This window comes from Hesperophylax consimilis, chromosome 17 (genome assembly GCF_061612785.1).
Source record: "Hesperophylax consimilis isolate HC1 chromosome 17, BYU_Hcon_1.0, whole genome shotgun sequence".
NCBI lineage: Eukaryota > Metazoa > Arthropoda > Insecta > Trichoptera > Limnephilidae > Hesperophylax > Hesperophylax consimilis.
The window spans coordinates 34,696,588-34,757,535 of record NC_142852.1 but is presented as its reverse complement, the minus strand read 5'-3'; the positions used below and the strand labels follow the sequence as shown (position 1 = coordinate 34,757,535).

The 60,948-nt window shown below is 34.6% G+C and overlaps 6 non-coding genes across 6 annotated transcripts; 2 read left to right on the top strand and 4 right to left on the bottom strand.

The window, feature by feature from the left end:
* Positions 1–6,998: 6,998 nt before the first annotated feature.
* LOC149416490 (5S ribosomal RNA) lies at positions 6,999–7,117 on the bottom strand. The gene has a single exon (XR_016303745.1). It is a non-coding gene; the product is annotated as a 5S ribosomal RNA (ribosomal RNA).
* Positions 7,118–7,440: 323 nt separating this feature from the next.
* Positions 7,441–7,559, bottom strand: LOC149416489 (5S ribosomal RNA). The gene has a single exon (XR_016303732.1). It is a non-coding gene; the product is annotated as a 5S ribosomal RNA (ribosomal RNA).
* A 1,367-nt stretch (positions 7,560–8,926) lies between these two features.
* Positions 8,927–9,045, top strand: LOC149416488 (5S ribosomal RNA). The gene has a single exon (XR_016303731.1). It is a non-coding gene; the product is annotated as a 5S ribosomal RNA (ribosomal RNA).
* A 322-nt stretch (positions 9,046–9,367) lies between these two features.
* Positions 9,368–9,486, top strand: LOC149416487 (5S ribosomal RNA). Its single transcript, XR_016303744.1, has one exon. It is a non-coding gene; the product is annotated as a 5S ribosomal RNA (ribosomal RNA).
* A 427-nt stretch (positions 9,487–9,913) lies between these two features.
* On the bottom strand, positions 9,914–10,032 carry LOC149416486 (5S ribosomal RNA). Its single transcript, XR_016303743.1, has one exon. It is a non-coding gene; the product is annotated as a 5S ribosomal RNA (ribosomal RNA).
* A 322-nt stretch (positions 10,033–10,354) lies between these two features.
* LOC149416485 (5S ribosomal RNA) lies at positions 10,355–10,473 on the bottom strand. Its single transcript, XR_016303730.1, has one exon. It is a non-coding gene; the product is annotated as a 5S ribosomal RNA (ribosomal RNA).
* Between the last annotated feature and the right edge of the window lie 50,475 nt (positions 10,474–60,948).

Here is a 60,948-nt window from a genome sequence, read left to right as displayed (position 1 = left end):
TTAGTGCCCATAGAAATGATGATTTTTCCAAAAACTCAACTTTATGCAGATTTTGTGACGGATTTCGTTATGGACCATGATCGTTATCCAAATTCTCAATTTTCAGCCCGTTTGGTACCATAGAGCCTAAAAAAATGGCATTTTTTGATCGAACCCAAGTCTGAAATGATGATTTTTCCAAACACTCAACTTTATGCAGATTTTGTGACGGATTTCGTTATGGACCATGATCCTTATCACTATTCTTAAATTTTTAGCCCGTTTGGTACCAAAGAGCCTAAAAAAATGGCATTTTTTGATCGAACCCAAGTCTGAAATTAGTGCCCATAAAAATGATGATTTTTCCAAAAATTCAACTTTATGCAGATTTTGTGACGGATTTCGTTATGGACCATGATCGTTATCCAAATTCTCAATTTTCAGCCCGTTTGGTACCATAGAGCCTAAAAAAATGGCAGTTTTTGATCGAACCCAAGTCTGAAATTAGTGCCTATAGTAATGGTGATTTTTCCAAAAAATCCAAACACTCAACTTTATGCAGATTTTGTGGCGGATTTCGTTATGGACCATGATCCTTATCACTATTCTCAAATTTTTAGCCCGTTTGGTACCATAGAGCCAAAAAAAATGGCATTTTTTGTTCGAACCCAAGTCTGAAATGATGATTTTTCCAAACACTCAACTTTATGCAGATTTTGTGACGGATTTCGTTATGGACCATGATCCTTATCACTATTCTCAAATTTTTAGCCCGTTTGGTACCAAAATGCCTAAAAAAATTGCATTTTTTGATCGAACCCAAGTCTGAAATTAGTGCCCATAAAAATGATGATTTTTCCAAAAATTCAACTTTATGCAGATTTTGTGACGGATTTCGTTATGGACCATGATTCTTATCACTATTCTCAATTTTCAGCCCGTTAAGTACCATAGAGCCTAAAAAAATTGCATTTTTTGATCGAACCCAAGTCTGAAATTAGTGCCCATAGAAATGATGATTTTTCCAAAAATTCAACTTTATGCAGATTTTGTGACGGATTTCGTTATGGACCATGATTCTTATCACTATTCTCAATTTTCAGCCCGTTAAGTACCATAGAGCCTAAAAAAATTGCATTTTTTGTTCAAACCCAAGTCTGAAATTAGTGCCTATAGTAATGGTGATTTTTCCAAAAAATCCAAACACTCAACTTTATGCAGATTTTGTGACGGATTTCGTTATGGACCATGATCCTTATCACTATTCTCAAATTTTTAGCCCGTTTGGTACCAAAATGCCTAAAAAAATTGCATTTTTTGATCGAACCCAAGTCTGAAATTAGTGCCCATAAAAATGATGATTTTTCCAAAAATTCAACTTTATGCAGATTTTGTGACGGATTTCGTTATGGACTATGATTCTTATCATTATTCTCAATTTTCAGCCCGTTAAGTACCATAGAGCCTAAAAAAATTGCATTTTTTGATCGAACCCAAGTCTGAAATTAGTGCCCATAGAAATGATGATTTTTCCAAAAATTCAACTTTATGCAGATTTTGTGACGTATTTCGTTATGGACCATGATTCTTATCACTATTCTCAATTTTCAGCCCGTTAAGTACCATAGAGCCTAAAAAAATTGCATTTTTTGTTCAAACCCAAGTCTGAAATTAGTGCCTATAGTAATGGTGATTTTTCCAAAAAATCCAAACACTCAACTTTATGCAGATTTTGTGACGGATTTCGTTATGGACCATGATCCTTATCACTATTCTCAAATTTTTAGCCCGTTTGGTACCAAAATGCCTAAAAAAATTGCATTTTTTGATCGAACCCAAGTCTGAAATTAGTGCCCATAAAAATGATGATTTTTCCAAAAATTCAACTTTATGCAGATTTTGTGACGGATTTCGTTATGGACCATGATTCTTATCACTATTCTCAAATTTTTAGCCCGTTTGGTACCAAAGAGCCTAAAAAAATGGCATTTTTTGATCGAACCCAAGTCTGAAATTAGTGCCCATAAAAATGATGATTTTTCCAAAAATTCAACTTTGTGCAGATTTTTGTGACGGATTTCGTTATGGACCATGATCGTTATCCAAATTCTCAATTTTCAGCCCTTTGGTACCATAGAGCCTAAAAAACTCGCATTTTTCCTCGAACCCAAGTCTGAAATTAGTGCCTATAGATATGACGATTTTCCAAAAATTTAACATTATGCAGATTTTAAGACGGATTTCGTTATGGACCATGATTCTTATCACTATTCTCAATTTTCAGCCCGTTTGGTACCATAGAGCCTAAAAAAATGGCATTTTTTGTTCGAACCCAAGTCTGAAATGATGATTTTTCCAAACACTCAACTTTATGCAGATTTTGTGACGGATTTCGTTATGGACCATGATCCTTATCACTATTCTCAAATTTTTAGCCCGTTTGGTACCAAAATGCCTAAAAAAATTGCATTTTTTGATCGAACCCAAGTCTGAAATTAGTGCCCATAAAAATGATGATTTTTCCAAAAATTCAACTTTATGCAGATTTTGTGACGGATTTCGTTATGGACCATGATTCTTATCACTATTCTCAATTTTCAGCCCGTTAAGTACCATAGAGCCTTAAAAAAATTGCATTTTTTGGTCGAACCCAAGTCTGAAATTAGTGCCCATAGAAATGATGATTTTTCCAAAAATTCAACTTTATGCAGATTTTGTGACGGATTTCGTTATGGACCATGATTCTTATCACTATTCTCAATTTTCAGCCCGTTAAGTACCATAGAGCCTAAAAAAATTGCATTTTTTGTTCAAACCCAAGTCTGAAATTAGTGCCTATAGTAATGGTGATTTTTCCAAAAAATCCAAACACTCAACTTTATGCAGATTTTGTGACGGATTTCGTTATGGACCATGATCCTTATCACTATTCTCAAATTTTTAGCCCGTTTGGTACCAAAATGCCTAAAAAAATTGCATTTTTTGATCGAACCCAAGTCTGAAATTAGTGCCCATAAAAATGATGATTTTTCCAAAAATTCAACTTTATGCAGATTTTGTGACGGATTTCGTTATGGACCATGATTCTTATCACTATTCTCAATTTTCAGCCCGTTAAGTACCATAGAGCCATAAAAAAATTGCATTTTTTGATCGAACCCAAGTCTGAAATTAGTGCCCATAGAAATGATGATTTTTCCAAAAATTCAACTTTATGCAGATTTTAAGACGAATTTCGTTATGGACCATGGTCCTTAAAACTTTTCTCAATTTTCAGCCCGTTTGCAACCATAGAGCCTAAAAAATGGCATTTTTGTTCGAACCCAAGTATGAAATTAGTGCCCATGGAAATGATGATTTTTCCAAAAATTCAACTTTATGCAGATTTTGTGACTGATTTCGTTATGGACCATGATCCTTATAACTTTTCTCAAATTTCAGCCCGTTTGGTACCATAGAGCCTAAAAAAATGGCATATTTTGTTCGAACCCAAGTCTGAAATTAGTGCCTATATAGAAATGATGATTTTTCCAAAAATTCATCTTTATGCACATTTTGTGACGGATTTCGTATTGGACCATGGTTTTCATCATTATTTAGAAAAATCAGAACGTTTGGTACAATATAGACTAAAAAAATGGCATTTTTTGTTCGAACCCAAGTCTGAAATTAGTGCCTATAGAAATGATGATTTTCCAAAAATTTAACTTTATGCAGATTTTAAGACGGATTTCGTTATGGACCATGATCCTTTAAACTATTCTCAATTTTCAGCCCGTTTGGTACCATAGAGCCTAAAAAAATGGCATTTTTTGATCGAACACGAGTCTGAAATTAGTGCCTATAGAAATGATGAGTTTCCAAAAATTTAACTTTATGCAGATTTTAAGACGAATTTCGTTATGGACCATGGTCCTTAAAACTTTTCTCAATTTTCAGCCCGTTTGCAACCATAGAGCCTAAAAAATGGCATTTTTTGATCGAACCCAAGTCTGAAATTAGTGCCCATAGAATAATGATTTTTCCAAAAACTCAACTTTATGCAGATTTTGTGACGGATTTCGTTATGGACCATGATCCTTATCACTATCCTCAAATTTCAGCCCGTTTGGTACCAGAGAGCCTAAAAAAATGGCATTTTTTGTTCGAACGCAAGTCTGAAATGAGTGCCTATAGATATGATGATTTTACAAAAATTTAACTTTATGCAGATATTAAGACTGATTTCGTTATGGACCATGATCCTTATCACTATTCTAAAATTTCAGCCCGTTTGGTACCATAGAGCCTAAAAAAATGGCATTTTTTGATCGAACCCAAGTCTGAAATTAGTGCCCATAGAATAATGAATTTTCCAAAAACTCAATTTTATGCAGATTTTGTGACGGATTTCGTTATGGACCATGATCCATATCACTATTCTCAAATTTCAGCTCGTTTGGTACCAGAGAGCCTAAAAAAATGGCATTTTTTGTTCGAACGCAAGTCTGAAATTAGTGCCTATAGATATGATGATTTTCCAAAAATTTAACTTTATGCAGATTTTAAGACGGATTTCGTTATGGACCATGATCCTTTAAACTATTCTCAATTTTCAGCCCGTTTGGTACCATAAAGCCTAAAAAAATGGCATTTTTTGATCGAACCCAAGTCTGAAATTAGTGCCCATAGAATAATGATTTTTCCAAAAACTCAATTTTATGCAGATTTTGTGACGGATTTCGTTATGGACCATGATCCATATCACTATTCTCAAATTTCAGCCCGTTTGGTACCAGAGAGCCTTAAAAAATGGCATTTTTTGTTCGAACGCAAGTCTGAAATTAGTGCCTATAGATATGATGATTTTCCAAAAATTTAACTTTATGCAGATTTTAAGACGGATTTCGTTATGGACCATGATCCTTTAAACTATTCTCAATTTTCAGCCCGTTTGGTACCATAGAGCCTAAAAAAATGGCATTTTTTGATCGAACCCAAGTCTGAAATTAGTGCCCATAGAATAATGATTTTTCCAAAAACTCAATTTTATGCAGATTTTGTGACGGATTTCGTTATGGACCATGATCCATATCACTATTCTCAAATTTCAGCCCGTTTGGTACCAGAGAGCCTAAAAAAATGGCATTTTTTGATCGAACCCAAGTCTGAAATTAGTGCCCATAGAATAATGATTTTTCCAAAAACTCAACTTTATGCAGATTTTGTGACGGATTTCGTTATGGACCATGATCCTTATCACTATTCTCAAATTTCAGCCCGTTTGGTACCAGAGAGCCTAAAAAAATGGCATTTTTTGATCGAACCCAAGTCTGAAATTAGTGCCCATAGAATAATGATTTTTCCAAAAACTCAATTTTATGCAGATTTTGTGACGGATTTCGTTATGGACCATGATCCATATCACTATTCTCAAATTTCAGCCCGTTTGGTACCAGAGAGCCTAAAAAAATGGCATTTTTTGTTCGAACGCAAGTCTGAAATTAGTGCCAATAGATATGATGATTTTCCAAAAATTTAACTTTATGCAGATTTTAAGACGGATTTCGTTATGGACCATGATCCTTTAAACTATTCTCAATTTTCAGCCCGTTTGGTACCATAGAGCCTAAAAAAATGGCATTTTTTGATCGAACACAAGTCTGAAATTAGTGCCTATAGAAATGATGATTTTCCAAAAATTTAACTTTATGCAGATTTTAAGACGAATTTCGTTATGGACCATGGTCCTTAAAACTTTTCTCAATTTTCAGCCCGTTTGCAACCATAGAGCCTAAAAAATGGCATTTTTTGATCGAACCCAAGTCTGAAATTAGTGCCCATAGAATAATGATTTTTCCAAAAATTCAACTTTATGCAGATTTTGTGACTGATTTCGATATGGACCATGATCCTTATAACGATTCTCAATTTGCAGCCCGTTTGGTACCATAGAGCCTAAAAAATTGCATTTTTGTTCGAACCCAAGTATGATTTTAGTGCCCATGGAAATGATGATTTTTCCAAAAATTCAACTTTATGCAGATTTTGTGACTGATTTCGTTATGGACCATGATCCTTATAACTTTTCTCAAATTTCAGCCCGTTTGGTACCATAGAGCCTAAAAAAATGGCATATTTTGTTCGAACCCAAGTCTGAAATTAGTGCCTATATAGAAATGATGATTTTTCGAAAAAATTCATCTTTATGCACATTTTGTGACGGATTTCGTATTTGACCATGGTTTTCATCATTATTTAAAAAAATCAGAACGTTTGGTACAATATAGACTAAAAAAATGGCATATTTTGTTCGAACCCAAGTCTGAAATTAGTGCCTATATAGAAATGATGATTTTTCCAAAAATTCATCTTTATGCACATTTTGTGACGGATTTCGTATTGGACCATGGTTTTCATCATTATTTAAAAAAATCAGAAAGTTTGGTACAATATAGACTAAAAAAATGGCATTTTTTGTTCGAACCCAAGTCTGAAATTAGTGCCTATATAAATGATGATTTTCCAAAAATTTAACTTTATGCAGATTTTAAGACGAATTTCGTTATGGACCATGGTCCTTAAAACTTTTCTCAATTTTCAGCCCGTTTGCAACCATAGAGCCTAAAAAATGGCATTTTTGAAGTGAAACTTCTTTACGCGCGTCATGCAATTTCGAGGAGTAAAACCAACTCATGACCGAAACGAAAATGCGGGACCGATTAAAGTTCATTTGATGTAGTAAAAGTTTTGAAGTAAAATATAAATGCTTCTTAGCTCATCTCGACAACTGGCGTTGGTGGTGTAATGGTCAGCATAGTTGCTTTCGAAGCAGTTGATCCGAGTTCGATTCTCGGCCATGGAATATTATTTTTTTGTTTTTAAGGAATTTTTTTTTTTTAATGGTTGACCATAATATCAATCCACTAAGTAATATTTTAGGCCTGTAGCATAATTGAAAAGTTAAAGAATGATATAAAATTTTTTATGATGTTAACGATAAAAAAATGAAAAAAAACATAAAATTAAAATAAAAAATGGGCCAACGGCACGCGGTGTTCCCAAGCGGTCACCCATCCAAGTACTGACCGCGCCCAATGTTGCTTAACTTCGGTGATCGGACGAGAACCGGTGTGTTCAAAATGGTATGGTCGTTGGCAAAAGTTAAACAATATTAATTTCTATTCTACCTGCCAATAAATATATGAAAATTAGTATAAAAAAGCCCTAATAATATTGAAAAAATTAGCAAGGTGTGTGCGAGGTTGATAAAAATAATCATTACATACGCGCTTGAAAAAGATCGTAATTACATTAATAAGTTTGTAGGAATTTTTTTTTTCAATGGTTGACCATAATATCAATCCACTAAGTAATATTTTAGGCCTGTAGCATACTTGAAAAGTTAAAGAATTTTATGATATTATTAATTATAGTAATGATAAAAAAATAAAAAAAAACATGAAATTAAAATAAAAAATAGGCCAACGGCACGCGGTGTTCCCAAGCGGTCACCCATCCAAGTACTGACCGCGCCCAATGTTGCTTAACTTCGGTGATCGGACGAGAACCGGTGTGTTCAACATGGTATGGTCGTTGGCAAACGCTAAACAATATTAATTTCTACTCTACCTGCCAATAAATATATGAAAATTAGTATAAAAAAGCCCTAATAATACTGAAAACATTAGCAAGGTGTAAATATTATATACCTAGTTTAACTCACTCTCCTAACTCATCTTCGCTGTCTACAGGCAGAGCGCACGACTGTGGTCGTGAAGAACCGAGGTTCGATCCCCGCTTTAACTAATTTTTTTTTTCTTTTTTTATAACTTTTAATTTTTGAAGTGAAACTTCTTTACGCGCGTCATGCAATTTCGAGGAGTAAAACCAACTCATGACCGAAACGAAAATGCGGGACCGATTAAAGTTCATTTGATGTAGTAAAAGTTTTGAAGTAAAATATAAATGCTTCTTAGCTCATCTCGACAACTGGCGTTGGTGGTGTAATGGTCAGCATAGTTGCTTTCGAAGCAGTTGATCCGAGTTCGATTCTCGGCCATGGAATATTATTTTTTTGTTTTTAAGGAATTTTTTGAAGTGAAACTTCTTTACGCGCGTCATGCAATTTCGAGGAGTAAAACCAACTCATGACCGAAACGAAAATGCGGGACCGATTAAAGTTCATTTGATGTAGTAAAAGTTTTGAAGTAAAATATAAATGCTTCTTAGCTCATCTCGACAACTGGCGTTGGTGGTGTAATGGTCAGCATAGTTGCTTTCGAAGCAGTTGATCCGAGTTCGATTCTCGGCCATGGAATATTATTTTTTTGTTTTTAAGGAATTTTTTTTTTTTAATGGTTGACCATAATATCAATCCACTAAGTAATATTTTAGGCCTGTAGCATAATTGAAAAGTTAAAGAATGATATAAAATTTTTTATGATGTTAACGATAAAAAAATGAAAAAATGGGTGTGTCAAGCCTACGCAAGACAGAAGTGAAACTTCTAGTATTCTTCTCTCTCTCTCTTTTCATTTCATTCTCTCTTTTTTTCTGTCTATTGACATATTTATAAGTAGCATGTGATAAAAAAAAAAAAATGGGTGTGTCAAGCCTACGCAAGACAGAAGTGAAACTTCTAGTATTCTTCTCTCTCTCTCTTTTCATTTCATTCTCTCTTTTTTTCTGTCTATTGACATATTTATAAGTAGCATGTGATAAAAAAAATTAAAAGTTATAAAAAAAGAAAAAAAAAATTAGTTAAAGCGGGGATCGAACCTCGGTTCTTCACGACCACAGTCGTGCGCTCTGCCTGTAGACAGCGAAGATGAGTTAGGAGAGTGAGTTAAACTAGGTATATAATATTTACACCTTGCTAATGTTTTCAGTATTATTAGGGCTTTTTTATACTAATTTTCATATATTTATTGGCAGGTAGAGTAGAAATTAATATTGTTTAGCGTTTGCCAACGACCATACCATGTTGAACACACCGGTTCTCGTCCGATCACCGAAGTTAAGCAACATTGGGCGCGGTCAGTACTTGGATGGGTGACCGCTTGGGAACACCGCGTGCCGTTGGCCTATTTTTTATTTTAATTTCATGTTTTTTTTATTTTTTTATCATTACTATAATTAATAATATCATAAAATTCTTTAACTTTTCAAGTATGCTACAGGCCTAAAATATTACTTAGTGGATTGATATTATGGTCAACCATTGAAAAAAAAAATTCCTACAAACTTATTAATGTAATTACGATCTTTTTCAAGCGCGTATGTAATGATTATTTTTATCAACCTCGCACACACCTTGCTAATTTTTTCAATATTATTAGGGCTTTTTTATACTAATTTTCATATATTTATTGGCAGGTAGAATAGAAATTAATATTGTTTAACTTTTGCCAACGACCATACCATTTTGAACACACCGGTTCTCGTCCGATCACCGAAGTTAAGCAACATTGGGCGCGGTCAGTACTTGGATGGGTGACCGCTTGGGAACACCGCGTGCCGTTGGCCCATTTTTTATTTTAATTTTATGTTTTTTTGAAGTGAAACTTCTTTACGCGCGTCATGCAATTTCGAGGAGTAAAACCAACTCATGACCGAAACGAAAATGCGGGACCGATTAAAGTTCATTTGATGTAGTAAAAGTTTTGAAGTAAAATATAAATGCTTCTTAGCTCATCTCGACAACTGGCGTTGGTGGTGTAATGGTCAGCATAGTTGCTTTCGAAGCAGTTGATCCGAGTTCGATTCTCGGCCATGGAATATTATTTTTTTGTTTTTAAGGAATTTTTTTTTTTTAATGGTTGACCATAATATCAATCCACTAAGTAATATTTTAGGCCTGTAGCATAATTGAAAAGTTAAAGAATGATATAAAATTTTTTATGATGTTAACGATAAAAAAATGAAAAAAAACATAAAATTAAAATAAAAAATGGGCCAACGGCACGCGGTGTTCCCAAGCGGTCACCCATCCAAGTACTGACCGCGCCCAATGTTGCTTAACTTCGGTGATCGGACGAGAACCGGTGTGTTCAAAATGGTATGGTCGTTGGCAAAAGTTAAACAATATTAATTTCTATTCTACCTGCCAATAAATATATGAAAATTAGTATAAAAAAGCCCTAATAATATTGAAAAAATTAGCAAGGTGTGTGCGAGGTTGATAAAAATAATCATTACATACGCGCTTGAAAAAGATCGTAATTACATTAATAAGTTTGTAGGAATTTTTTTTTTCAATGGTTGACCATAATATCAATCCACTAAGTAATATTTTAGGCCTGTAGCATACTTGAAAAGTTAAAGAATTTTATGATATTATTAATTATAGTAATGATAAAAAAATAAAAAAAACATGAAATTAAAATAAAAAATAGGCCAACGGCACGCGGTGTTCCCAAGCGGTCACCCATCCAAGTACTGACCGCGCCCAATGTTGCTTAACTTCGGTGATCGGACGAGAACCGGTGTGTTCAACATGGTATGGTCGTTGGCAAACGCTAAACAATATTAATTTCTACTCTACCTGCCAATAAATATATGAAAATTAGTATAAAAAAGCCCTAATAATACTGAAAACATTAGCAAGGTGTAAATATTATATACCTAGTTTAACTCACTCTCCTAACTCATCTTCGCTGTCTACAGGCAGAGCGCACGACTGTGGTCGTGAAGAACCGAGGTTCGATCCCCGCTTTAACTAATTTTTTTTTTCTTTTTTTATAACTTTTAATTTTTTTTATCACATGCTACTTATAAATATGTCAATAGACAGAAAAAAAGAGAGAATGAAATGAAAAGAGAGAGAGAGAAGAATACTAGAAGTTTCACTTCTGTCTTGCGTAGGCTTGACACACCCATTTTTTTTTGATCGAACCCAAGTCTGAAATTAGTGCCCATAGAATAATGATTTTTCCAAAAACTCAACTTTATGCAGATTTTGTGACGGATTTCGTTATGGACCATGATCCATATCACTATTCTCAAATTTCAGCCCGTTTGGTACCAGAGAGCCTAAAAAAATGGCATTTTTTGTTCGAACGCAAGTCTGAAATTAGTGCCTATAGATATGATGTTTTTCCAAAAATTTAACTTTATGCAGATTTTAAGACGGATTTCGTTATGGACCATGATCCTTTAAACTATTCTCAATGTTCGAACGCAAGTCTGAAATTAGTGCCTATAGAAATGATGATTTTCCAAAAATTTAACATTATGCAGATTTTAAGACGGATTTCGTTATGGACCATAATCCTTACAACTATTCTCAATGTTCAGCCCGTTTGGTACCATAGAGCCTTAAAATATGGCATTTTTTGTCCGTACCCAAGTCTGATATTAGTGCCCATAGAAATGATGATTTTTCCAAAAATTCAACTTAATTCAGATTTTGTGACCGATTTCGTTATGGACCATGATCGTTATCCAAATTCTCAATTTGAAGCCCGATTGGTACCATAGAGCCTAAAAAAATGGCATTTTTTGTTCGAACCCAAGTCTGAAATTAGTGCCTATAGATATGACGATTTTTCCAAAAATTCAACTTTATGCTGATTTTGTGACGGATTTCGTTATGGACCATGATCCTTATCACTATTCACAAATTTTTAGCCCGTTTGGTACCAAAGAGCCTAAAAAAATGGCATTTTTCGATCGAACCCAAGTCTGAAATTAGTGCCCATAAAAATGATGATTTTTCCAAAAATTCAACTTTATGCAGATTTTGTGACGGATTTCGTTATGGACCATGATCGTTATCCAAATTCTCAATTTTCAGCCCGTTTGGTACCATAGAGCCTAAAAAAATGGCATTTTTTGATCGAACCCAAGTCTGAAATTAGTGCCCATAGAAATGATGATTTTTCCAAAAATTCAACTTTATGCAGATTTTGTGACGGATTTCGTTATGGACCATGATCGTTATCCAAATTCTCAATTTTCAGCCCGTTAAGTACCATAGAGCCTAAAAAAATTGCATTTTTTGTTCAAACCCAAGTCTGAAATTAGTGCCTATAGTAATGGTGATTTTTAAAAAAAATCAACTTTGTGCAGATTTTAAGACGGATTTCGTTATGGACCATGATCCTTATCACTTTTCTCAAATTTCAGCCCGTTTGGTACCATAGAGCCTCAAAAAATGGCCTTTTTTGTTCGAACCCAAGTCTGAAATTAGTGCCTATAGAAATGGTGATTTTTCCATCAAATCAACTTTGTGCAGATTTTATGACGGATTTCGTTATGTACCATGATCCTTATCACTATTCTCAAATTTCAGCCCGTTTGGTACCATAGAGCCTAAAAAAATGGCATTTTTTGTTCGAACCCAAGTCTGAAATTAGTGCCTATAGAAATGGTGATTTTTCCATCAAATCAACTTTGTGCAGATTTTAAGACGGATTTCGTTATGGACCATGATCCTTATCACTATTCTCAAATTTCAGCCCGTTTGGTACCATAGAGCCTAAAAAAATGGCATTTTTTGTTCGAACCCAAGTCTGAAATTAGTGCCTATAGATATGACGATTTTTCCAAAAATTCAACTTTATGCAGATTTTGTGACGGATTTCGTTATGGACCATGCTCCTTATCACTATTCACAAATTTTTAGCCCGTTTGGTACCAAAGAGCCTAAAAAAATGGCATTTTTTGATCGAACCCAAGTCTGAAATGATGATTTTTCCAAACACTCAACTTTATGCAGATTTTGTGACGGATTTCGTTATGGACCATGATCCTTATCACTATTCTCAAATTTTTAGCCCGTTTGGTACCAAAGAGCCTAAAAAAATGGCATTTTTTGATCGAACCCAAGTCTGAAATTAGTGCCCATAAAAATGATGATTTTTCCAAAAATTCAACTTTATGCAGATTTTGTGACGGATTTCGCTATGGACCATGATCGTTATCCAAATTCTCAATTTTCAGCCCGTTTGGTACCATAGAGCCTTAAAAAATCGCATTTTTTCCTCGAACCCAAGTCTGAAATTAGTGCCTATAGATATGACGATTTTCCAAAAATTTAACATTATGCAGATTTTAAGACGGATTTCATTATGGACCATAATCCTTATAACTATTCTCAATTTTCAGCCCGTTTGGTACCATAGAGCCTATGAAATGGCATTTTTTGATCGAACCCAAGTCTGAAATTAGTGCCCATAGAAATGATGATTTTTCCAAAAATTCAACTTTATGCAGATTTTGTGGCGGATTTCGTTATGGACCATGATCCTTATCACTATTCTCAAATTTTTAGCCCGTTTGGTACCATAGAGCCAAAAAAAATGGCATTTTTTGTTCGAACCCAAGTCTGAAATGATGATTTTTCCAAACACTCAACTTTATGCAGATTTTGTGACGGATTTCGTTATGGACCATGATCCTTATCACTATTCACAAATTTTTAGCCCGTTTGGTACCAAAGAGCCTAAAAAAATGGCATTTTTCGATCGAACCCAAGTCTGAAATAAGTGCCCATAAAAATGATGATTTTTCCAAAAATTCAACTTTATGCAGATTTTGTGACGGATTTCGTTATGGACCATGATCGTTATCCAAATTCTCAATTTTGAGCCCGTTTGGTACCATAGAGCCTAAAAAAATGGCATTTTTTGATCGAACCCAAGTCTGAAATTAGTGCCCATAGAAATGATGATTTTTCCAAAAATTCAACTTTATGCAGATTTTGTGGTGGATTTCGTTATGGACCATGATCCTTATCACTATTCTCAAATTTTTAGCCCGTTTGGTACCATAGAGCCAAAAAAAATGGCATTTTTTGTTCGAACCCAAGTCTGAAATGATGATTTTTCCAAACACTCAACTTTATGCAGATTTTGTGACGGATTTCGTTATGGACCATGATCCTTATCACTATTCTCAAATTTTTAGCCCGTTTGGTACCAAAGAGCCTAAAAAAATGGCATTTTTTGATCGAACCCAAGTCTGGAATTAGTGCCCATAAAAATGATGATTTTTCCAAAAATTCAACTTTATGTCGATTTTGTGACGGATTTCGTTATGGACCATGATTCTTATCACTTTTTTCAATTTTCAGCCCGTTTAGTACCATAGAGCCTAAAAAAATGGAATTTTTTGATCGCACCCAAGTCTGAAATTAGTGCCCATAGAAATGATGATTTTTCCAAAAATTCAACTTTATGCAGATTTAATGAAGGATTTCGTTATGGACCATGATTCTTATCACTATTCTCAATTTTCAGCCCGTTAAGTACCATAGAGCCTAAAAAAATTGCATTTTTTGTTCAAACCCAAGTCTGAAATTAGTGCCTATAGTAATGGTGATTTTTCCAAAAAATCAACTTTGTGCGGATTTTAAGACGGATTTCGTTATGGACCATGATCCTAATCACTATTCTCAAATTTCAGCCCGTTTGGTACCATAGATCCTTAAAATATGGCATTTTTTGTTCGAACCCAAGTCTGGAATTAGTGCCCATAGAAATGATGATTTTTTCCAAATATAAGACTTTATGCAGATTTTGTGACGGATTTCGTTATGGACCATGATTCTTATCACTTTTTTCAATTTTCAGCCCGTTTAGTACCATAGAGCCTAAAAAAATGGCATTTTTTGTTCGAACGCAAGTCTGAAATTAGTGCCTATAGATATGATGATTTTCCAAAAATTTAACTTTATGCAGATTTTAAGACGGATTTCGTTATGGACCATGATCCTTTAAACTATTCTCAATTTTCAGCCCGTTAAGTACCATAGAGCCTAAAAAAATTGCATTTTTTGTTCAAACCCAAGTCTGAAATTAGTGCCTATAGTAATGGTGATTTTTCCAAAAAATCAACTTTGTGCAGATTTTAAGACGGATTTCGTTATGGACCATGATCCTTATCACTATTCTCAAATTTCAGCCCGTTTGGTACCATAGAGCCTCAAAAAATGGCATTTTTTGTTCGAACCCAAGTCTGAAATTAGTGCCTATAGAAATGGTGATTTTTCCATCAAATCAACTTTGTGCAGATTTTATGACGGATTTCGTTATGTACCATGATCCTTATCACTATTCTCAATTTTCAGCCCGTTTAGTACCATAGAGCCTAAAAAAATGGCATTTTTTGTTCGAACCCAAGTCTGAAATGATGATTTTTCCAAACACTCAACTTAATGCAGATTTTGTGACAGATTTCGTTATAGACCATGATCCTTATCACTATTCTCAAATTTCTGCCCGTTTGGTACCATAAAGCCAAAAAAATGGCATTTTTTGTTCGAACCCAAGTTTGAAATTAGTGCCTATACATATGATGATTTGCCATAAATTTAACTTTATGCAGACTTTAAGACGGATTTCGTTATGGACCATGATCCTTATCACTATTCTCAAATTTCAGCCCGTTTGGTACCATAGAGCCTCAAAAAAAGGCATTTTTCGTTCGAACCCAAGTCTGAAATTAGTGCCCATAGAAATGATGATTTTTCCAAAAACTCAACTTTATGCAGATTTTGTGACGGATTTCGTTATGGACCATGATCGTTATCCAAATTCTCAATTTTCAGCCCGTTTGGTACCATAGAGCCTAAAAAAATGACATTTTTTGTTCGAACCCAATTCTGAAATGATGATTTTTCCGAACACTCAACTTTATGCAGATTTTGTGACGGATTTCGTTATGGACCATGATCCTTATCACTATTCTCAAATTTTTAGCCCGTTTGGTACCAAAGAGCCTAAAAAAATGGCATTTTTTGATCGAACCCAAGTCTGAAATTAGTGCCCATAAAAATGATGATTTTTCCAAAAATTCAACTTGATGCAGATTTTGTGACGGATTTCGTTATGGACCATGATCGTTATCCAAATTCTCAAATTTCAGCCCGTTTGGTACCATAGAGCCTAAAAAAATGGCATTTTTTGATCGAACCCAAGTCTGAAAATAGTGCCTATAGATATGACGATTTTCCAAAAATTTAACATTATGCAGATTTTAAGACGGATTTCGTTATGGACCATAATCCTTACAACTATTCTCAATGTTCAGCCCGTTTGGTACCATAGAGCCTTAAAATATGGCATTTTTTGTCCGTACCCAAGTCTGATATTAGTGCCCATAGAAATGATGATTTGTCCAAAAATTCAACTTAATTCAGATTTTGTGACCGATTTCGTTATGGACCATGATCGTTATCACTATTCTCAAATTTGAGCCCGTTTGGTACAATAGAGCCTAAAAAAATGGCATTTTTTGTTCGAACCCAAGTCTGAAATGATGATTTTTCCAAAAACTCAACTTTATGCAGATTTTGTGACGGATTTCCTTATGGACCATGATCCTTATTACTATTCTCAAATTTCAGCCCGTTTGGTACCATAGAGCCTTAAAATATGGCATTTTTTGTTCGTACCCAAGTCTGATATTAGTGCCCATAGAAATGATGATTTTTCCAAAAATTCAACTTAATTCAGATTTTTTGACCGATTTCGTTATGGACCATGATTGTTATCCAAATTCTCAATTTTCAGCCCGATTGGTACCACAGGGCGCAAAAAAATGGAATTTTTTGATCGAACCCAAGTCTGAAATTAGTGCCCATAGAAATGATGATTTTTCCAAAAATTCAACTTTATGCATATTTTGTGACGGATTTCGTTATGGACCATGATTCTTATCACTATTCTCAAATTTCAGCCCGTTTGGTACCATAGATCCTTAAAATATGGCATTTTTTGTTCGAACCCAAGTCTGGAATTAGTGCCCATAGAAATGATGATTTTTTCCAAATATAAGACTTTATGCAGATTTTGTGACGGATTTCGTTTTGGACCATGATTCTTATCACTTTTTTCAATTTTCAGCCCGTTTAGTACCATAGAGCCTAAAAAAATGGCATTTTTCGATCGAACCCAAGTCTGAAATTAGTGCCCATAGAAATGATGATTTTTCCAAAAATTCAACTTTATGCAGATTTAATGAAGGATTTCGTTATGGACCATGATTCTTATCACTATTCTCAATTTTCAGCCCGTTTGGTACCATAGAGCCTAAAAAAATGACATTTTTTGTTCGAACCCAAGTCTGAAATGATGATTTTTCCAAACACTCAACTTTATGCAGATTTTGTGACGGATTTCGTTATGGACCATGATCCTTATCACTATTCTCAAATTTTTAGCCCGTTTGGTACCAAAGAGCCTAAAAAAATTGCATTTTTTGATCGAACCCAAGTCTGAAATTAGTGCCCATAGAAATGATGATTTTTCCAAAAATTCAACTTAATTCAGATTTTGTGACCGATTTCGTTATGGACCATGATCGTTATCCAAATTCTCAATTTGAAGCCCGATTGGTACCATAGAGCCTAAAAAAATGGCATTTTTTGTTCGAACCCAAGTCTGAATTTAGTGCCTATAGATATGACGATTTTTCCAAAAATTCAACTTTATGCAGATTTTGTGACGGATTTCGTTATGGACCATGATCCTTATCACTATTCACAAATTTTTAGCCCGTTTGGTACCAAAGAGCCTAAAAAAATAGCATTTTTCGATCGAACCCAAGTCTGAAATTAGTGCCCATAAAAATGATGATTTTTCCAAAAATTCAACTTTATGCAGATTTTGTGACGGATTTCGTTATGGACCATGATCGTTATCCAAATTCTCAATTTTCAGCCCGTTTGGTACCATAGAGCCTAAAAAAATGGCATTTTTTGATCGAACCCAAGTCTGAAATTAGTGCCCATAGAAATGATGATTTTTCCAAAAATTCAACTTTATGCAGATTTTGTGACGGATTTCGTTATGGACCATGATCGTTATCCAAATTCTCAATTTTCAGCCCGTTTGGTACCATAGAGCCTAAAAAAATGGCATTTTTTGATCGAACCCAAGTCTTAAATTAGTGCCCATAGAAATGATGATTTTTCCAAAAATTCAACTTTATGCAGATTTTGTGACGGATTTCGTTATGGACCATGATCGTTATCCAAATTCTCAATTTTCAGCCCGTTAAGTACCATAGAGCCTAAAAAAATTGCATTTTTTGTTCAAACCCAAGTCTGAAATTAGTGCCTATAGTAATGGTGATTTTTCCAAAAAATCAACTTTGTGCAGATTTTAAGACGGATTTCGTTATGGACCATGATCCTTATCACTATTCTCAAATTTCAGCCCGTTTGGTACCATAGAGCCTCAAAAAATGGCATTTTTTGTTCGAACCCAAGTCTGAAATTAGTGCCTATAGAAATGGTGATTTTTCCATCAAATCAACTTTGTGCAGATTTTATGACGGATTTCGTTATGTACCATGATCCTTATCACTATTCTCAATTTTCAGCCCGTTTAGTACCATAGAGCCTAAAAAAATGGCATTTTTTGTTCGAACGAAGTCTGAAATGATGATTTTTCCAAACACTCAACTAAATGCAGATTTTGTGACAGATTTCGTTATAGACCATGATCCTCATCACTATTCTCAAATTTCAGCCCGTTTGGTACCATAAAGCCAAAAAAATGGCATTTTTTGTTCGAACCCAAGTTTGAAATTAGTGCCTATACATATGATGATTTGCCAAAAATTTAATTTTATGCAGACTTTAAGACGGATTTCGTTATGGACCATGATCCTTATCACTATTCTCAAATTTCAGCCCGTTTGGTACCATAGAGCCTCAAAAAAAGGCATTTTTCGTTCGAACCCAAGTCTGAAATTAGTGCCCATAGAAATGATGATTTTTCCAAAAACTCAACTTTATGCAGATTTTGTGACGGATTTCGTTATGGACCATGATCGTTATCCAAATTCTCAATTTTCAGCCCGTTTGGTACCATAGAGCCTAAAAAAATGGCATTTTTTGATCGAACCCAAGTCTGAAATGATGATTTTTCCAAACACTCAACTTTATGCAGATTTTGTGACGGATTTCGTTATGGACCATGATCCTTATCACTATTCTCAAATTTTTAGCCCGTTTGGTACCAAAGAGCCTAAAAAAATGGCATTTTTTGATCGAACCCAAGTCTGAAATTAGTGCCCATAAAAATGATGATTTTTCCAAAAATTCAACTTTATGCAGATTTTGTGACGGATTTCGTTATGGACCATGATCGTTATCCAAATTCTCAATTTTCAGCCCGTTTGGTACCATAGAGCCTAAATAAATGGCATTTTTTGATCGAACCCAAGTCTGAAATTAGTGCCCATAGAAATGATGATTTTTCCAAAAATTCAACTTTATGCAGATTTTGTGGCGGATTTCGTTATGGACCATGATCCTTATCACTATTCTCAAATTTTTAGCCCGTTTGGTACCATAGAGCCTCAAAAAAAGGCATTTTTCGTTCGAACCCAAGTCTGAAATTAGTGCCCATAGAAATGATGATTTTTCCAAAAACTCAACTTTATGCAGATTTTGTGACGGATTTCGTTATGGACCATGATCGTTATCCAAATTCTCAATTTTCAGCCCGTTTGGTACCATAGAGCCTAAAAAAATGGCATTTTTTGATCGAACCCAAGTCTGAAATGATGATTTTTCCAAACACTCAACTTTATGCAGATTTTGTGACGGATTTCGTTATGGACCATGATCCTTATCACTATTCTTAAATTTTTAGCCCGTTTGGTACCAAAGAGCCTAAAAAAATGGCATTTTTTGATCGAACCCAAGTCTGAAATTAGTGCCCATAAAAATGATGATTTTTCCAAAAATTCAACTTTATGCAGATTTTGTGACGGATTTCGTTATGGACCATGATCGTTATCCAAATTCTCAATTTTCAGCCCGTTTGGTACCATAGAGCCTAAAAAAATGGCATTTTTTGATCGAACCCAAGTCTGAAATTAGTGCCTATAGTAATGGTGATTTTTCCAAAAAATCCAAACACTCAACTTTATGCAGATTTTGTGGCGGATTTCGTTATGGACCATGATCCTTATCACTATTCTCAAATTTTTAGCCCGTTTGGTACCATAGAGCCAAAAAAAATGGCATTTTTTGTTCGAACCCAAGTCTGAAATGATGATTTTTCCAAACACTCAACTTTATGCAGATTTTGTGACGGATTTCGTTATGGACCATGATCCTTATCACTATTCTCAAATTTTTAGCCCGTTTGGTACCAAAATGCCTAAAAAAATTGCATTTTTTGATCGAACCCAAGTCTGAAATTAGTGCCCATAAAAATGATGATTTTTCCAAAAATTCAACTTTATGCAGATTTTGTGACGGATTTCGTTATGGACCATGATTCTTATCACTATTCTCAATTTTCAGCCCGTTAAGTACCATAGAGCCTAAAAAAATTGCATTTTTTGATCGAACCCAAGTCTGAAATTAGTGCCCATAGAAATGATGATTTTTCCAAAAATTCAACTTTATGCAGATTTTGTGACGGATTTCGTTATGGACCATGATTCTTATCACTATTCTCAATTTTCAGCCCGTTAAGTACCATAGAGCCTAAAAAAATTGCATTTTTTGTTCAAACCCAAGTCTGAAATTAGTGCCTATAGTAATGGTGATTTTTCCAAAAAATCCAAACACTCAACTTTATGCAGATTTTGTGACGGATTTCGTTATGGACCAAGGATCATGTCCTTATCACTATTCTCAAATTTTTAGCCCGTTTGGTACCAAAATGCCTAAAAAAATTGCATTTTTTGATCGAACCCAAGTCTGAAATTAGTGCCCATAAAAATAATGATTTTTCCAAAAATTTTACTTTATGCAGATTTTGTGACGGATTTCGTTATGGACTATGATTCTTATCATTATTCTCAATTTTCAGCCCGTTAAGTACCATAGAGCCTAAAAAAATTGCATTTTTTGATCGAACCCAAGTCTGAAATTAGTGCCCATAGAAATGATGATTTTTCCAAAAATTCAACTTTATGCAGATTTTGTGACGGATTTCGTTATGGACCATGATTCTTATCACTATTCTCAATTTTCAGCCCGTTAAGTACCATAGAGCCTAAAAAAATTGCATTTTTTGTTCAAACCCAAGTCTGAAATTAGTGCCTATAGTAATGGTGATTTTTCCAAAAAATCCAAACACTCAACTTTATGCAGATTTTGTGACGGATTTCGTTATGGACCATGATCCTTATCACTATTCTCAAATTTTTAGCCCGTTTGGTACCAAAATGCCTAAAAAAATTGCATTTTTTGATCGAACCCAAGTCTGAAATTAGTGCCCATAAAAATGATGATTTTTCCAAAAATTCAACTTTATGCAGATTTTGTGACGGATTTCGTTATGGACCATGATTCTTATCACTATTCTCAAATTTTTAGCCCGTTTGGTACCAAAGAGCCTAAAAAAATGGCATTTTTTGATCGAACCCAAGTCTGAAATTAGTGCCCATAAAAATGATGATTTTTCCAAAAATTCAACTTTGTGCAGATTTTTGTGACGGATTTCGTTATGGACCATGATCGTTATCCAAATTCTCAATTTTCAGCCCGTTGGTACCATAGAGCCTAAAAAACTCGCATTTTTCCTCGAACCCAAGTCTGAAATTAGTGCCTATAGATATGACGATTTTCCAAAAATTTAACATTATGCAGATTTTAAGACGGATTTCGTTATGGACCATGATTCTTATCACTATTCTCAATTTTCAGCCCGTTTGGTACCATAGAGCCTAAAAAAATGGCATTTTTTGTTCGAACCCAAGTCTGAAATGATGATTTTTCCAAACACTCAACTTTATGCAGATTTTGTGACGGATTTCGTTATGGACCATGATCCTTATCACTATTCTCAAATTTTTAGCCCGTTTGGTACCAAAATGCCTAAAAAAATTGCATTTTTTGATCGAACCCAAGTCTGAAATTAGTGCCCATAAAAATGATGATTTTTCCAAAAATTCAACTTTATGCAGATTTTGTGACGGATTTCGTTATGGACCATGATTCTTATCACTATTCTCAATTTTCAGCCCGTTAAGTACCATAGAGCCTTAAAAAAATTGCATTTTTTGGTCGAACCCAAGTCTGAAATTAGTGCCCATAGAAATGATGATTTTTCCAAAAATTCAACTTTATGCAGATTTTGTGACGGATTTCGTTATGGACCATGATTCTTATCACTATTCTCAATTTTCAGCCCGTTAAGTACCATAGAGCCTAAAAAAATTGCATTTTTTGTTCAAACCCAAGTCTGAAATTAGTGCCTATAGTAATGGTGATTTTTCCAAAAAATCCAAACACTCAACTTTATGCAGATTTTGTGACGGATTTCGTTATGGACCATGATCCTTATCACTATTCTCAAATTTTTAGCCCGTTTGGTACCAAAATGCCTAAAAAAATTGCATTTTTTGATCGAACCCAAGTCTGAAATTAGTGCCCATAAAAATGATGATTTTTCCAAAAATTCAACTTTATGCAGATTTTGTGACGGATTTCGTTATGGACTATGATTCTTATCACTATTCTCAATTTTCAGCCCGTTAAGTACCATAGAGCCTAAAAAAATTGCATTTTTTGATCGAACCCAAGTCTGAAATTAGTGCCCATAGAAATGATGATTTTTCCAAAAATTCAATTTTATGCAGATTTTGTGACGGATTTCGTTATGGACCATGATTCTTATCACTATTCTCAATTTTCAGCCCGTTAAGTACCATAGAGCCTAAAAAAATTGCATTTTTTGTTCAAACCCAAGTCTGAAATTAGTGCCTATAGTAATGGTGATTTTTCCAAAAAATCCAAACACTCAACTTTATGCAGATTTTGTGACGGATTTCGTTATGGACCATGATCCTTATCACTATTCTCAAATTTTTAGCCCGTTTGGTACCAAAATGCCTAAAAAAATTGCATTTTTTGATCGAACCCAAGTCTGAAATTAGTGCCCATAAAAATGATGATTTTTCCAAAAATTCAACTTTATGCAGATTTTGTGACGGATTTCGTTATGGACCATGATTCTTATCACTATTCTCAATTTTCAGCCCGTTAAGTACCATAGAGCCTAAAAAAATTGCATTTTTTGATCGAACCCAAGTCTGAAATTAGTGCCCATAGAAATGATGATTTTTCCAAAAATTCAACTTTATGCAGATTTTGTGACGGATTTCGTTATGGACCATGATTCTTATCACTATTCTCAATTTTCAGCCCGTTAAGTACCATAGAGCCTAAAAAAATTGCATTTTTTGTTCAAACCCAAGTCTGAAATTAGTGCCTATAGTAATGGTGATTTTTCCAAAAAATCCAAACACTCAACTTTATGCAGATTTTGTGACGGATTTCGTTATAGACCATGATCCTTATCACTATTCTCAAATTTTTAGCCCGTTTGGTACCAAAATGCCTAAAAAAATTGCATTTTTTGATCGAACCCAAGTCTGAAATTAGTGCCCATAAAAATGATGATTTTTCCAAAAATTCAACTTTATGCAGATTTTGTGACGGATTTCGTTATGGACCATGATTCTTATCACTATTCTCAAATTTTTAGCCCGTTTGGTACCAAAGAGCCTAAAAAAATGGCATTTTTTGATCGAACCCAAGTCTGAAATTAGTGCCCATAAAAATGATGATTTTTCCAAAAATTCAACTTTATGCAGATTTTGTGACGGATTTCGTTATGGACCATGATCGTTATCCAAATTCTCAATTTTCAGCCCGTTGGTACCATAGAGCCTAAAAAACTCGCATTTTTTCCTCGAACCCAAGTCTGAAATTAGTGCCTATAGATATGACGATTTTCCAAAAATTTAACATTATGCAGATTTTAAGACGGATTTCGTTATGGACCATGATTCTTATCACTTTTCTCAATTTTCAGCCCGTTTGGTACCATAGAGCCTAAAAAAATGGCATTTTTTGTTCGAACCCAAGTCTGAAATGATGATTTTTCCAAACACTCAACTTTATGCAGATTTTGTGACGGATTTCGTTATGGACCATGATCCTTATCACTATTCTCAAATTTTAAGCCCGTTTGGTACCATAGAGCCTAAAAAAATGGAATTTTTTGTTCGAACCCAAGTTTGAAATTAGTGCCTAGTAAAGACGCCATTTACCGGGTAGTTGCCCAATTCCGGGTACCCCTTTATGTCGAAACTGGTGCCAACTGCGCGAACTAATCGACCGGTAAAACAGAGATCTTACCATCCGCCATTATAAGGCGAAGATCGACAACCGTCACTCACACGTTCATTAAGTGGCAGGCATTTTTGCAAAAAATCTGATAAATAGTTTATCAAGGCAGTTTTAACACGGCATATTTTGATAACAAGGGTAAGTGTTTTTTAGAGTTATTATTATTTTTCTTTTAACCTATGTAGTTAAGTTCACACGACATGCATTCTTTGGACATTTCATCGCTCTGTTACGTTTCTGTCATCATTTCGTTGTTCAGATTTGTGATATCCACAATACCGGGTACCCGGTAATGGCCAACTTCGGGTACCCGATAAAAGGCTTAATTTATTCAGCTAATATTTGTTTTAGATGGCAACTTCAACACGCAAAAAATGGGATCCTTCAGATATGAAAAGAGCTATAGAAGCTGTTCAAAACAAAACGATGGGATATATGAAAGCAGCCCGGGAGTTCCATGTCCCACAGACTACTTTAGAAGATTACGTAAGAAATAAGAAGCAAATAAGTTGCATCGACAAACTAATTTCCCAGAAGTCTGAAAGAAAGCCTACACTGTCAGCAGAATTTGAAAAACAGCTTGTGCAGTACTGTATTCAAATGGATGAACGGTTCTACGGACTCACTCTCGCTGATGTCAAAAGTTTAGCTTTTCAACTTGCCGATTTAAACAAAATACCACATCCGTTTAACGTCGAAAAAAGGTCTGCTGGTGCAAAATGGCTTAAATTATTTTTACAGAGACACCCCCATCTTTCCAAGAGGAAGCCCCAAGGCACGTCTTTGGCACGTATTAAAGGTTTCAACCCAGACAATGTTTCAAAATTTTTTGATATTTTGGAGGCACAATTAGACAGTGTTGATAATTCCCCAACTAGAATTTACAACGTAGATGAAACCGGTATCAGCATTGTGCAAAGTAAATTGCCAAAAATATTATCGCTGAAAGGAAAGAAGCAAGTCGGAGCTATAACATCTGCAGAAAGAGGAGCCCTCATAACTGTTATAACATGTATGAGTGCATCTGGCAACTACGTACCTCCGATGCTCATATTTCCCCGTAAAAACATGAAAGCAGAACTCATGGATGGAGCTCCTCCAGGAGCTATATCGGCGTGCCATCCTTCAGGCTGGGTTCAGCAAAATATTTTTACTGATTGGTTTCGCCACTTCGTTAAATACACAAGGCCTTCTAAAGGGGATCAAATTATTCTTATTCTTGATGGTCATTACTCACATACACGAAATATTGACGTAATCAACATGGCCCGCGACAATGGCGTTATAATAATTTGTTTACCCCCACATTCAACTCATAAGATGCAACCGCTAGACCTAGCTTTTATGGGGCCATTTAAAACATATTATTCAAAAGCTGTAACTACATGGTTGAGGAATAATGTCGGAAGAATGGTGACTCCATTACAAGTCGCAAGTCTTATGGGGCAAGCATACCAACGTAGTGCAACTGTTGAAGTGGCCATCAATGGTTTCCGCAAAAGTGGCATATTTCCTTGCAATCGTTTCATATTCAGAGACCACGATTTTGCTGCTCACGATGTTTCAGAACCGGAAGAATCACAAAATATTACGCTAGAAGCTGAGTTACTTGATTCTGGCACACATCTCACTCAGGCGTTGGCAACTGTTGGCACTGTAGATACCCCTGCTGCATCTTCAAGCAATGATCCCATTAGATGTATTGACATTAAAAAACTACCCACTGTTAAACCTAACACAAGTAAAAGAACCGGATCTGCTTGTTTAATTTCAGGATCCCCATACAAAAACAATTTAAGTGAGTCTTTAGCTAAACAAGATAAGAAAGGCGTCAGTAAATTAAATTTGGTTAAAGGTAAACAACGCACTATAAAAAAACAGACGAAAACTGAAAATACAACGAAGATGAAACGGAAGCAAAAAAAAGTGGACACATCAGATTCCAGCAGTGGTGAGAGTAACGATGACTCTGTTATTTTCATGGATACCGACGATGATCCAGATACCGATGAAGAAGATGCAGCGTGCGTTTACTGTAACAAAGCATATTCATCTAATTTCAGAGGAGAAAAATGGATAAAATGCATTGCATGTAAAAAATGGGCTCACGTAGAATGTTCCGATAACGGGAATTTCGATTTCATATGTGATATTTGCCTTAACGGTTGAACTTAACAGTACGAAAATAAACAGACTTTTTATAACTTAATTAACTATGTTTTATTAAAAAAAAAATTTTTTTTTTCAAAGCACCTGTAGAAATACTTTTTATGCGTATTACCGGGTACCCGATAAATGGTAGGCATCCTATCACCGGGTACCCGATAAAAGGCAGGTATGGTACCCGATATAAGGACCTCTTTTTTTCAAAGACAAAATTTCTCCTTTCACATATTTTTGCTTTTGTGTTTTTAAGTACGGCCGCAAAATTATTTTTATTGTACATACACGATAAAAGATTAATACAGTTATACACATACAAACTCATTTTCAGAAAATTCAATCATTTCTTCGTTTTATGGCTGATCAAAAAAAAGTACCCGGTAAATGGCATCCTTACTCATATGATGATTTGCCAAAAATTTATCTTTATGCAGATTTTAAGACGGATTTCGTTATGGACCATAATCCTTATAACTATTCTCAATTTTCAGCCCGTTTGGTACCATAGAGCCTAAAAAAATGGCATTTTTTGATCGAACCCAAGTCTGAAATTAGTGCCCATAGAAACGATGATTTTTCCAAAAATTCAACTTTATGCAGATTTTGTGGCGGATTTCGTTATGGACCATGATCCTTATCACTATTCTCAAATTTTTAGCCCGTTTGGTACCATAGAGCCAAAAAAAATGGCATTTTTTGTTAGAACCCAAGTCTGAAATGATGATTTTTCCAAACACTCAACTTTATGCAGATTTTGTGACGGATTTCGTTATGGACCATGATCCTTATCACTATTCTCAAATTTTTAGCCCGTTTGGTACCAAAGAGCCTAAAAAAATGGCATTTTTTGATCGAACCCATGTCTGAAATTAGTGCCCATAAAAATGATGATTTTTCCAAAAATTCAACTTTATGCAGATTTTGTGACGGATTTCGTTATGGACCATGATCGTTATCCAAATTCTCAATTTTCAGCCCGTTTGGTACCATAGAGCCTAAAAAAATGGCATTTTTTGTTCGAACCCAAGTCTGAAATGATGATTTTTCCAAACACTCAACTTTATGCAGATTTTGTGACGGATTTCGTTATGTACCATGATCCTTATCACTATTCTCAATTTTCAGCCCGTTTACTACCATAGAGCCTAAAAAAATGGCATTTTTTGTTCGAACCCAAGTCTGAAATTAGTGCCTATACATATGATGATTTTCCAAAAATTTAACTCTATGCAGATTTTAAGACGGATTTCGTTATGGACCATGATCGTTATCCAAATTCTCAATTTTCAGCCCGTTTGGTACCATAGAGCCTAAAAAAATGGCATTTTTTGATCGAACCCAAGTCTGAAATTAGTGCCTATAGAAATGATGATTTTTCCAAAAATTCAACTTTATGCGGATTTCGTGAAGGATTTCGTTATGGACCATGATTCGAATCACTATTCTCAATTTTCAGCCCGTTTGGTACCATAGAGCCTAAAAAAATGGCATTTTTTGTTCGAACCCAACACTATGGTCCCCTTTGAGGAAACTAGCTAGACAAAAAGGTTTCAACGATGTTTTTATTTATGTTCAAAAATATTCTCACAACATTGAAAAATGTCCATAGTATTAAGTTCACATCGATAAAAAATTTAAAACAATACGCGCGATACGTGGCAACGTTGTAAACACGACACTTTGGATGTGCCAATCGTTCGCATAGCGGTCGGTCGCTTTCGGGTGTGCACCCTGTTCGATCGTTAGTGTTGTTATTTGAAATCTTAGAGAAATTACAAAAAATACAAAAATTGAAGTCTATGGTATGTTCTTTCAAATTAATTTAATTATTTTATAATTTGCCTTTTCAACATTACTTTAATTATTAATTAAAAATCGTGAAAAAGTATCATTATTTACAATTATTTGCCAGAGTTTAATTAAACTTTCAAAATCGTGTACCGATTTGTACCACCAAACGAAACTAGTGACATATAAAACCATTTTTTATGTATAATATTTTATAAAATTTGTTTGCTCAAACTTGCTCTTTTGTCATTTACAGAGCCTGGAGATTCTAGAAGTAAAGGGCACCTCAAAGTTGAATTGTGCTGCAATAAGGCAGTGTGTTTATGAACATATAAAATATTTATTGAAGAAAAACAATTTTAAAAGTCTCGAGGATAGTTTATTTAAGAAAAAAATCGCTTCGGTTCTATTAATATTTCATAGAAAATGGTTTGGTTTTCATAGAAGTACTTTAAAATTGATGTAAACACGCAAAATGGCTTAAAACAGTTTTTATTCTTCATGTAGTGACGCGTGACGAAGGACTACGTGGTATACCAGAAAAAGAATTTGGTTTATGCTCGTCAAAAAGCTAAACAAGAAAAAATAAATGTCTTCTGAACTTTCGAAGTCCACAAGAACTATCTCATGCTACTCAAATCAGCCTTAGGTGACATGGAAAACGCGATGCTGACAAAATATAAACAAAATATTCCGAATCGATAGTAAACTTCAGTTCAAGCGAAGAAAATACAGAAGTCTGTTAACAAAGCCACTGTTGGAACATTAGCATTCAATAAGAGTGATGATAGCGACTCGGCCAGTAGTTCATTAACAAAAAATGTCATTCGGTTTTGTTCTTATATTATGTAAAAAAAATATTTTTAACTAATAACTTTAAATAAGTACTTCGTTATAAGGTAACCGAACCATTATACCATACGTATTTTATTCGATATATTTTTTTTTTTAAATTCCGTAACAATGGCTAAAATAAATGTATATTTTTTTAAGTATTTTTTTTATTACATTGTGACCCTTTTGCGTCAAATGCCATGAAAAAATATTTTTGTCTAGCTAGATCGGGATTTGGGACCACTGTGCCAAGTCTGAAATGATGATTTTTCCAAACACTCAACTTTATGCAGATTTTGTGACGGATTTCGTTATGGACCATGATCCTTATCACTATTCTCAAATTTTTAGCCCGTTTGGTACCAAAGAGCCTAAAAAAATGGCATTTTTTGATCGAACCCATGTCTGAAATTAGTGCCCATAAAAATGATGATTTTTCCAAAAATTCAACTATATGCAGATTTTGTGACGGATTTCGTTATGGACCATGATCGTTATCCAAATTCTCAATTTTCAGCCCGTTTGGTACCATAGAGCCTAAAAAAATGGCATTTTTTGTTCGAACCCAAGTCTGAAATGATGATTTTTCCAAACCCTCAACTTTATGCAGATTTTGTGACGGATTTCGTTATGGACCATGATCCTTATCACTATTCTCAAATTTTTAGCCCGTTTGGTACCAAAGAGCCTAAAAAAATGGCATTTTTTGATCGAACCCATGTCTGAAATTAGTGCCCATAAAAATGATGATTTTTCCAAAAATTCAACTTTATGCAGATTTTGTGACGGATTTCGTTATGGACCATGATCCTTATAACTATTCTCAAATTTGAGCCCGTTTGGTACAATAGAGCCTTAAAAAAATGGCATTTTTTGTTCGAACCCAAGTCTGAAATGATGATTTTTCCAAAAACTCAACTTTATGCAGATTTTGTGACGGATTTCCTTATCGACCATGATCCTTATTACTATTCTCAAATTTCAGCCCGTTTGGTACCATAGAGCCTTAAAATATGGCATTTTTTGTTCGTACCCAAGTCTGATATTAGTGCCCATAGAAATGATGATTTTTCCAAAAATTCAACTTAATTCAGATTTTGTGACGGATTTCGTTATGGACCATGATCGTTATCCAAATTCTCAATTTTCAGCCCGATTGGTACCATAGAGCCTAAAAAAATGGCATTTTTTGTTCGAACCCAAGTCTGAAATTAGTGCCTATAGATATGACGATTTTTCCAAAAATTCAACTTTATGCAGATTTTGTGACGGATTTCGTTATGGACCATGATCCTTATGACTATTTTCAATTTTCAGCCCGTTAAGTACCATAGAGCCTAAAAAAATTGCATTTTTTGTTCAAACCCAAGTCTGAAATTAGTGCCTATAGTAATGGTGATGTTACAGTAATGGCCTCGTTAAATTAATGATACCAAGAAATATAATTGATAAGTTTTATTCTTTAAAAACACACATCACTGGTAACAAAAAACAACGACCCTCGAATTCCTTAATTATTTCATGGTTGTTATTGATCCGTTATTTAGAGAGAGAAGAGGAAGAAAATGGGCTTGCAAGCCTATTTATAACTCATTCATTTGAATGTATTATAATCAGAATTATTGCCCTTAGGGGAGACATCTGTCGGATATTTCAATTACTCAATACAGATACAGGTGGCATTTTCGTTTGGTTTGATTCTTGGCTAAAGTCTGAACATGCTGCCAGGGCACGGAAGAATTTTTTTTTTTTTTTACACATAAACAAAAAATAATTTTTTAAAAATAACCATAATATAAACAAAAAATAATTTGAAAAATAAACATTATATAAATATGGAAAAATTAATTTGAAAAACAATCATGAGATGAATATGAACAAAAAGTTCTAAAATAAGAGAATCATAATATGAACAAGTTAATTCGATGTTCCTAGGTCATCCTTCAGGTAGGTTGCTAATTCTTCTCCTTCTTATGACTGCTAGCAAAAATTTGATGGTCCAAGGTCATCCTTCAGGTGGTTTGTTGATTTTTCTCTTGTTTATGACTGCAGGAACTTATTTATTCAGTCCGGGGGGTACATCGGGCGTCCCTGTAGCAATGCTTGAATCCCTTTCCATGGGTAATAAACATATTTTGCTGATAGGTCTCTTAAATGTTCCTTGTGCGGTTTTGAGGGTAACCACCCGCACTTTCCCGTCAGCTCCAGGGTGAGTAGCTAGGATCCTGGCTAGTTTCCACATATTAGGCGGCAGGTTGTCCTCCTTTAGTATGACCATGTCGTCCCTTTCAACAGTCCTGAGGCCCTTGTCTTCCTTCCATTTGGTACGTCTTTGTAATTCTGCAAGATATTCCAGTTTCCACCTGCACCAAAATGTTTGAATCAGTGCATTTAATTTTTGATATTGATTCAATCGATTATATTGTATCTCCCGAACATCTTTCTCAGAGATAGAAGCTATCCCTCCGCCAATCAGGAAATGATTTGGAGTCAAAGGATTCAGGTCAGTCGGATCGTTGGACAGAGGAGTGAGTGGACGTGAATTTAAACAGCATTCTACCTGACACAATAAAGTATATAATTGTTCAAAGGTTAAACTTGAATTATCGGTTATTCTTTTTAAATGATATTTGGCGGATTTCACTGCTGCTTCCCAGAGTCCAGCGAAATTCGGTGACCGTGGTGGAATAAATCCCCACAGTATTGACAAATCAGCTAAATATTTTTGAATCCTGTCATCAGATTTCTTTAACTTATCATACAATTCTCTCAGTTGATTATATGCTCCCTTAAAATTGGTCGCATTATCTGAATATATTTTAAAGGGTTTGCCCCTCCGCGCAATGAAACGTTTTAAACAATTTAAAAAGTTGTCAGTGGTGAGGTCCGTTACCAGTTCCAAATGTACGGCTTTCGTTGAGAAACAAACAAAAATGCATAAATAAGATTTCACCAATGGAGCCTTCCTGGTGATACCGCTTTTCATCATGATAGGACCTGCGTAATCAATCCCGGTAACCTCGAACGGCCTGCTAGGTGTTATTCTGTTTTCCGGCAAGTCACCCATGATAACTTGACTGGTTACTGGATTTTTTCTGAAACATACTATACATTTATGTAATATTTGCTTAACAGTGGTTTTTCCGGCAATCGGCCAGAACTGTAATCTCACTAGAGATAACAAAGTTTGTGTCCCTGCATGTAAATGTACATAATGAAGATGTCGAATAATTAATTCTGTTAACTTATTATTTTTTGGTAAAATTATTGGGTGTCGTTGCTGGTATGATAAATGTTTCGCCTTTGTTAGCCTGCCCCCGACACAAATTAATCCATTATTTATAAATGGATTAAGCGACAAAATAACGCTACGTTTATCCAGTGAACATTTATTACTCAAAGCCCTGAACTCATCCTTAAAATGGTAGCGTTGAATTATTGCTATAAGACGATGCAATGTATTGTCCAGCTCCGGCACGCTTAACCTCCCGGTTAATTTACAGTTTTTTGTGTTACAATTATTAAAGAAACGCAATATATATGCAGTTACTCTCTTTAGCTTGTTGAGAGAGGAAAATTTTGAAAAGATGTCCCACTCCGTGACATTAGTAGACACGCATACCGCCTTGATTTTTATCTCTGGAGGATTTATACAGGAATTTTCTGGCTTCGGCCAGTGATCGGCCTCTCTTATTAGCCAATCCGGACCCTTCCACCAAATATCTGCTTGTAATAGTTTGTTTGCTGTAACTCCTCTTGATAAAATATCAGCGGCGTTTTCCTGCGATGAAACATGTCGCCAATGGGCGGGATCGCCGGCCTCTTGTATCTCGGCAACCCTGTTGGCCACAAAGGTATTCCATCTAGCTGGCTGTCCTCTTATCCAGCATAGTGCGATGGTAGAGTCACACCAGTAGTATGTATCCACCTCAACCATGTTGAGCGCTTCTTTGATGTTTTTTAATAATTTCGTTAACAGCACCGCACCACAAAGTTCCAATTTTGGCAGGGATATGTTTTTTAATGGCGCTATCCTGGACCTGGAAGATATTAACTGAGAGTGCATCTTACCCTCGGCGTCCCTGGATACTAGATACGCACAGGCTCCGTAGGCCTTTTCTGATGCGTCGCAAAAACCATGGATTTGTAGGCTGTTTTGACCCCACAAGATTCTTCTCTTTATTTTCAACAGGTTTATTTGAGATAAATTTTTCATGTAATTTTCCCAATCTTTTAATATTCCCTCGGGTATTTCTTCGTCCCAGGAAGTCTTAGATATCCATAATCTCTGCATAATTAGTTTTGCTACAACCGTTACTGGTCCTAGCAGTCCTAAAGGATCGAACGTTGAGGCGATACTTGACAATATCCGCCGTTTGCTTTGTACGGTACATACTGGTTTTTTCACTACATATGAAAAGTAATCAAACTCACTGTTCCAGATTAATCCTAGTATTTTTTCTTCTTGGGGTTCTTTAGATATCAATCCTTGCATATCTTGACCTGGTTCGGAAGATAATTCTGCCACGTTCGATCTCCATTTTCTTAGATTCATCCCTGCAGATTTTAGTAAACTGATTACCTGTTGTTTTAGAAGGTGGCACGATTCAACGTCATTTCCTCCCGTTAATAGGTCGTCCATGTAAAAGTCGTTTTCAATGACATTGCTTGCTATAGGAAATGAAAGTCTATTTTCAATACCTATTTGCTTCAGGCATCTTGTCGCCAGGAAAGATGACGGTCCTAATCCATAAGTCACTGTCCTTAGCTTGTAATGCTTCAAATCCTCATCCTGTGAAAAGCGCCAAACAATTTTCTGTAGATTGCGGTCGCTTTCCTGCACGTTTATCTGACGGTACATTTTCTCTATGTCCGCAGTTATGACTACAGGATGTTTTCTGAAATGTAAAATTTGCATATTTAAATCCTTTTGTATGTTAGGTCCGACCATCAGAGCATCATTAAGGGAAATACCAGAAGATGTTTTTGCCGATCCATCGAACACCACGCGAACTTTAGTAGTGGTGCTTGACTCCTTCATCACCGCATGATGTGGTAAAAAATATGATCTTGCATCGCATTCGGATTTTCGGCACTCTTCCATATGACCCAATTGTAAATATTCTCTCATAAACATGCTATATTGACATTTCAATTCTTTATTGGTGGAAAATTTTCTTTCCAATGTATGAAACCTTTTTTCAGCCATTGACAAAGAACTCCCTAGTTGGTCTATACAAGGGCGGGTTGGCAAGGCTACCGTAAATCTGCCCTCCGTGTCTCTACTATGACACTCTGTAAAGTTGACTTTTCGCAAGCCTTTTCTTCAAAATTCTGAGGTTTCATGGCATCCACCTCTTCTAGTTTCCAGAATCTTTCCATCTGGTTACCTATTTTATTAATGGCTAGATTACAATTAATTGATACTGGCCTTGTTTTAGTGATGATGTCGATCGCTCCGGAAACAATCCAACCGAGTTCAGTCCTTTGAATAGTTGGCCCGCCCTCCGTTAAGCGTATTCGATCATTATTCATTATTTCCCAAAAACTTCCGCACCCAACAGGATGTCAATTGGAGACGTGACATTGAAATCCTTATCCGCTAGTTGCAAGCCAGATGGGATCTTCAACTCTCCTGAAGGTCATTTGGGGTAGGTCGGTTGTTATAGCCTGCAATACTAAACAAGAAATTTTCTTATTATAATCACTATTCACTGCTAACATGTCAATTGTAACTCTTCGATTGATATGTGTGATGCGATTTTGTATTCCAGACACCGGCGTATTTATTTTTTCTGTTTTTAATTTTAATTTTTTTGCAAAACTCTCTCTTATGAAATTCGATTGGGCGCCTGAATCCAATAATACCCTCGCTTTGTGTAAACGGTTGTCGCTACCTACGATATTCACGATCGCTGTAGATAATAAAATTATCTTTTCATTTTTATTTAACACCGTATGATTTGCCACTGATGTCGAGCTGTGTGCCTCTTCATTTTTGTTTTCACTATTTAATTCATTAACATGTATCAAAGTATTATGTTGATCACTTGCACAGATTTTACATTTGAATTTATTTTTGCAATCTTGTGTAAAATGTCCTACCCTCAAACATTTGAAACAGGCTCGGGCCTTTCTTAAAAATTCTAATCTTCCCTGGATATTTAATTTGAGAAATTTTTTACAATAATACACTGGATGATTTTCTTTACATAGGATGCATCCGTGTTTGGTTGCTATCAATGAGACAGACAAATCTTTCTTGCGATCATCACGTGTTGTAACATTCTTGTAGGTAGGCCTTTTTTCTTGCAAATTTGTGAACTCCAGTACCTCAACACGTTTGGTTAGACATGTAATAAATTCTTTCAACGTTGGGAGTGCACCATCTATTGGCTGCTCTTCCCAAAATCTACGAGTTGATCCATCCAATTTATTAGATATTAAATATATCATAATCGCGTCCCAGGAATCAACATGTAATCCTAGATTTTTTAACGCTTCTAAATTTATATTAGCCTGATCAATAATATGCCTTAACGCGACTGGACATTCTTGTTTCATATCTTTTAACTGAAATAAAGATGCAACATGCCTATGAACTATTATTTTTTTATTCGCGTAACGTTCCTGCAGTATCTGCCACGCAGATTCGTAATTGTCGTGCGATATGGTCAAGGAGGCAATCAATTTAGCTGCGTCTTTTTTAAGGCACGATTGTAAATAAAAGAATTTTTGAGAATTGTTTAACATATTATTTTGATGAACAATGCTTTAAAAGTCTCAGCGAATTTAGCATACTCAGTAATTTCACCATGAAATTCAATAAGTTTCAAAGTTGGTAATTTAATTTCACATTTTTCATGATTTACTGAATTCAATAAACCTTTTGCTAATGCAAGTACAGAGAAATATTGATTTTCAAAGGATTCACGTTGACTTACGTGTTCTGCCTCATCATCCGAAAGTTCTTCGATTTGAGATTGAATTTTTTCAAAGTCATCTAACAATTTTTCGACCTTTTGATAACGTAATTCTAGTTCCGTTTTATCGAGTGTCTTTAAAATATCATTAAACCTTGTCAATTTCGCTTTCAAAATTCCACGTTTGTTGATTAACGGCTTTAACTTTTCCATCTTTAATGGTAAATAATAAACAATTTAACTTTTAACCTCAAACAACTGACAGTTTACGAATGAAAACACGGCGGTGTTAGCAAAAATGCTTGTTAGTGCCAGGGCTGACAACCTTTTAAATCAGAACAACCACTGAACCACTCACCACTGACAACTTTTTAAATCAGGAATTCGCTGAAATTACTTTGTAGCGAGATTTTACCCGGTAATTTTGAATATTCGCGTGAATTATTTTTAATTAAATAAATCCAATGACAAAACTCTTACAATTTAGATGCTCATTTAACAATAATCGTATCAATTTGCAATGTAGGTAGCTATTAAAATTTTATGCAACTGAAAAATCAGAAACAACAATAATTTTTTTTTAATCTTTGTTGCATATTTAAATATTTCATTTGGGATAATTTTAAATAGGAAGGATTCTGGATTCGGTCACAGTTTTGATAGGATGGCGTTGGGATACTTATCTGATGATGATCTGCATCTTCTTGGTTTTTTGCTGGTTCATATTTCGGCTTTCTGGTGCACGATGCGGCTCGATTGGACCATATGTTACAGTAATGGCCTCGTTAAATTAATGATACCAAGAAATATAATTGATAAGTTTTATTCTTTAAAAACACACATCACTGGTAACAAAAAACAACGACCCTCGAATTCCTTAATTATTTCATGGTTGTTATTGATCCGTTATTTAGAGAGAGAAGAGGAAGAAAATGGGCTTGCAAGCCTATTTATAACTTAATTCATTTGAATGTATTATAATCAGAATTATTGCCCTTAGGGAAGACATCTGTCGGATATTTCAATTACTCAATACAGATACAGGTGGCATTTTCGTTTGGTTTGATTCTTGGCTAAAGTCTGAACAGGTGATTTTTCCAAAAAATCAACTTTGTGCAGATTTTAAGACGGATTTCGTTATGGACCATGATCCTTATCACTATTCTCAAATTTCAGCCCGTTTGGTACCATAGATCCTAAAAATATGGCATTTTTTGTTCGAACCCAAGTCTGGAATAAGTGCCCATAGAAATGATGATTTTTCCAAATATAAGACTTTATGCAGATTTTGTGACGGATTTCGTTATGGACCATGATTCTTATCACTTTTTTCAATTTTCAGCCCGTTTAGTACCATAGAGCCTAAAAAAATGGCATTTTTTGATCGAACCCAAGTCTGAAATTAGTGCCCATAGAAATGATGATTTTTCCAAAAATTCAACTTTATGCAGATTTCGTGAAGGATTTCGTTATGGACCATGATTCTTATCACTATTCTCAATTTTCAGCCCGTTTGGTACCATAGAGCCTAAAAAAATGGCATTTTTTGTTCGAACCCAAGTTTGAAATAAGTGCCTATACATATGATGATTTGCCAAAAATTTAACTTTATGCAGATTTTAAGACGGATTTCGTTATGGACCATGATCCTTATCACTATTCTCAAATTTCAGCCCGTTTGGTACCATAGAGCCTCAAAAAATGGCATTTTTTGTTCGAACCCAAGTCTGAAATTAGTGCCCATAGAAATGATGATTTTTCCAAAAACTCAACTTTATGCAGATTTTGTGACGGATTTCGTTATGGACAATGATTCTAATCACTATTCTCAATTTTCAGCCCGTTTGGTACCATAGAGCCAAAAAAAATGGCATTTTTTGTTCGAACCCAAGTCTGAAATGATGATTTTTCCAAACACTCAACTTTATGCAGATTTTGTGACGGATTTCGTTATGGACCATGATCCTTATCACTATTCTCAAATTTTTAGCCCGTTTGGTACCATAGAGCCTAAAAAAATAGCATTTTTTGTTCGAACCCAAGTTTGAAATTAGTGCCTATACATATGATGATTTGCCAAAAATTTAACTTTATGCAGATTTTAAGACGGATTTCGTTATGGACCATGATCCTTATCACTATTCTCAAATTTCAGCCCGTTTGGTACCATAGAGCCTCAAAAAATGGCATTTTTTGTTCGAACCCAAGTCTGAAATTAGTGCCCATAGAAATGATGATTTTTCCAAAAATTCAACTTTATCCAGATTTTGTGACGGATTACGTTATAGACCATGATCCTTATCACTATTCTCAAATGTTTACGCCGTTTGGTACCATAGAGCCTAAAAAAATGGCATTTTTTGATCGAACCCAAGTCTGAAATTAGTTCCCATAGAAATGATGATTTTTCCAAAAATTCAACTATATGCAGATTTTGTGACGGATTTCGTTATGGACCATGATTCTTATCACTTTTTTCAATTTTCAGCCCGTTTAGTACCATAGAGCCTAAAAAAATGGCATTTTCTGTTCGAACCGAAGTCTGAAATTAGTGCCTATAGAAATGGTGATTTTTCCATAAAATCAACTTTGTGCAGATTTTAAGACGGATTTCGTTATGTACCATGATCCTTATCACTATTCTCAATTTTCAGCCCGTTTAGTACCATAGAGCCTAAAAAAATGGCATTTTTTGTTCGAACCCAAGTCTGAAATGATGATTTTTCCAAACACTCAACTTAATGCAGATTTTGTGACGGATTTCGTTATAGACCATGATCCTTATCACTATTCTCAAATTTCAGCCCGTTTGGTACCATAGAGCCTAAAAAAATGGCATTTTTTGTTCGAACCCAAGTTTGAAATTAGTGCCTATACATATGATGATTTGCCAAAAATTTAACTTTATGCAGATTTTAAGACGGATTTCGTTATGGACCATGATCCTTATCACTATTCTCAAATTTCAGCCCGTTTGGTACCATAGAGCCTCAAAAAATGGCATTTTTTGTTCGAACCCAAGTCTGAAATTAGTGCCCATAGAAATGATGATTTTTCCAAAAACTCAACTTTATAAAGATTTTGAGACGGATTTCGTTATGGACCATGATCCTTATCACTATTCTCAAATTTCAGCCCGTTTGGTACCATAGAGCCTACAAAAATGGCATTTTTTGTTCGAACGCAAGTCTGAAATTATTTATTTATTTATTTTTTATTTATTTAATACATGTTACATTATTATGAAATTTACATAAAGTAGATATAATGAATCACCATACTAGGCGGCTGCCTGTTTCATGGTGACCAATTGAGTGTAATTAATTTGTATGAAATATGAAATCTAGTGTAAACATATGAAATTAGTAACTATAGATGAAGCTAAAATTTTGGAAAAATTGTAATAAAAAGTAGAAGATAGAAATTAGAAAGGAGAAAGAAGTAAATTAGCATTAGATTGTAAAAATGTACATAATTATATATATAATTTTTAATATGTGTGCATGCAAGCACACATGTGTATATAGCAGCAGACATACCTATATACATATAACAGCACATGTATACATACACCCGTATGACGCATCCTCACGCATAAAAACAATATATACACCTCTATCTGAGTACTTGGAATAGGCTACTAACACTATAACAATCACACATCAAAAAATCCCCGAGCGCTTTCCTGAAACTGTCGTATTTGGCTATTGATTTTATTTCTAACGTTAAATTATTGAATATTTTTGGAGCAAGAAAGTTAAATTGTCTTTGTGCCATTGAGGTTTTTATTGGGGGAATAGTATTATTCGATTTGTTGGAATATCTTGTATTATGGGTCGATTCAAAAATATTTTTTTTCGTATGTTTGAATTTATAGTAGGAGGATATGTTTTTGACGTATAAGGATTTTATGTTGAGTACTTTGAAGTCGTTAAATAGGTCCTTCGTGGGGTGAATATAGTGTACTTTGTAAATAGTTCGCATTATCAATTTTTGAGCTTTAATTAATGGATCTAATATCGTGTTAGAGCATCCTCCCCAGACTATTATACCGTAAGATATAATTGATTGGCATAAAGAAAAGTATACCGTTTTTAGTGTATTTTTATTTAGAATATTTCGTAATGACCTGAAGATATATGCCAGTTTCCGTATACGGTTTGTAACATTTATTACGTGATCTTCCCATCGTAGTTTATTTTCAATTATTACACCCAAATATTTAATGGAATCTACTCGTTCTAGTGGATTGCACAGACAACTAGAGTTATCTCTAAAAGAATGTATTTTTAGTGCATGATTGATTGAAGGCTGACTTGGAATATTAAGACTTAACGTTATATATTTCGTTTTAGTTATGTTTAAGGTGAGTAGATTATCATCCAACCACTGTTTAATAATTTGCAATGTTAGATCCGCTCTGTGAAATGTTTCTTCCCATGTCTTACTTTTTAGTACTAGGGCAGTGTCATCGGCGAAAGTGATTATATTGCCATCAATAATAGATAGTTTACATAAGTCATTGATATAAATGAGATAAAGTGTGGGACCGAGTACACTGCCCTGTGGCACACCAAAGTTAATACTAGTTGAATGGGATGGTTTATGCGATGGTAGCTTAACACATTGCTTTCTGTCTGTGAGGTACGATTTGAACCAATCAAATGCTTTATTCTTTATTCCGATTTTTTTGAGCTTGGCTAGAAGGATTGGATGAGATACTGTATCAAATGCCTTAGCTAAATCCAGAAATATTGCCAGACATTTATCACCTTTGTCTAAGGCTTGTGTTATATGTGATGTTAGTTCTAAAATAGCTAAATCTGTATTGAGTCCTTCTTTAAAGCCATACTGGTTTGACGAGAGTATGTTATATTTTGTAAGATGGTCGATAAGTCTTTTTTTTACTATTTTTTCAATAATTTTTGATAGTGATGATAATATAGAAATTGGTCTGTAGTTTGTTATGTCAGTAGGATTTCCGGACTTAAAAATTGGTTGAACTAGGGCAAGTTTGAGTTTGTTTGGGAATTCACCTTTAGTGAGACTGAGGTTGATGATATGTACTAATGGATGGATTATAAAGGGTTCAACTGTTTTTAGTATAGTTGAGGAAATTTTGTCATGATTGCACGAATGAGAGGGCTTTAACTGTCTAATGGTTTGAGAAATTTCATCGTAGTTGGTCGGGTTTAAGGTGAGTATATTATCTGTTTCACTGGCACATTGATTGATAATGTCGGCAAGGGCATTTTCATCGGTTGATGTCTTATTTAAAATCTTTGATGCTAGATTTTTACCGATATTGCAAAAGTATTCATTTATGTGATTGGTCACAGTGTCTGGATGGTCATTTAGGGAGGTGTCTTGGCCGTTGATGTTTAATTTATTGATTGGTTGTACTGGGTGATCAGTGTTAGATATTTCTTTGACGATATTCCAAATTTGTTTGTTATTATTACCGACTCTGGACAGTTTTTCTTTGTAGTAGTTTTCTTTTGTGGTTTCAATGATATTATTACATATATTTCTGTACTTTTTATAAAATATTTGGGCTTGAATGTCTGGATTATTGAGTAAGTTTTTGTGAAGCTTGTCCCGTTTTTTAATACAAAAAATTAGGCCATCTGTTATCCATGGTTTTAGTTTTTTATTTTTTGAATTATTCACATGGGATTCTTCAGTGACATCCTCAATATGTTGCAAGAGAGTTTCAGAGAAGGTATTAAAAGCAATGTCTACGTCTGTGGAGTTTAGAGTGGAGAGCCAATTTTCTAAAATAATTTTAGAAGTTAGTTTCTCGAGATTAATGTGTTTCTTTTTTATATTACTACGTGACGTTCCGGTAGTGGGTTTATTATGCATAAGACCAATTGATATTGAGAAATGGTCCATTATGGTTGATTGATATATAATTCCCTTTGCATTTTTTTTTGTTCGTAGAAATATGTGATCAATACATGAGTTACTAGTATCAGTTACTCTAGTAGGAGCATTAATATAAGAAATAAGCCCGTGTTGAGTCATGAGATTTTTATAGTCGAGAGTTTGTGATGCTCTTGGTTTAAGTAAATCTATGTTAATGTCACCGATCACCATTAGCTCTTCATTTGGTGTACAGTTAAATAAGGCCAAGTCTAAGGATTTAAGGAAGGATGAAATATTTTGGTGTTTAGGTGACCTGTATAGTGCAAGAATTGTGGTTTGGATGGTTTTTATTTTAAGGCAGTTGGCATTATCAATGATTAATTCAGAGATAATCGGGTCCAGCTCAGATTTTACATAGACAATTACTCCATCTGACTGTGTCTTATTATTTTGTGTATTGAAAACTGTAAATCCTGTAATGTTTTTGTGAGTGTAATTTGATTTGATCCAACATTCAGTTAAAATTATTATGTCAAAAATATTATTCAAATCGGCAAGTGTTACAAGAAGGTCATTATAGTTCTTATCAATGCTTCGAATGTTTGTTGAGAATATTTTTAATCGTTTATAGGGTTTTAGAATATTTATGCACTTTGAGGCATCATTGGTTTCAGGAGAAATCACGTTACCGTGGTTTTCTATTTGTAGATTAATATCAATCATTTCGTTTGACTAGTACCAGCTAATTGTATCACGAGCACGTATGAAGAGTATGGGTAAGTGTGATGAATAGATAATAACAAGGTTAGTGAACAAAGATGTAATTAAAACAGAGTTAGAGCATTTCCAGTAACTTTCTTTCCAAGATTTAAATAGTATTGAGGTAAATGTATTAAGTGTTGTCAAGTAACAACCGCAAATATTAATACTGGTGAGAAATATTCGTGTTAATAAAAGTGGTATTATTTGTTTATATGGTGAGAATGTCGAAAGATAGGGTAAAACATTAGAATTTGTGACAGTAGTTATGTCAAAACTAGAGGAATCTGTTAAGGAAGGTATGAACACATTATTTTGGGTAAATACATTATTGATGATGGTGTAAATCATATAAAAACATGTGAGTAGGACAATACGTATGGAATGATCTACTGTTTAATTATAGAATATTAAAGAGTCTTTAGTTTTTATCAAAATTAATAAACTATGGTAAGAGTAATTACAAGATAGATTAGCAATTTTTGCAGTAGTTATGCTGTTACAAGAAAGTACGAATATGTTAATTTGAATGGTTAATAAATGGAAAATAGTTGTATGGATCATACAAAAACATGTTAGGAAAAAAATATTTACAGAATGATCTATTTTTTTCTTGAATAATGTTAAAAAATAATGTGTTTGGATGATAAGAAGTAAAATATGGTGAAAATGTTTAACAACAATATTAGCAGTGATTACAAAAATTATGTTCATACAAGAGAAATCTACTAAAGAAGGTAAGAATACATTATTTAGAGTATTTAAATTGTTAAGAGTGATACGAGACAAAGAGAAACTTGCAAGGAAAATAATATTTACGGAATGAACAAATTTTTCCTTAAAGGGTACTGAAAAAACTCGAGTTTCAAACAAAGGAGATAAAATATAGTAAGAATAGTAAGTAGCAAGATTAGCAATTATTACAATAATCGTTCTGTTACAAGATAAAAATACTAAAGACAGTAAAGATGCATTGTTTTTTGTATATACTTTGTTACTAGAGATCCGGCACATATAAAAACTTGCGAAAAAAAAGATATCAGCCGAATGATTATTATTATTATGTAGAACAGTAAAGAATGAAATACCTTTTATCAACCGTCACAGTGATTGACGTTTTTGTCGATCGAGATCAAGGACATTTTTTATTGTGATGATTTTGGAGGTGTCCGTTTTTCTCAGCAGAATACGCCCCGAAGCCGTCCAGGAGTGTTTATAATCGTTTTCTTTTGAAAAATTTTTTGTTTGCGAAAGTAGATATTTTCCTTTTTGTGTCAGGTGTTCGGACACATAAATACGTTTGGCTTCTTGTGACAGTCCTAGGTCCGCTGTGTTTAGTTTATTTGTGGTGGTCGCAGTGGATTTTTTATATGCTTTAATTTTGTTAAGAAAATCATCACGTGATTTAATATTATTGAAAGACACTATGAATGATCTGGGATTCTTCTCGGACAGTTTCGGTCCTAGCCTATGTATTTTCGTAATTTCAGATTGTAAGGGTAGTGCGGTATCTCCATAGTTAATAATTTTGGATATTTTTTTAGTGTTTCAATATGATTTTCAGTGTTTGATTCTGGAATACCTCTTATATCGATATTGCATATTTGGTTTAGGTACTCCAGTCGGTCAATTTTGTCTACTTGTTGGGATATGGTATTTTGTAGGATAGAATTACGCTTATTTAATTCCATCATATCAGTATTGACTGTTTTCTGTGATTGTTCAATGTCAATTATGCGCTTTTTTAAATCATCCTGTTGTTCCGATATAAATTGTATTGATTTAATAATTTCTTGATTTTGTAAGATGACCGATTCATATTTTTGGGCATATGAGTCTAGTTTTTTTTCAACAAATTCCATTATATCAGTTTTAAAATTTGATATTTCATTAATAAATAATCCTGAAGTAAGAAGCCCATTGCCATCTGTGGTTGTAATTGATAAACTATCTGTCCCTTTTGGCTGGACGGGTGCAGTTTTTGGTGATTCACTCATTTGTTTACCTTGTTTGACGATAGATGGTTCTTCATCATTTGATAATAAAAAATCATTTTTTTTCATCTGCTTCAGTTTATTTTTTGGATGTTGAATGCATTTTTTACACTTCCATTGTGTATTTCTTGCACTCCGACGGGAGGATTCCACAATTTCCGCACAGCCGAGATGATAATTGCTTTCACAGAGACAACAGCATACAAAGTCTGATGGGGTGTCAATATTTCGTTGACATATGATGCACTGAGTATTCATTTTGGATGTTGTTATAAGCGAGATCTACGTAAAAAATGATTTTTAGATGATTTTATTATAAGATGGTAATCACTTTAGTTGACACTTGTTTACTTTATAACGGCAGAGTTTTTTTTTTCGTTAGTGCCTATAGATATGATGATTTTCCAAAAATTTAACTTTATGCAGATTTTAAGACGGATTTCGTTATGGACCATGATCCTTATAACTATTCTCAATTTTCAGCCCGTTTGGTACCATAGAGCCTAAAAAAATGGCATTTTTTGAACGAACCCAAGTCTGAAATTAGTCCCCATAGAAATGATGATTTTTCCAAAAATTCAACTTTATGCAGATTTAGTGACGGATTTCGTTAAGGACCATGATCCTAATCACTTTTCTCAATTTTCAGCCCGTTTGGTACCATAGAGCCTCAAAAAATGGCATTTTTTGTTCGAACCCAAGTCTGAAATTAGTGCCCATAGAAATGATGATTTTTCCAAAAACTCAACTTGATGCAGATTTTGTGACGGATTTCGTTATGGACCATGATCCTAATCACTTTTCTCAATTTTCAGCCCGTTTGGTACCATAGAGCCTCAAAAAATGGCATTTTTTGTTCGAACCCAAGTCTGAAATTATTGCCCATAGAAATGATGATTTTTCCAAAAATTCAACTTTATGCAGATTTTGTGACGGATTTCGTTATAGACCATGATCCTTATCACTTTTCTCAATTTTCAGCCCGTTTGGTACCATAGAGCCTAAAAATATGGCATTTTTTGTTCGAACCCAAGTCTGATATTAGTGCCCATAGAAATGATGATTTTTCCAAAAATTCAACTTTATGCAGATTTTGTGACGGATTTCGTTATGGACCATGATCCTTATCACTATTCTCAAATTTTAAGCCCGTTTGGTACCATATAGCCTAAAAAAATGGCATTTTTTGATCGAACCCAAGTCTGAATTTAGTGCCCATAGAAATGATGATTTTTCCAAAAATTCAACTTTATGCAGATTTTGTGACGGATTTCGTTATGGACCATGATCCTAATCACTTTTTTCAATTTTCAGCCCGTTTGGTACCATAGAGCCTCAAAAAATGGCATTTTTTGTTCGAACCCAAGTCTGAAATTATTGCCCATAGAAATGATGATTTTTCCAAAAATTTAACTTTATGCAGATTTTAAGACGGATTTCGTTATGGACCATGATCCTTATAACTATTCTCAATTTTCAGCCCGTTTGGTACCATAGAGCCTAAAAAAATGGCATTTTTTGTTCGAACGCAAGTCTGAAATTAGTGCCTATAGATATGATGATTTGCCAAAAATTTAACTTTATGCAGATTTTAAGACGGATTTCGTTATGGACCATTATCCTTATCACTTTTCTCAATTTTCAGCCCGTTTGGTACCATAGAGCCTAAAAAAATGGCATTTTTTGTTCGAACCCAAGTCTGAAATGATGATTTTTCCAAACACTCATCTTTATGCAGATTTTGTGATGGATTTCGTTATGGACCATGATCCTTATAACTATTCTCAATTTTAAGCCCGTTTGGTACCATAGAGCCTTAAAAAATGGCATTTTTTGATCGAACCCAAGTCTGAAATTAGTGCCCATAGAAATGATGATTTTTCCAAAAATTCAACTTTATTCAGATTTTGTGACGGATTTCGTTATGGACCATGATCCTTATCACTATTCTCAATTTTCAGCCCGTTTGGTACCATAGAGCCTAAAAAAATGGCATTTTTTGTTCGAACCCAGGTCTCTAATTAGTGCCTATAGAAATGGTTATTTTTCCAAAAGAACAACTTTGTGCAGATTTAAAGACGGATTTCGTTATGGACCATGACCCTTATAACTATTCTCAATTTTAAGCCCGTTTGGTACCATAGAGCCTTAAAAAATGGCATTTTTTGATCGAACCCAAGTCTGAAATTAGTGCCCATAGAAATGATGATTTTTCCAAAAACTCAACTTTATGCAGATTTTGTGACGGATTTCGTTATGGACCATGATCCTTATCACAATTTTCAAATTTCAGCCCGTTTGGTACCATAGAGCCTAAAAAAATGGCATTTTTTGATCGAACCCAAGTCTGAAATTAGTGCCCATAGAAATGATGATTTTTCCAAAAATTCAACTTTATGCAGATTTTGTGACGGATTTCGTTATAGACCATGATCCTTATCACTATTCTCAAATTTTTAGCCCGTTTGGTACCATAGAGCCTAAAAAATGGCATTTTTTGATCGAACCCAAGTCTGAAATTATTGCCTATACATATGATGATTTGCCAAAAAATTAACTTTATGCAGATTTAACCCTTGAGACGTTGTTGATTTGCACGGATCGAACTTTCTATAAGCTTCCATTTTTCAAAGACAGTAACAAGCACTATTTCGTTCTCTTTCTTACATAAAAGAAATAATTAATTTTTAGATGAGAGGAAGAGAGATATATGCATTTTAATAATGTGCGGTCGTTCTGGGACAAATATGGTCTTAGGAGAGTATAATGCGCGCACGGCATTTGGGACTGTTTGGGTCTTAGAAGGTCCCAAGGGTTAATGACGGATTTCGTTATGGACCATGATCCTTATCACTATTCTCAAATTTCAGCCCGTTTGGTACCATAGAGCCTCAAAAAATGGCTTTTTTTGTTCGAACCCAAGTCTGAAATTAGTGCCCATAGAAATGATGATTTTTCCAAAAACTCAACTTTATGCAGATTTTGTGACGGATTTCGTTATGGACCATGATCCTTATCACAATTTTCAAATTTCAGCCCGTTTGGTACCATAGAGCCTAAAAAAATGGCATTTTTTGTTCGAACGCAAGTCTGAAATTAGTGCCTATAGATATGATGATTTGCCAAAAATTTAACTTTATGCAGATTTTAAGACGGATTTCGTTATGGACCATGGAAATGATGTTTTTTCCAAAAATTCAACTTTATGCAGATTTTTTGACGGATTTTGTTATGGACCATTATCCTTACCACTTTTCTCAATTTTCTGCCCGTTTGGTACCATAGAGCCTAAAAAAATGGCATTTTTTGTTCGAACCCAGGTCTCTAATTAGTGCCTATAGAAATGGTTATTTTTCCAAAAGAACAACTTTGTGCAGATTTAAAGACGGATTTCGTTATGGACCATGACCCTTATAACTATTCTCAATTTTAAGCCCGTTTGGTACCATAGAGCCTTAAAAAATGGCATTTTTTGATCGAACCCAAGTCTGAAATTAGTGCCCATAGAAATGATGATTTTTCCAAAAACTCAACTTTATGCAGATTTTGTGACGGATTTCGTTATGGACCATGATCCTTATCACAATTTTCAAATTTCAGCCCGTTTGGTACCATAGAGCCTAAAAAAATGGCATTTTTTGATCGAACCCAAGTCTGAAATTAGTGCCCATAGAAATGATGATTTTTCCAAAAATTCAACTTTATGCAGATTTTGTGACGGATTTCGTTAAAGACCATGATCCTTATCACTATTCTCAAATTTTTAGCCCGTTTGGTACCATAGAGCCTAAAAAAATGGCATTTTTTGATCGAACCCAAGTCTGAAATTATTGCCTATACATATGATGATTTGCCAAAAAATTAACTTTATGCAGATTTAACCCTTGAGACGTTGTTGATTTGCACGGATCGAACTTTCTATAAGCTTCCATTTTTTCAAAGACAGTAACAAGCACTATTTCGTTCTCTTTCTTACATAAAAGAAATAATTAATTTTTAGATGAGAGGAAGAGAGATATATGCATTTTAATAATGTGCGGTCGTTCTGGGACAAATATGGTCTTAGGAGAGTATAATGCGCGCACGGCATTTGGGACTGTTTGGGTCTTAGAAGGTCCCAAGGGTTAATGACGGATTTCGTTATGGACCATGATCCTTATCACTATTCTCAAATTTCAGCCCGTTTGGTACCATAGAGCCTCAAAAAATGGCTTTTTTTGTTCGAACCCAAGTCTGAAATTAGTGCCCATAGAAATGATGATTTTTCCAAAAACTCAACTTTATGCAGATTTTGTGACGGATTTCGTTATGGACCATGATCCTTATCACAATTTTCAAATTTCAGCCCGTTTGGTACCATAGAGCCTAAAAAAATGGCATTTTTTGTTCGAACGCAAGTCTGAAATTAGTGCCTATAGATATGATGATTTGCCAAAAATTTAACTTTATGCAGATTTTAAGACGGATTTCGTTATGGACCATGGAAATGATGTTTTTTCCAAAAATTCAACTTTATGCAGATTTTTTGACGGATTTTGTTATGGACCATTATCCTTACCACTTTTCTCAATTTTCTGCCCGTTTGGTACCATAGAGCCTTAAAAAATGGCATTTTTTGTTCTAACCAAAGTCTGAAATGATGATTTTTCCAAACACTCATCTGATTTTGTGATGGATTTCGTTATGGACCATGATCCTTATAACTTTTCTCAATTTTAAGCCCGTTTGGTACCATAGAGCCTTAAAAAATGCCATTTTTTGAACGAACCCAAGTCTGAAATTAGTGCCCATAGAAATGATGATTTTTCCAAAAATTCAACTTTGTGCAGATTTTATGACGGATTTCGTTATAGATCATGATCCTTATCACTTTACTCAATTTTCAGCCCGTTTGGTACCATAGAGCCTAAAAAAATGGCATTTTTTGTTCTAACCCAAGTCTGAAATGATGATTTTTCCAAACACTCATCTTTATGCAGATTTTGTGATGGATTTCGTTATGGACCATGATCCTTATCACTATTCTCAAATTTCAGCCCGTTTGGTACCATAGAGCCTAAAAAAATGGCATTTTTTGTTCGAACGCAAGTCTGAAATTAGTGCCTATAGATATGATGATTTGCCAAAAATTTAACTTTATGCAGATTTTAAGACGGATTTCGTTATGGACCATTATCCTTATCACTTTTCTCAATTTTCAGCCCGTTTGGTACCATAGAGCCTAAAAAAATGGCATTTTTTGTTCGAACCCAAGTCTGAAATGATGATTTTTCCAAACACTCATCTTTATGCAGATTTTGTGATGGATTTCGTTATGGACCATGATCCTTATAACTATTCTGAATTTTAAGCCCGTTTGGTACCATGGAGCCTTAAAAAATGGCATTTTTTGATCGAACCCAAGTCTGAAATTAGTGCCCATAGAAATGATGATTTTTCCAAAAATTCAACTTTATTCAGATTTTGTGACGGATTTCGTTATGGACCATGATCCTTATCACTATTCTCAATTTTCAGCCCGTTTGGTACCATAGAGCCTAAAAAAATGGCATTTTTTGTTCGAACCCAGGTCTCTAATTAGTGCCTATAGAAATGGTTATTTTTCCAAAAGAACAACTTTGTGCAGATTTAAAGACGGATTTCGTTATGGACCATGATCCTTATAACTATTCTCAATTTTAAGCCCGTTTGGTACCATAGAGCCTAATAAAATGGCATTTTATGATCGAACCCAAGTCTGAAATTAGTGCCCATAGAAATGATGATTTTTCCAAAAATTCAACTTTATGCAGATTTTGTGACGGATTTCGTTATAGACCATGATCCTTATCACTATTCTCAAATTTTTAGCCCGTTTGGTACCATAGAGCCTAAAAAAATGGCATTTTTTGATCGAACCCAAGTCTGAAATTAGTGCCTATACATATGATGATTTGCCAAAAAATTAACTTAATGCAGATTTAATGACGGATTTCGTTATGGACCATGATCCTTATCACTATTCTCAAATTTCAGCCCGTTTGGTACCATAGAGCCTAAAAAATGGCATTTTTTGATCGAACCCAAGTCTGAAATTAGTGCCCATAGAAATGATGATTTTTCCAAAAATTCAACTTTATGCAGATTTTGTGACGGATTTCGTTATAGACCATGATCCTTATCACTATTCTCAAATTTCAGCCCGTTTGGTACCATAGAGCCTCAAAAAATGGCTTTTTTTGTTCGAACCCAAGTCTGAAATTAGTGCCCATAGAAATGATGATTTTTCCAAAAACTCAACTTTATGCAGATTTTGTGACGGATTTCGTTATGGACCATGATCCTTATCACAATTTTCAAATTTCAGCCCGTTTGGTACCATAGAGCCTAAAAAAATGGCATTTTTTGTTCGAACGCAAGTCTGAAATTAGTGCCTATAGATATGATGATTTGCCAAAAATTTAACTTTATGCAGATTTTAAGACGGATTTCGTTATGGACCATGGAAATGATGTTTTTTCCAAAAATTCAACTTTATGCAGATTTTTTGACGGATTTTGTTATGGACCATTATCCTTACCACTTTTCTCAATTTTCTGCCCGTTTGGTACCATAGAGCCTAAAAAAATGGCATTTTTTGTTCTAACCAAAGTCTGAAATGATAATTTTTCCAAACACTCATCTGATTTTGTGATGGATTTCGTTATGGACCATGATCCTTATAACTTTTCTCAATTTTAAGCCCGTTTGGTACCATAGAGCCTTAAAAAATGGCATTTTTTGAACGAACCCAAGTCTGAAATTAGTGCCCATAGAAATGATGATTTTTCCAAAAATTCAACTTTGTGCAGATTTTGTGACGGATTTCGTTATAGACCATGATCCTTATCACTATTCTCAAATTTCAGCTCGTTTGGTACCATAGAGCCTCAAAAAATGGCTTTTTTTGTTCGAACCCAAGTCTGAAATTAGTGCCCATAGAAATGATGATTTTTCCAAAAACTCAACTTTATGCAGATTTTGTGACGGATTTCGTTATGGACCATGATCCTTATCACAATTTTCAAATTTCAGCCCGTTTGGTACCATAGAGCCTAAAAAAATGGCATTTTTTGTTCGAACGCAAGTCTGAAATTAGTGCCTATAGATATGATGATTTGCCAAAAATTTAACTTTATGCAGATTTTAAGACGGATTTCGTTATGGACCATGGAATTGATGTTTTTTCCAAAAATTCAACTTTATGCAGATTTTTTGACGGATTTTGTTATGGACCATTATCCTTACCACTTTTCTCAATTTTCTGCCCGTTTGGTACCATAGAGCCTAAAAAAATGGCATTTTTTGTTCTAACCAAAGTCTGAAATGATAATTTTTCCAAACACTCATCTGATTTTGTGATGGATTTCGTTATGGACCATGATCCTTATAACTTTTCTCAATTTTAAGCCCGTTTGGTACCATAGAGCCTTAAAAAATGCCATTTTTTGAACGAACCCAAGTCTGAAATTAGTGCCCATAGAAATGATGATTTTTCCAAAAATTCAACTTTGTGCAGATTTTATGACGGATTTCGTTATAGATCATGATCCTTATCACTTTACTCAATTTTCAGCCCGTTTGGTACCATAGAGCCTAAAAAAATGGCATTTTTTGTTCTAACCCAAGTCTGAAATGATGATTTTTCCAAACACTCATCTTTATGCAGATTTTGTGATGGATTTCGTTATGGACCATGATCCTTATCACTATTCTCAAATTTCAGCCCGTTTGGTACCATAGAGCCTAAAAAAATGGCATTTTTTGTTCGAACGCAAGTCTGAAATTAGTGCCTATAGATATGATGATATTCCAAAAATTTAACTTTATGCAGATTTTAAGACGGATTTCGTTATGGACCATTATCTTTATCACTTTTCTCAATTTTCAGCCCGTTTGGTACCATAGAGCCTAAAAAAATGGCATTTTTTGTTCGAACCCAAGTCTGAAATGATGATTTTTCCAAACACTCATCTTTATGCAGATTTTGTGATGGATTTCGTTATGGACCATGATCCTTATAACTATTCTCAATTTTAAGCCCGTTTGGTACCATAGAGCCTTAAAAAATGGCATTTTTCGATCGAACCCAAGTCTGAAATTAGTGCCCATAGAAATGATGATTTTTCCAAAAATTCAACTTTATTCAGATTTTGTGACGGATTTCGTTATGGACCATGATCCTTATCACTATTCTCAATTTTCAGCCCGTTTGGTACCATAGAGCCTAAAAAAATGGCATATTTTGTTCGAACCCAAGTCTCTAATTAGTGCCTATAGAAATGGTTATTTTTCCAAAAGAACAACTTTGTGCAGATTTAAAGACGGATTTCGTTATGGACCATGATCCTTATAACTATTCTCAATTTTAAGCCCGTTTGGTACCATAGAGCCTAATAAAATGGCATTTTATGATCGAACCCAAGTCTGAAATTAGTGCCCATAGAAATGATGATTTTTCCAAAAATTCAACTTTATGCAGATTTTGTGACGGATTTCGTTATAGACCATGATCCTTATCACTATTCTCAAATTTTTAGCCCGTTTGGTACCATAGAGCCTAAAAAAATGGCATTTTTTGATCGAACCCAAGTCTGAAATGAGTGCCTATACATATGATGATTTGCCAAAAAATTAACTTTATGCAGATTTAATGACGGATTTCGTTATGGACCATGATCCTTATCACTATTCTCAAATTTCAGCCCGTTTGGTACCATAGAGCCTCAAAAAATGGCTTTTTTTGTTCGAACCCAAGTCTGAAATTAGTGCCCATAGAAATGATGATTTTTACAAAAACTCAACTTTATGCAGATTTTGTGATGGATTTCGTTATGGACCATGATCCTTATAACTTTTCTCAATTTTAAGCCCGTTTGGTACCATAGAGCCTTAAAAAATGGCATTTTTTGATCGAACCCAAGTCTGAAATTAGTGCCCATAGAAATGATGATTTTTCCAAAAATTCAACTTTATGCAGATTTTGTGACGGATTTCGTTATAGATCATGATCCTTATCACTTTACTCAATTTTCAGCCCGTTTGGTACCATAGAGCCTAAAAAAATGGCATTTTTTGTTCTAACCCAAGTCTGAAATGATGATTTTTCCAAACACTCATCTTTATGCAGATTTTGTGATGGATTTCGTTATGGACCATGATCTTTATCACTATTCTCAAATTTCAGCCCGTTTGGTACAATAGAGCCTTAAAAAATGGCATTTTTTGTTCGAACCCAAGTCTGAAATGATGATTTTTCCAAACACTCATCTTTATGCAGACTTTGTGATGGATTTCGTTATGGACCATGATCCTTATCACTATTCTCAAATTTTTAGCAAGTTTGGTACCATAGAGCCAAAAAATATGGCAAATTTTGTTCGAACCCAAGTCTGAAATTAGTGCCCATAGAAATGATGATTTTTCCAAAAATTCAACTTTATGCAGATTTTGTGACGGATTTCGTTATGGACCATGATCCTTATCATTTTTCTCAATTTTCAGCACGTTTGGAACCATAGAGCCTAAAAAAATGGCATTTTTTGTTCGAACCCATGTCTGAAATGATGATTTTTCCAAACACTCAACTTAATGCAGATTTTGTGACGGATTTCGTGATGGACCATGATCCTTATCACTATTCTCAAATTTCAGCCCGTTTGGTACCATAGAGCCTAAAAAAATGGCATTTTTTGTTCGAACCCATGTCTGAAATGATGATTTTTCCAAACACTCAACTTAATGCAGATTTTGTGACGGATTTCGTTATGGACCATGATCCTTCTCACTATTCTCAAATTTCAGCCCGTTTGGTACCATAGAGCCTTAAAAAATGGCATTTTTTGTTCGAACCCAAGTCTGAAATTAGTGCCTATACATATGATGATTTTCCAAAAATTTAACTTTATGCAGATTTTAAGACGGATTTCGTTATGGACCATGATCCTAATCACTATTCTCAAATTTTAGCCCGTTTGGTACCATAGAGCCTCAAAAAATGGCATTTTTTGTTCGAACCCAAGTCTGAAATTAGTGCCCATAGAAATGATGATTTTTCCAAAAATTCAACTTTATTCAGATTTTGTGACGGATTTCGTGATGGACCATGATCCTTATCACTATTCTCAAATTTCAGCCCGTTTGGTACCATAGAGCCTAAAAATATGGCATTTTTTGTTCGAACCCAAGTCTGAAATTAGTGCCCATAGAAATGATGATTTTTCCAAAAATTCGACTTTATGCAGATTTTTTGACGGATTTCGTTATGGACCATGATCCTTATCACAATTTTCAAATTTCAGCCCGTTTGGTACCATAGAGCCTAAAAAAATGGCATTTTTTGTTCGAACGCAAGTCTGAAATTAGTGCCTATAGATATGATGATTTGCCAAAAATTTAACTTTATGCAGATTTTAAGACGGATTTCGTTATGGACCATGGAAATGATGTTTTTTCCAAAAATTCAACTTTATGCAGATTTTTTGACGGATTTTGTTATGGACCATTATCCTTACCACTTTTCTCAATTTTCTGCCCGTTTGGTACCATAGAGCCTAAAAAAATGGCATTTTTTGTACGAACCCAAGTCTGAAATTAGTGCCTATAAAAATGGTGATTTTTCCATGAAATCAACTTTGTGCAGATTTTAAGACGGATTTCGTTATGGACCATGATCCTTATATTATTTCTCAATTTTAAGCCCGTTTGGTACCATAGAGCCTAAAAAAATGGCATTTTTTGTACGAACCCAAGTCTGAAATTAGTGCCTATAGAAATAGTGATCATTCCAAAAAATCAACTTTGTGCAGATTTTAAGACGGATTTCGTTATGGACCATGATCCTTATATTTTTTCTCAATTTTAAGCCCGATTGGTACCATAGAGCCAAAAAAAATGGCATTTTTTGATCGAACCCAAGTCTGAAATTAGTGCCCATATAAATGATGATTTTTCCAAAAATTCAACTTTATTCAGATTTTGTGACGGATTTCGTTATGGACCATGATCCTTATCACTATTCTCAATTTTCAGCCCGTTTGGTACCATAGAGCCTAAAAAAATGGCATTTTTTGTTCGAACCCATGTCTCTAATTAGTGCCCATAGAAATGATGATTTTTCCAAAAACTCAACTTTATGCAGATTTTGTGACGGATTTTTTATGGACCATGATCCTTATCACTTTTCTCAATTTCAGCCCGCTTGGTACCATGAAGCCTTAAAAAAATGGCATTTTTTGTTCGAACCCAAGTCTGAAATTAGTGCCTATAAAAATGGTGATTTTTCCATGAAATCAACTTTGTGCAGATTTTAAGACGGATTTGGTTATGTACCATGATCCTTATCACTATTCTCAATTCTCAGCCCGTTAAGTACCATAGAGCCTAAAAAAATGGCATTTTTTGTTCGAACCCAAGTCTGAAATGATGATTTTTCCAAACACTCAACTTTATGCAGATTTTGTGACGGATTTCTGTATGGACCATGATCCTTTTCACTATCCTCAAATTTCAGCCAGTTTGGTACCATAGAGCCTAAAAATATGGCATTTTTTGTTCGAACCCAAGTCTGAAATATGTGCCCATAGAAATGATGATTTTTCCAAAAACTCAACTTTATGCAGATTTTGTGACCGATTTCGTTATGGACCATGATCCTTATCACTTTTCTCAAATTTCAGCCCGTTTGGAACCATAGAGCCTAAAATTATGGCATTTTTTGTTCGAACCCAAGTTCTAAATTAGTGCCCATAGAAATGATAATTTTTCCAAAAATTCGACTTTATGCAGATTTTTTGACGGATTTCGTTATGGACCATGATCCTTATATTTTTTCTCAATTTTAAGCCCGTTGGGTACCATAGAGCCTAAAAATTGGCATTTTTTGTTCGAACCCAAGTCTGAAATTAGTGCCTATAGATATGATGATTTTCCAAAAATTTAACTTTATGCAGATTTTAAGACGGATTTCGTTATGGACCATGATCCTTATATTTTTTCTCAATTTTCAGCCCGTTTAGTACCATAGAGCCTAAAAAAATGGCATTTTTTGTTCGAACCCAAGTCTGAAATGATGATTTTTCCAAACACTCAACTTTATGCAGATTTTGTGACGGATTTCGTTATGGTCCATGATCCTTATCACTATTCTCAATTCTCAGCCCGTTAAGTACCATAGAGCCTAAAAAAATGGCATTTTTTGTTCGAACCCAAGTCTGAAATGAAGATTTTTCCAAACACTCAACTTTATGCAGATTTTGTGACGGATTTCTGTATGGACCATGATCCTTTTCACTATCCTCAAATTTCAGCCAGTTTGGTACCATAGAGCCTAAAAATATGGCATTTTTTGTTCGAACCCAAGTCTGAAATATGTGCCCATAGAAATGATGATTTTTCCAAAAACTCAACTTAATGCAGATTTTGTGACCGATTTCGTTATGGACCATGATCCTTATCACTTTTCTCAAATTTCAGCCCGTTTGGAACCATAGAGCCTAAAATTATGGCATTTTTTGTTCGAACCCAAGTTCTAAATTAGTGCCCATAGAAATGATAATTTTTCCAAAAATTCGACTTTATGCAGATTTTTTGACGGATTTCGTTATGGACCATGATCCTTATATTTTTTCTCAATTTTAAGCCCGTTGGGTACCATAGAGCCTAAAAAATGGCATTTTTTGTTCGAACCCAAGTCTGAAATTAGTGCCTATAGATATGATGATTTTCCAAAAATTTAACTTAATGCAGATTTTAAGACGGATTTCGTTATGGACAATGATCCTTATATTTTTTCTCAATTTTAAGCCCGTTTAGTACCATAGAGCCTAAAAAAATGGCATTTTTTGTTCGAACCCAAGTCTGAAATGATGATTTTTCCAAACACTCAACTTTATGCAGATTTTGTGACGGATTTCGTTATGGACCATGATCCTTATCACTATTCTCAATTTTCAGCCCGTTTGGCACCATAGAGCCTCAAAAAATGGCATTTTTTGATCGAACCCAAGTCGGAATTTAGTGCCTATAGATGATTTATCCCAAAATTCAACTTTATTCATATTTTGTGACGGATTTCGTTATGGACCATGATCCTTATCACTTTTCTCAAATTTCAGCCCGTTTGGTACCATAGAGCCTCAAAAAATGGCATTTTTTGTTCGAACCCAAGTCTGAAATTAGTGCCCATAGAAATGATGATTTTGCCAAAAACTCAACTTTATGCAGATTTTGTGACGGATTTCGTTACGGACTATGGTCCTTATCACTATTCTCAAATTTCAGCCCGTTTGGAACCATAGAGCAAAAAAAAATGGCATTTTTTGTTCGAACCCAAGTCTGAAATTAGTGCCTATAGAAATGGTGATTTTTCCATGAAATCAACTTTGTGCAGATTTTATGACGGATTTCGTTATGTACCATGATCCTTATCACTATTATCAATTTTCAGCCCGTTTAGTACCATAGAGCCTAAAAAAATGGCATTTTTTGTTCGAACCCAAGTCTAAAATGATGATTTTTCCAAACACTCAACTTTATGCAGATTTTGTGACGGATTTCGTTATGGACCATGATCCTTATCACTATTCTCAATTTTCAGCCCGTTTGGTACCATAGAGCCTAAAAAAATGGCATTTTTTGTTCGAACCCAAGTCTGAAATTAGTGCCTATAGATATGATGATTTTCAAAAAATTTAACTTTATGCAGATTTTAAGACGGATTTCGTTATGGACCATGATCCTTATATTTTTTCTCAATTTTAAGCCCGTTTGTTACCATAGAGCCTAAAAAATGGCATTTTTTGATCGAACCCAAGTCTGAAATTAGTGCCCATAAAAATGATGATTTTTCCGAAAACTCAACTTTATGCAGATTTTGTGACGGATTTTTTTATGGACCATGATCCTTATCACTATTCTCAATTTTCAGCCCGTTTGGTACCATAGAGCTTAAAAAAATGGCATTTTTTGTTCGAACCCAAGTCTGAAATTAGTGCCTATAGAAATGGTGATTTTTCCATGAAATCAACTTTGTGCAGATTTTAAGACGGATTTCGTTATGTACCATGATCCTTATCACTATTCTCAATTTTCAGCCCGTTTAGTACCATAGAGCCTAAAAAAATGGCATTTTTTGTTCGAACCCAAGTCTGAAATGATGATTTTTCCAAACACTCAACTTTATGCAGATTTTGTGACGGATTTCGTTATGGACCATGATCCTAATCACTATTCTCAAATTTCAGCCCGTTTGGTACCATAGAGCCTCAAAAAATGGCATTTTTTGTTCGAACCCAAGTCTGAAATTAGTGCCCATAGAAATGATGATTTTTCCAAAAATTCAACTTTATTCAGATTTTGTGACGGATTTCGTTATGGACCATTATCCTTATCACTTTTCTCAATTTTCAGCCCGTTTAGTACCATAGAGCCTAAAAAAATGGCATTTTTTGTTCGAACCCAAGTCTGAAATGATGATTTTTCCAAACACTCAACTTAATGCAGATTTTGTGACGGATTTCGTTATGGACCATTATCCTTATCACTTTTCTCAATTTTCAGCCCGTTTAGTACCATAGAGCCTAAAAAAATGGCATTTTTTGTTCGAACCCAAGTCTGAAATGATGATTTTTCCAAACACTCAACTTTATGCAGATTTTGTGACGGATTTCGTTATGGACCATGATCCTTATCACTCTTCTCAAATTTCAGCCCGTTTGGTACCATAGAGCCTAAAAAAATGGCATTTTTTGTTCGAACCCAAGTCTGAAATTAGTGCCTATACATATGATGATTTTCCAAAAAATTAACTTTATGCAGATTTTAAGACGGATTTCGTTATGGACCATGATCCTAATCACTATTCTCAAATTTCAGCCCGTTTGGTACCATAGAGCCTCAAAAAATGGCATTTTTTGTTCGAACCCAAGTCTGAAATTAGTGCCCATAGAAATGATGATTTTTCCAAAAATTCAACTTTATTCAGATTTTGTGACGGATTTCGTTATGGACCATTATCCTTATCACTTTTCTCAATTTTCAGCCCGTTCAGTACCATAGAGCCTAAAAAAATGGCATTTTTTGTTCGAACCCAAGTCTGAAATGATGATTTTTCCAAACACTCAACTTAATGCAGATTTTGTGACGGATTTCGTTTTGGACCATGATCCTTCTCACTATTCTCAAATTTCAGCCCGTTTGGTACCATAGAGCCTTAAAAAATGGCATTTTTTGTTCGAACCCAAGTCTGAAATTAGTGCCTATACATATGATGATTTTCCAAAAATTTAACTTTATGCAGATTTTGTGACGGATTTCGTTATGGACCATGATCCTTCTCACTATTCTCAAATTTCAGCCCGTTTGGTACCAAAGAGCCTTAAAAAATGGCATTTTTTGTTCGAACCCAAGTCTGAAATTAGTGCCTATACATATGATGATTTTCCAAAAATTTAACTTTATGCAGATTTTAAGACGGATTTCGTTATGGACCCATGATCATAATCACTATTCTCAAATTTCAGCCCGTTTGGTACCATAGAGCCTCAAAAAATGGCATTTTTTGTTCGAACCCAAGTCTGAAATTAGTGCCTATAGAAATGGTGATTTTTCCATGAAATCAACTTTGTGCAGATTTTAAGACGGATTTCGTTATGTACCATGATCCTTATCACTATTCTCAATTTTCAGCCCGTTTAGTAACATAGAGCCTAAAAAAATGGCATTTTTTGTTCGAACCCAAGTCTGAAATGATGATTTTTCCAAACACTCAACTTTATGCAGATTTTGTGACGGATTTCGTTATGGACCATGATCCTAATCACTATTCTCAAATTTCAGCCCGTTTGGTACCATAGAGCCTCAAAAAATGGCATTTTTTGTTCGAACCCAAGTCTGAAATTAGTGCCCATAGAAATGATGATTTTTCCAAAAATTCAACATTATTCAGATTTTGTGACGGATTTCGTTATGGACCATTATCCTTATCACTTTTCTCAATTTTCAGCCCGTTTAGTACCATAGAGCCTAAAAAAATGGCATTTTTTGTTCGAACCCAAGTCTGAAATGATGATTTTTCCAAACACTCAACTTAATGCAGATTTTGTGACGGATTTCGTAATGGACCATGATCCTTCTCACTATTCTCAAATTTCAGCCCGTTTGGTACCATAGAGCCTTAAAAAATGGCATTTTTTGTTCGAACCCAAGTCTGAAATTAGTGCCTATACATATGATGATTTTCCAAAAATTTAACTTTATGCAGATTTTAAGACGGATTTCGTTATGGACCATGATCCTAATCACTATTCTCAAATTTCAGCCCGTTTGGTACCATAGAGCCTCAAAAAATGGCATTTTTTGTTCGAACCCAAGTCTGAAATTAGTGCCCATAGAAATGATGATTTTTCCAAAAATTCAACTTTATTCAGATTTTGTGACGGATTTCGTTATGGACCATTATCCTTATTGATGATTTTTCCAAACACTCAACTTAATGCAGATTTTGTGACGGATTTCGTTATGGACCATGATC